Below are 71232 nucleotides of genomic sequence, written 5' to 3' on the forward strand. Positions count from 1 at the left end.
ACTGTAAAATTAAAGTTCAAACATTTAAAATGTTTTTCACATTTTTTTTTATAAAAAACTTTTTTACAGTGTAAAGCTAAAGTTTATTTGTAATATAATGTATCGTTAAATCATCAAATATGTGATAACTTATTACTTTGGATAACAAATCAGAATATTGCAACAATATATCAATGATGTGTTTGCAAAACCGTGCTCAATGGGCTTTTTATCACTGAAATGACAAGGACGACCTTGGTAAATACTTTTACACTAGCGTGGTCTTCAGTATGCAAGCCCTCCACCAAGTGACCATGGCAGCTGTTCCAGCCTCTTGAGCCTTGTGCAAAGCCCCACAATTGTCCTCTTATTCCTCTCTCCACCCTGGGGTAAGGCAGACCACCCTCCTAGCAGCCATGGGGATTGCTGATGGTGGAGAAAGGGGTTAATTCTAGCCAGGCCAGGGTGAGGGGCTTCATCTTACACACCGCCCATTTACAAATAACATAATGTCCATTTGAACAAATGCCAGTCAACAAAGTTGTTATCCTATCAGGGAGGAAAATAGGAGGCATGGTCAGCTGTCAAGGCCGCTGTCCTCTCTCATCTCTTAACCCACATACCTTCAGAACTATTGGTGTTCTTTAGGAACTCAAAATCTGCAGAGAGAGAGCTGGAAAAGGTATATTTTATAGTATAGTTAAGGCATTCAAGGAATAACAACTTAAAGGAATATTCCCGATTGAAAAGTAGCTAAGCGCAATAACAACAAAAAATAAATTTAGACTTGGCCCTTTACTTCTGCTTTAAAAAAAATAAAGAAGCTAAATCTGAGTTACAGTGAGGCACTTACAGTACAGTAGAAGTGGATGGGGCCAGTTTGTAAATAGTGGAATACTCTGTTTCAGTTGTAGTCACAAGACTTAAACAATTTGCAATTTATCATGACTTGTGAATGTGAACAGAATCACTAACTCAACTTTTATGGATAGTCATACAGCTTTGTTGCCATGATAATGCCCAAAACAAACATAACAAAAATAGCAAGAACAACTTTACAACTCAAATAACACACAAGTTTTAACAGAAGAATGAATGTAAGTGCATTTTTAAATTATAAGCTTCACGTTTCTGCTTTTAAATCCTCCAAGAAATGTCCTCATTCAGTTCTATAAGTGTTTATTACCATTCATTCACTTGTAGTGCCTCATCATTACACTGATTTTTGTTGTCCTTTTTTGTGGTAATTAACATATGCTGTTGATTGAGTTTAGCATTGAACTCAGAATATTACTTTAATGCTGTTCCAGAATTTTAAAGACATATATTGAACTGAACTGAATCAAAGTTTAACTGACTTGAGCTGAATAACAACACTCTTGTCTTCAGTAGAGCTAGCTGAACTGAATTTGCTTCATAACTAATAAACTTGGCAACATTCACACTGTTATTGAACTAAAGTGAATCAACATTAAACTAAATTGAGCTGAATAATGACACTATTGTCTTTTTAGAGCTGCTTTACAGCTGAAATTGTATTTGTTTCATAACTTTGCAACATTAATACCATTGTTTTCTTATTACTGCACTCTTAAAAGTATTGGTATGGCATCCCTGAAGAACCTTCAACATCCATGAAACCTTTCCATTGCACAAAATAGATTATTTTATTGGAAAAAGGGTTTTCAGATTATTAAAATGTTCTTCACTCTAAGAAAAAAATGTATTGCAGTGTAAAATTAATGAACCATGTTGCTGTTTTAATTAATTTGTTGATTTATGATTAAAGTTTTTTGCTTTTGACTGTTTAGAATTTGTTTTGTGTGTTATATGTTTATGTGAAATTTGATGTCAAATTTTAGTGTGGCCATCTTGGCCAGGACTCCCTGGAAGAAGAGATTTCTTTTAATCTCAATGGGACCTTCTTGGAAAAATAAAGGATAAATAAAGAAATAAATAAAAAATTACAGAACTGGCCACTGAAAGATTCTTTGGGGAACCAAACATGGTTCTTCTATGGCATTGCTGCAAAACCCCCCTTTAGTGTGTGTGGCTGCTTTGAAACAATCTGTATTGCATATAAAGAACTATATAATTCAACTTGTGACTTGACTAACACAAGCAACAAATGAACATGTACGCATGCAGGTGGCTTCATGGTCCGTGGCGTATAAGGTTCGCAGGATAAATAAAATAAAAGCCCTTGGAGACAGTATTTAAATATTACCACTCCAGACATTATTTCTAGAAGAGCAGGAGCACGGTGTCAATGGAGGCGCCTGTTTGAAATGCGAGCTGCCTGATTCTCTGCCATCATGCTTAGCATTACTGAAAACACCAGTGCTGTGCCAAAGACCGCTGATGGCACCAAAGCACAAATGAGTTGCATACAAGCAAGCACACAGCTTGGCTCCCCAAAAAGAAATGAAAATACTACTGATTTAGACCGTTTCTTTAGGTCGGGCCTCAGGTTTTGTAAACTGTTCCTCGATAAGCAGAATGTGGGCATAGTTTTTCAGCACTACCTCACATTCCTATGGCACAAGCGTCCGGCTCCATTGTGATGAGGGTGAATGGAGACTCAGTGGCAGAGGTGAGAGGCCCTCCTATGACCTCTCCTCCCTCCTCAGCAGTGGGTGATAATATAAGACAAAAGGACTCAAATCGAAAGTGCACCTGACAGCAGCCCAGTGGGAGACAAGATGAGCATTGTAGTTTTCTCGCTCATTAAGGAGGCGAGTTTATCCTTAAAGTTAGGTGTATGCCATTAAGCAAAACAGATTTCATAAGACATCCATAGTGTTTGAAAATACATTAGTGTCTGTCTAGTCCTTTTCGTGATTTAAATACAATATGCTCAGCTGCTAGATATGCTTTGATATGATTGATACTGTATGATTAGCATACTGTGATTGGAAAAAAATGTGTTATTTTGAGTTAGTCTTGTTGAATTTTACATCCCCATCGCTACTTATTTATAGCCTGAAGAAAACTGAAAATAAAATCTGCTATAAGAAGCTATGCAAATAGAGTGAGAACAAGTAATGTCTAAGCTGCAGCTTCTTTAATATGACCCTTGCAATTTACATATATAGCCTATATATATATATAAAAAGTAAACCAAAAGAAAAAATAAACATAGCCTAATAATGATGATCATTAACCAACAGAAATTCATAAATTAAAGCAATTATGCGACCAATTTTGGACATATAAGAACTATTTTAGAATTCTGCACACTTTTTGAAACGCACTCTCGGCTAGCAGTGTTTTCCCAGATTTCACATTCACGTGCAGCTTACTCGCGCCTCACTCAGACATTCTGTCGCCAACCGCGTGACGTAATCTGCGCTAGCAGCACTCCTACTCTCGATAGTCTCCTTCCGCCGCCGCCGACACAGATATTATAGTTCCACTCAGAAACATAATAAACCTGTATTGTTAATGAGGAATAAATTGTTTTACATTAATATATGACTGCTTAGATTGATTCTTGACATTAACTGCCAAAATAACCTTGAGGAGTTTCATGAAGACTGTCTTGAATGACATTCATTGATTTAGTTGTGCATTTCGTTTGTAGAAAATATAGGCTAATTGACTTTCTACAGGGATGATGGATTGTCATTTTCTCGTTTTGTTTTTCATCTTGTAATTCAGAGTTTGTGATTGATTGGCTCTACAATGTAAAAATCCTTTTTTTTCTTTTTTTTTTTTTCTTTCTTTTTTTTTTAGTAAACGAAACTTAAGCTACGCTACTGTTTTTCCAATTGATTTGACCAATGCATTTTAATTGACAAAATTAAAAAGATGTTTGACCTATCTGTGAAAAAAGTTGTTTTGGAGTAAGTAAAACTCAAAGAATAGCCTATAATGTAAAAAATAGAATGAGTTGAGATTACAGTGTAGCCTATGCAAGAAGTTCTTACAGTTATGTGCATTTTTTTGGAGAAATTAAAAGACTTGTGGATTAGCACATTAGTGACTTTGTTGCTTTTTTTCCATCTATTTTTTAACCAGTATTTAAATGAATAAAAGTAAAAAATAAAACTAAATTTAATAATTGTGTTATCAATAAAACATATAGGCTAAATATAACACATAAACAGATTTTAGATTTTTAAGGCACTTTTAAAGACACCATGTAAATCAGTCAACACAATATCTAAACATAAAGCATAAAGGGTAAATACAGATGGGATAGGCTACTTTCTGATTATTAGTCGTAGGCCTAAATGTTGCCTTCAAAATAAATGGCATATGTCTGTGTTATAATGGGATTAATTTAATGCTGATTTTTAGTAATGGAGGAATTTTTACAAGTTGTCACACTATCTGTATTCCCCCTACTGCAGACTACTGCACAGTGATCATTTCCATCAGGTCATGTAGAAGTATGCTGTGCTTGAATTAACAGCATCAAATTGAAACGCTCATTGCACGGTTTTCCCATGGTCCTATCCAGGACAGTGCCATGATGGACCGCAGACTAGCCTCTTCGGGCCATAGAAAGAGTAGGCTACATTGTTACAATGTTACATAATTCATTCCACAGTACTTTGAAAACGTTGAATGTGTAAAAAAGTAGGACTTGTTAGGACTTGCGCACCGCCCCTCACTACATCCCGCGGCGTGATACGAGTTCAGCGCGGAGGGTGCGGCGGTCCGCGACACACTGACGCCAGGCGAGAGCACAGCGAGTCTTGTTGTATGAATGCTGTGAAGGATCGCGTCGAGGTGGCGCACAAGGTACAGTAAACTTTACTTTTATATTTAAACGCGTCAACAAACTGTGAAAATACGAACGGCACGTTTGTGAATGCCGCTTAGAGGAACGCGCAATTTATAACTTCTTACCTAGTGTTGCTCGCGCATTGAGATCAGTATGAAGCATAGGCTACAACTTGGTTGTTCTTCATAACAACTCAAGACAGTAAATCACTCAGTGTTTGCTATGGTTCATGTGCTGTGTCTGCTCATCAGCCTGTTGTTCTCACAGTTATGCTGTTTGTAATGCATAAAGTACAATTTTGTTTGACTGTCACATGATGTTTGTGCTGTTGTTGATGTTTTGTTTTCCAATCAGGATGATAATTCAGTCATTGATCTTGATTATTAAATCCACACAAATGTGTTAAATTTGTTTAGTATATTCTTTATACATTATTTATTCATTATACTCCATTTAGTGCGTTACCACCCACTTCTGTTTATTGTGCAGTTGGAGGGGATATTTTTTGAGTGCTCAAAATGGCAATCATACACATCACTTACAGTGAATATTTGCCCCCATACATGATGCATGCAGAGACTGTGAGACCTGAGCCAGATTTCCTGACATCATTGAAGATGACATATCAGATTACTCAAAGGACAAGAATTTGTCCTTGTCCATGATTTGCTTGGATTGTTTTATTCTGACACATTGTGTGTGTGACAGACATAGAAAATGAGTGTGTGTGATTGTCTAATATCAGCTTAACTTACTGTAATGTTTGGGGGAGTTGTCTTTAGACATAGACCACTTGGTGGACAGAGATGAGCAATGAACCTCTGTTACATTGTATAAAATTGAGTGTTGCTGGCTGGCCGAATATGTATACAAATACAGTAGGCTACATTGCAGATCCATTAAAATAATTAAATGTACAGATACATTATACTTGTACATTACATTCATATACATTACAACAACAACAACAACAATAATAATAATAATGAAAACAGCTTAAAATTGGGTTGAGCAGGGGGTCTGCCAATTACTTAGTACATTATACTTGTAGGCTACATTACATTAAAACAGGTGAGACAATGAAACATTAAGCTGAACTTTAGTATCTTAATGTTAGCTTTTATTAAAAAATAAATTCCACAATTTTTTTTTAGTTTGAGATCAGTAAACAGTAAATACAGAGACCCCTGATCTACCCAATTTTGAAAACCAAATCTTAAATGACAGGTTTGGACAGTGACCTACAAATTGTATGTATTTACTTTTCATTTTTAAATAAACTAATGAATATTTTGTTTAAAAAGTTGTTTTCATTATTATTATTACTATTATTTTGTTGTTGTTGTTGTTTTTTGTTGTTTTAAATAATAATAATAATAATAATAATAATAATATAATAATAATAATAATAATAATAATAATTATTATTATTATTATTATTCTGTCCACTAGTTGAAAACATCACATTAGGCCTATGTGTATACCAATATATTTCTTCACAGACCCTAAAATATGTTTTAATTATTATTAGAATTTTTGTTGTTGTTGCTGTTATTATTATTATTATTATGAAAAAAAAAACAAAAAAACATTATCCTATCTATCCAGTAGGCCTATAGTTGGAATCCATCACACAATTGAATAATGTATATCATAATATAATTTTGTTCTCAGACCATCATAGTGTCCTTGCTTTCTGTTTGCAAAGTGTAAAGTGAATGTATCCATATCTATATCCATATCTTGTATGTCTGTATATGGACATACCATAAGTATGTATTTAATGTATTTATGTATCTAAATTTGAAGATCTACATGCCTTTCCAATCATTTGTTTTCCATAAGTGTAACAGGTTAACCATCTTTGTATAATCTTGGTGGTTTCTTGGCCCTGCGAAACTCTGCAGTGGTTCACAACATACTGAGAACAAATGATTAGCCATCAGTTTACATGAACCTTTGGCCAGTTTGATTTAAATGTGGCATCACAGGGAGTTTGAAGCGCACTTGCTCTTGGTCTGAGAGTCTGTCTCTCTCACTCTCGCTTTTCTTTTTATCCCTCCTTCTCCATTTGTTCAACCCCCAACCTTTTTTATTTTTTATTGGAGAACATCGCAATTGAGCTGGTGCTTAATGGAGGGCCCAAGATCCAGCCCTTGATAAATAATGTAAGTTCTTTATAATGCAGAGTCCCCTGGGAGGACCGAGAGAGCATCATTACTGCCTCCTAAATTGATTAACGGCACTGAACCAGCGCAAAATGATACATGGATATGATGCGGGGGGTCAAGGCTGTCAAAGTTGCGTGATGGGAGCCACATTAGCTCTGCCTGCTGCACCAACCCTCAAGCTAATGCTAATATTTACATGCACTCAGGCCTGGAGTGCACTTGCTGAAACGTGCAATGATTGCATTTTAATGGCCGCCCTGCATTGCAAATGTAGAAACCGAAACTGCCGTTTTGGTCCATTTGTGCAATTTTTCAAGCAGCAAGCTCACAGTTTACTGACAAGACCCCTTTACGCTCCTCTCACCCTGCGCTCATTTAGTATCCACCAAATTTTGCATCCTATGGCCATGCACTAGGCAGTTGGCCCACACAGTGAACTTGATTTTAAGCATTGGTTGTTTTGACTGGGCTCCAGACAGCCCAAACTAACATTGTCTGAGTCAATACAATGGTATATTGACCTTTTATGTAAGTGTGTGGTCAGACTAGTGGTCAGATTTTATGAATCCTCAATAAAATGTATCAATTCCCATCACTCCGACAGCCTTTGTATGCCGTTGCCTAGAGTTTAGGACTGTGGAATTCCTCTCAAAATGACATGGAATTGAATTAAACAAAACAGTTGGCTGGCAACTCGAAGACCTGTCGGTGGTCATCAAAGCATGGATCTAACCAGACAGACAAGAAGATCTTACCAAACCCAGTGGGCCTGGTCTGAGAACAATGTCTACGGTTGTTCAACCAGCACCTGCTGTGGGAATACCCAATCTGTGTGGTGTTTGGGTTTGGGAAGGGTGCTTTCAACATGTATGACAGCTTCCCTAAGGGAACAGCTGCATGTGTGTTTGAGTTTGAAGTGGCCTGCAGCCTTTGACAATGAGAAGCTTGGGCTGCCTGTGATATGTAAAGATAAAGAGGCTCTTGATGTGTCAGGGAGATACTTGTCCCGCACAGGTGTTGAAGAGTTTCTCCGTCCCAACAAAGTCTTGTCATCAGAGAGAATCTAATGTGTCATAATATGTTCCTTGTAATATTGCACTGTCACTTTGATATCATAATCTCAATGTTGCTTTGTGACATAATTTTTTTCAACCACTAAGTTTCTAATTTTCACTTTAAAGGGCACCTATTATGCCCCTTTTTACAAGATGTAAAATAAGTCTCTGATGTCCCCAGAGTGTGTATGTAAAGTTTTAACTGAAAATACCCCACAGATTATTTTTTCAGCATGTTAAAATTGCCACTTTTTGGGGTGAGGAAAAATGCGCCGTTTGTGTGTCTGTGTCCCTTTAAATGCAAATGAGTTGCTGCTCCCGGCACAGAGGGCGGTGCTTCAGGAGCTCGTGCTTCAGTGTCAGGACAATCTCATCTCATGGAATGGAAATGTCAGAACAGAAACTGTACTAGCAGTGTTCAGTTCGAACTGGAGTCGGACAATAATAACTACAGAGCCAGAATATGCTGAATGGAGATAGAGCAGGTATAATTTAGTTTAATTACGGTTATAACTTATTTGTCGTCTTGCTTTTATCCACTATTAGTACAAGCCTGTTGTAGCGGACCTCGTCCGAATGATGGCCAAAAATATTCTGATGAGTTTTATGAAGTTTATTGTACTTCACACAAAAGATGAAGCAAATACAGACCTTTTCGGTGGGTGCTTAATAAACTGGTAAACTTTATATCTGTAAAACAACTCTGATGAACTGTAATAAAGTGCGCACTCTCCCTTTCATTACTGCCGTGACCAGTATCACTCCGGAGACTGTAAGATGGAGCACAAACACAACAGTTGGTGCTGATCCATCCTGGGGTAACAACTTTTTTAGCAAGCCTGCTTTGTACGGACCTTCGTTCACAAAGCAGTCTGGTGTTAAATGATTCGCTCAAACATAAACGCATTTAGGTAGATTGGGGGCTCATTCCCTTCAAAAACAAAAGTAATCCACTCTTCAGCAGCTCAGATGTCGGGATTAAATGACGACTGCTATGTTCATTCTTAAATCCAACAACAAAACACCTAAATCGCTTCTGCTCCGGAGTCGAAACAATGGCGGACTGTGTACAGCTCACTCAGGGCTAATATGCTAATATGGCAGTGTAAGTCAACAGTCGTGGGCGGTGCTTGTGCAAAAGGACGTCACATTGCTCGGAATCTGAATACGGCTTGTTCAGAGACACTGCTTATGATTTATGGGGATTAAAAAAAAGCATTGTTTTTTTTTATTATTATTATAGGGTGGTTGTGTACACACACATTTATGTTCAAACGTAAAAGTGAATTTTGCATAATAGATGCCCTTTAAGGGTTATTACCATGTTATTACCAATTTTTATTAGTTGACATTTCAAATGTTACATGAACTGCAGAAAAAACAAGAAAATGCAAGAAAAATATATACTAGATTTTTAAATTCATGAGAAATTATATAATTGTATATAATATATAATTATACGAAATTTATAAGATCATATACTTTAAGAATTGCCAGTATCAACTCTAAAACAGTCCACATTTTTGAAAGCTTTTGTTTTTCATTTTGAATCAAAACAGCAGCAATGTTTTGAAACAAAATATATTAATTTTACTTGCTTAAACTTTCATGCTGCAATGGTTCATCAGTAGGTGTGAATATTCCTGTTCATCATATTTTTCAGTCTCAAAAGTGTGTGTGGGATATGGATATTCTTCTACTTCTTTTGTTGTATATTAAGTCCTATGAACATTACGCCTAAGCTGAGAATTGGATTGTTAAAAAAAATCTACATGCATCAATCACATTAATCTAAAAAAGGATTAAGCAACAGAAGATTCCACACAATTTGATGCATTGGCAGATATTTTATGGCATGAAGTATTTGCAAGCTCACCTTATTCCACAAGAACAGATGGAAAATTCCTCACATACTCTTCTTTTACCCATCTGTTATCTTCCTTCACTTGTCTTAAGAAGAAGCTCTGAGGAAAGAACTTGTCATGAATGTCTGCTAGAAGTTTTAAGTACTATTAGGATCCCTTGTGTTAAAAAAGACAACCCAAAAACCAACCAGAAAAAAAAAAAAGATCTTGCAGGTTAGTTGGGGATGCACTTCCCACCCTTTGCTCATCTCCTCCCTGACAACAGCAGAAGGTCCCAGGCTTTTAAATGAGCTTTTGGCTGGGAGATGATGCTAAATATAGGAGCAACTTTTTAGCCTCCCTGTCGCTGTGGTCCATGATAACAGCTACTACTCTCTCCTTCCCAGTTAATAAATAGCACCTGTTTTCATTGAATGACTCCCACTCCAATGTGCAGAGTTCATGCGAGTTTATAAGTCAAAGACATTTTGTGATTTTTGTCAAGACCATTTTTCTGATAAAAGACTTTTACGGTAAAACGTTTAGGCTATTTATTTAGAATATTATTGTCAAAACTGGTCAGTTCTATAGAGGCATTTGTGTTGTGATACGTTGCCCTGATTGTAACCTACATCAGACAAGCTTTCTAAAGTGAAACAGTAGCTGAGGGCAGTCATACTCACCGAGGACAACATTATTCTTAGCACTCAGCATTGTTCAAATAGCTGCTCTCTGATGTCACCTTTCTTATCTAGTGTTGATGGTCCAGAATAGAGTCAGTGGATAACACTTACCTGCCACTCAGACTCTGATACAACCTAAAGTGGATTCAAATCAATCACAGGCAAGTCCTTGGCAAAAAACATATAAATAACTGTAGTCTTTATGTGTGGAAGGTGATGGGGAAAAAAGGAATAGGTATTGTCTAGAAAGAGCTAGAATAGTGTTTTGCAGCTTAGAAGTGGTCCAGTTATCCTCCTTGAAGTGAAAGCGTCTGAATCTTACAAAATGTATTTCAGGCCTCTTGCTTTATTCCAGTGAGGATGCTATGCTGAACCATCTGGTAACTTCAAAAGAAGTGTGCAATCTTGCATTGTGCACTCTTATTTCCCTTCCCATCATCATGAATGCTGGTTAGTGAATGGCTGCCTTGGGATCCTTTTGAATGGACACTTTTATTCTTATCTCAAATTCGTTTCTTCTCTATTCCTAGAATGTTGAAAGGCTCCCTTTATTAAACTGTTTGCACTTTTTGCCTGTTGACCACTTAAACAGTTAACTAGAACCTAGAATATGTTCCAAAGCCTACAGCGGTGTCTTGAATAGCATCCTGTAATAAGCTGTATCTTTACATACAGTATGAGGAAACTGATATGAGTCAGGAGGACATTGTTCAGTGCTATACAGCATCACTCAGCAGTGTGTCACGGCAGTATCGTTTAGCGTGCCGTATGAACACATCCCACTTCCCACATTTTGAAAGCCATTTCGAGAACTTACCGTAGAGCAGATGTAATTGGAAGCTCTGTGCTGTGACTCCAAAGGCAGCCATTCCGAGAAGCTGTAACATAATGATGTCATCATCAGTGTTGTCAGGGTAGAAGATGTATTGCGTCATTTGTTCTGGATTTGTGGAATTGAGACTGGAATACACTATACGACTTTTAAAATCTGAACACTAGGAATCATACGCTTACCAACTTTGGTTACAGAGGAAAAACTGGCAAAAAAAATGATTGAGGATCACACACTACCAGACTCCCTTATTGTTCCGAACACAACAATCTCATGTAGAAACATGCGGCTCATTGCTAGAAGACCATAGACTGTAAAAAAATATGGACGTAGTGTCCGGTGACGTCACCCGTAGGTTTCTGAAGAGCATTTTTGCCCACAGTTGTCTTGAAGGGCAAAATTAGCTATATAGACCAAAACCACCTTTTGTACCAGGCTGTAATAAAAAAAAATTCTGCAGGGGGGTTAAGTCACTTCTGTGTTGGATTCAGGAGAAAGACCTGAAGGTTGCCAGTTGTAGAAGACTTATGACAAATTAAAAAACAATATGTGGTCTAAAATCAGCTCAAAATATCAAACATATTTCATATCCTCTAACTGGATGGAATCATAGATAGCTGACTTGTTGCCTTGCGGACCTATTAGGCAATGACTTCACAGGCAACGTTTGTGCATGAAGTAGGTAACTCCTGAAACTGATAACTAAGTGAATATCTAATTACTACAACACTAATTTATTCCTAAAAATGAAAACAAAAGTTATAAAAAATGTTGTTCAAAAACATACATTCACGCACTAACTGACCACAATGTGCTACTTTCTGATGCCATTTTATTTTTAGTTCAACTGTCACAGAGTTGAAGACACAGGAAAGTGGGATCTTGTTGCCAATGAAGGATACATCTATGCTGCCTTCAAAAAAGATTAGATCATTAGACAGGATGTGATTCGGACATTCCTTGTTGCCTTCCTAATTTACAGCATTTTTCAGCTTTTGGATGCGGCAATAATCTGAAGCTAAAAAACATGAGTCTGTATGTGATTTTCCGTAAATCTGTTAACTCTGACTACCCAATATCTGCAGGCTGGATCTGGCAACTAGTGTCGACTAGTTCCGACTGCAAATCGGGGCAAAAATCATGTAGTCATGTAGTGTTTTCCAGGCTTTAGTGTCACTACTGGCACCTCTTAAACGGATCCCAAAGTAATGTCTGACTGCGTTGTCTCTCTTTACAGGTGCACTTGACAATCTGACCTGAAACAACACAATTTTCAACAATACCCTTGTTCATGTGTCGCTGTGGTTGAGTTTTTGATTCTCTTTGAGGAGGTAGAGCAGAGAGTCCTTGTTCCTGTGTGGTGGAATTCTACGGAGTAAGTGTGACAACGTTGGCTGGGGCGCACGTGGCGCCACAATGAGCGTCATCTCGCTCTTCTCCTTCACCAGCCCGGCGGTCAAGCGACTGCTGGGCTGGAAGCAAGGTGACGAAGAAGAGAAGTGGGCAGAAAAGGCAGTGGATGCATTGGTCAAGAAGCTGAAGAAGAAGAAGGGTGCTATGGAGGAGCTGGAGAGGGCACTCAGCTGCCCCGGTCAGCCAAGCAACTGTGTCACTATCCCTCGCTCACTGGACGGGAGGCTCCAGGTGTCACACCGGAAGGGGCTGCCTCATGTAATCTACTGCCGAGTGTGGCGTTGGCCCGACCTACAGTCACACCATGAGCTCAAGGCCCTGGAGTGCTGTGAGTTCCCCTTTGGGTCTAAGCAGAAGGATGTGTGCATCAACCCCTACCACTACAAGAGGGTGGACAGTCCAGGTGAGTGACTGAGTTTGATCATGAGCAGTACATAATAGCAGCTGAGAGATACATTTGGATTTGTATTCATCTCAGTGACTAACATTTGTTTACCTGTTCCCCAAAAAGAGTCATTTAGATTTGTTCAATGACCCTCTCTGCAGGTTACATCATTATAGCAATAGTTGGTGAAAAGGTCTGAATGAGTCATTGAATCATTTAATCAGTTTATTAATTAATAAATTATTAACAACAGGCATTCACTACCAACACTTAATGCACATTTACACCAAGGATGATAACTATATAAATGTTTTAATAATAGGGAAGTCCACACCACAACTATAACGATAACTACAGGAACAATATGGTTGGAATCAGTTTCAGATTTTTTTGCCAAAATAATTGACAGCCAATCAGGATCCGCTCAACTTTAAAGAGCTCAAGCATTTAAAGTGACAGACAACATAACTGCAGCACACTCTTATAATAAACAGAATGTTACGGTCTATCTTTATAGTTATCCTTTATTATCCTTTATTAACAGATGTGTTTCCACACAATTTTCCAAGAGACTCTAGAAAGAGTGTTTAAGCATCATAAGCAGTTACCCCACAAATGACAACATCAGGTCGTTAATTTATTATCTATAAATCTCTTCCATTTTGTCAAAACTATTTTGTGAAAACAAAGACTCGTTCAGAGAAGGTCCAACTAATGAAATTCTCCTTGACAGTCCTTACTTAAATGCTTGTTCTCGTAAGCAGTCATGTGCTTTAAAAGGGCAAGACTTCAGTGAACAAAAATTATGAGTCAGTGCATGGAAAGAAACGAGAATGATTCCTTCTCTTTACAGATACGCTCCAAAAAAACGCATTAATTCACAATCTAAACACCGGATTCCCACTGTCATGGAAAACCTGTAAATATCAAGTCATTTTAAAACTAATTTCCAGGGGTTGAATGCTGAAAAGTCATAGAAATCTATCATAGTAATATTTATGTAATATTCTTCCACTTTAGGTAACTCTTAGTGATTTTAATCTCTATAAAATGTTACGACTAACAGCTGGAAATGTCACTGAAAAATCATGGAAAAGTCATGAATATTTATTGGCTAAAAGGTGTAGGATCCTGTAAACACAGCTAAACTGGACTTTGTTAGTGAGTCAGTTGTTAAAGCGAAGATATTTTGTCCTTTTGGAATATTTTGTTTGAAATTATTTAAAGGCATAGTTAACCCAAAAATAAAAGTGTTGTCATCAGTTTCTCAGCCTCAAGTTGTTGCAAATCTGTATGAGTTTCTTTCTTCTGTTGAACACAAAAGACGCTATTTTGAATAATGTTGGTAACCAGACAGTAGAAGGTAGACATTGACTTCCATAATAGGAAAAAAATACTGTGGATGTCAATGGCTGTCAATGGCTGTTTACCAACATTCTTCAAAATAACTTATTTTGTGTTCAACAGAGGAAAGAAACTCATACAGGTTTGGAACAACGTGAGTGATGACAGAATTTTCATTTTTGGGTGAACTATCCCTTTAAGTATTATTATCAGTTCATCTTGGTGTACAGTTTTTCTGTTGAACTGCAGTTTGTATAAATTGCAAATCACTGGAAATTTCCACACAGATTTTCTCTTTCCTGTTGTTAATATTTACCTTTAGAAGAACAAGTGAGTAAAAGCACTCTTTCAGTGAATCCCATATGGATTATATAGCCCATATGTACCTTTGCCATGCATGTTCCTGAGTTTTCCTTTCCCATGGTTCCTGCAGATGGTCTCTTTCTTGTTCTGTCTTTCCCCTTCCATATCTCTCTCCGGCCTCTGCCAGGTGCTTTTCTCATTTGTTTGATCCTGATACCACTTGAGAGAATCGGGTAGCATCGAAAACCATGGAGTCTAAAACCTTCTGTGCTGTGTGTGTGTGTGTGTGTGTGTGTGTGTGTGTGTGTGTGTGTCTGTCTTAATGGGAAACTAGAACATTTTCTTTACTTCTGCTTATGGTGAAAGAATGGACTTCAAATGCACAGCCCCCTTTTTGTTGGCTAAGCAGAAGATGAGGGTCAGCTGACAACACAGAAACAGCTGTCCACAGTATGTGTGTGTGTATATATGTGTGTGCACATTATGAGAGCAGGAGCAGGAAATTCCAGGCGGAGGCAGAATGAGGGCTTTGTTCAGAGTCTGTGTACACTTTTGTGTGTGTGTGTGTGTGTGTGTGTGTGTGTGTGTGTGTGTGTGGTGGCTGAAACATGCAAACATGTGGCTGTAAAGAGGAAGAGTTTTACAGGAACTCCTGTCACCCACACAGACAATAGCAGGAAAGAGAGGTTGCCTGCCTTGCACACGCTTGCAGGCCTGTGGATATCTGGACACCTGTCTTTCCCCTCCTCTCCAGAATGCCAGCATGCTGGCCACATCCATTGTTTAACAGTACTCATTGCTATATCGCTAAAATACAAGTTCCCAGTCTCACTGAAAACAACTTGACAGTCTAAAACTATTAGGCTGTCTGAATGAAAAGGCATGCGGGCAGCATAGGTGGTGAGACGTTTATAGCTGAAAATCCACTTCAAAACACCAGTTACCACATTTTATTGCTCTACTATTTTTAGAGAGCATGTCTGTGTGTGACAACTGTGAATATGACTCTTGGATGAGTTAGTTGTAGACTCTTGGATGTGATGGTTAATTTGTATATTACAGAAATACAGAAAATTGTGGACAACAAAACACCAAATATAATAATAAATAATTAAATGGATAGTTCACCCAAACATGAATATTCTGCTATATCATGGCATTCCAAATCTGTGTTAATTTCTTTATTCTGTGAAACGAAGAAGATTTGTTGAAGATATGTGTTTTTGTCCATACAATGAAAGTTGTTTTACACCCCATTGACTTTAATTGGATGGACACAAACATTTTTCAAAATATCTTCTTTTCTGTTCCACAGTAGAAAGTAAGTCATAAAGGTTTGTAACTATATGAGGTTGAGTAAATTATCACAGAATATTCATATTTGGGTGAACTAGTGTTTTGATGTTCCTTTATGTTTATTTGTGTAATTCGTTACATGTACACTACATAATATTTACTGTTGAATTTTCTGTTAGAAATTAATTATTTAGCCAGTACATACAATATCCTCCAAATCACTACAGCATAATGATTAATATTCAGAGCTGTTGGGTTTTTGGCAGGACATTTCCAGAATTCATACTTGTGTGTTCATGTCGTGTCCATAAACAAAGAAAAGAAAATTTAGCCAAAGAAAAGGAAATGTGATAATTTTGTCACTTTTGATTAATTTAATGCATCCTTGGTGAATAAAAGTATTAATTTCTTTACGAATTCATGTCTCATTCATATCTCAAAAGTGCGACGGTTTCTCGTGTCACCTTCTCCATTCTAATTGCTTATGATTGGCATATTTCTTCTCTATTCCTAGTTCTGCCACCTGTGCTGGTACCACGAAACAGCGAGTTCAATGCGAAACTCTCTATGCTGCCACGCTTTCGTAACCCACTGCACCAGACAGAGCCACCAATGCCTCAGAACGCCACCTTCCCTGACTCCTTTCCCCAGCAGCCAGCAAACGCCCTACCCTTCACCCCGACCTCTCCAACCAACAGCTACCCCAGCTCGCCCAACAGTGGCACAGGCAGTACAGCCACCTTCCCCCACTCACCATCCAGCTCGGACGCAGGCAGCCCTTTTCAGATGCCAGGTGAGCTGCTCTTATGCTATTTATTCTTCAGTGTCTTGCTTTCTACTGTAGTAGAAAATGTACACTACCGGACAAGGGTTTTGGGTTGGTAAGGTTTTTAAAGGCATGTCTTATGCACACCAAAGCTGCATTATTTGATCAAAAATAAAGTAAAAAGGTAAAACTGTGAAATATTACAATTGAAAATAACAAATTTCTGTTATAATGTATTTTAAAAATGTCCTGTGTTAGCAAAGCTGAATTGTTAGCATCGTTACTTTTCAGTGTTATATGATCTTTCAGTAATCATTCTAATATGCTGATTTGCTGGTCAAGAAACATTTATTATTAATACCAATGCTAAAAACAGTTGTGCTGCTTAATATTTGTATGTAGAAATGTGATCATTTTTTTCACGGTTCTTTGGTAAATAGAAAGTCCAAAAGAACAGCGTTTATTTGAAACAGAAAACTTTTGTAACGTTATAAATGTCTTTATTGTCACTTTTGATTAATTTAATGCATCCTTGGTGAATCAAAGTATTAATTTCTTTAAAAAAATCTTACTGACCCCAAACATTTTAATGGTAGCATGGAGTGCCTAAAGTTTTGCATTCCTCTGAGAAACATTTGCAAGAGAACACAAAAGCATTGACATAATTTTTCCTTCATCATGTCCCTTTAGGGGCTCCATACTTATGAGATTTCAATGTTTGTTTTGAGACAGAACCATAGAGCACGGCATTAGCAATGACAAGGTCATGGGTTTGATTGAAAGGTTTGAAGTGCTTGTCAAATGTGTAAAATGTAAATAGTAATAATTATATGGTTCTTTGATACTTGTGTGATTACCATATACATATAGAATAATATTGAAATTATACTGGAAGGTACTTCAAATCTACAAAACTACAAATCAATATGACTTTCTGTAGTCTGCCATGTACTGTACTTCTAAGAAAAAAATAAAAAAAAAAAGTTAATTGTATGTCTGTTTATATTGTATATAAGTTATAAGTGTTGGGTGGATTCTGTCGGATAATATTTATTTATCTACATCTGTTTTCCTATGTTTTTGGGTGTTGCTTCAAAAGAAACCCCTCCACCTGCTTATATTCCCCCAGAGGAGCCAATGACACAGGACTGTCCACAGCCAATGGACACTAACCTGCTAGTTCCCAACCTGCCATTGGAGATCAGCAACCGACCAGGTACACTCCATTTGCATCATAAAAACCCCCATAAAATAAGACTGCACACTAAGCTTCAGTCACTCCAGCAAAGATATTGCCTCTTCCTTACAGCCTGACATGGGCTGCTTAAAACTATCAGCAGCTGCCTGCCCACACTGCAGGTGCAGGAAGTCCACACACAAACATACTCTCATACACACACTCACAAAGTCATAGACAGTTCGACTTTTTGTCACTTAAAGGAATAGTTCACCCCAAAATGAAAATTCTGTCATCATTTACTCACCCTCAAGTTTTTCCAAACCTGTATACATTTCTTTCTTCTGCTGAACACAAAATAATATTTTGAGGAATGTCAGTATAACCAAACAGTTGATGGACCCTATTGACGTCCATAGTATATATATATATGTTTATATATGTGTTTTGGTGAACTATTCCTTTAAATCTTGTTTATCTTGCAGCAAAGTATGTGGCGTGATTATGAAAACAAATAAAAAAGCAAATAATGTTATAATTCTTTATTGTTAGATTAATTTCCTGTGTATTATTGTAAAAAAAAAAGAGTTGTTCCACATCCTGCTCAATGTTATCCTTCAAACTGTGCAAATCGAAATCGAAAACCAATATAGTGAACATATATGTAGGCTATGCACTAAATGATGTGCAGAAAAGGTTAAAAATATAAAGTTACACAGTAAATTAAAAGTGAATTGCACAGTTAACTGTTAGAAGTTTGTAAGTTATAGCAAACATTTGAAAGTTTTTTTTCTAAAGAATGCTGTTAACTCCTTTAATATGGTAATTCATTAATATTTACTTTTCCGTTTTTATTTATGCATGTTTGGAAAAATAGCCTCAACACAATGTTTAAAATATGTGTTCATGGCATTTTTAAATATCTCTCTAAAGAAAACAGCACTGCACTTGATCACAATCAGTGATCCACCAATTTATACAGTATAGAGCAAAAAATATACAGTTTGCATATAGTGAAACCTAGGGATGGGTATCGTTCAAATATTTTCGATATCGATACCAATACCGATACATTGACTTCGAGACCGGTTCCTGAACTATACTTTTTTTCGATACCAATTTTATGAAATCCGTTTTAACAAGATTACATTACATATTACCTAAAAAAATTTGGTCAGTGTTGACTACAAAGACGAAGTTGACATTGCCATCTCCACAGTATAGTGAACACATGCCTATAGAGAGAAATGCACCTTTTGTTTGGATTACATAATCAGAGTATTTGTTTTTGATTCGAATTGGTTCATTTAAAAGGAGACATTTCAAGCTTTCTATATGCCTATTTCTCATGTCTGTGAGGCAAGTAGCCTAAATGCAGAGTTTCGGTTAATTTGTGACGCACACTAGTTCTTGCAGTTGAAGACGGAGAAGAAGTTTATTCTGTGCACTGTCAAGTGCCTCATCAGATTTGTCGTGTTGCCAGTCTTGGCAGCAGTTATCTAATCAAATATTGCATCGCGTGCTGTTGGCATTGACCCTGGTGAAATGTAGCCACACTTTTGATCTTTTCCACATCTTTTACATCTATGGGGGTTGGGATGCTTACACAATACAGCCTCACTTGTGAGCCACGTCTCTGAATGTAACCAGTGTAAACTAGTGTTTTTCCTTGATGCCTTGCCACAGCCAATCATGCTTGCATGCTTATTGGCTCACTGACGTTGACAAGATTAACCCCTTAGGAATCGAAATTTGGTACCGAACAACAAGACATTTTTTGATACTCGATGGTATCAAGGCAATTCGGTCGGTGCCTAAAAAGCATTGAACTCGATACCCAGCCCTAGTGAAACCCAGAGTTCCACAGGAGGTGAGGGGTGTGTGCAAGGTGTTGAAATATTTGTGGAAGTTGGGGATGCGCGCTCAAGCTGCATCCTGTGCAGTGCTGTAGTGCACACTTCCATTGTGATAGGCTAATGGGAAAAGAGTAGACAAAACACACCTGTGGCCCAGTGTCACAGACCAGAGGAAGCTGAGAAGAAATATGCCATAGATAAACACATTTAACTCTCTTTGGGATTAGCACAGTAGGAACAGATGTAGCTGTGGATATCAGAAAGAGGACATTTGAGTGATTGGTATTTTATGGGACCCAAAACAAGTTAACTTGCACTGTGGTGGGATTTGATACGGACAGCTATGCCACTTCCCAGCAAGCAATAGCCGTCATTTCACCATCTAGGTTAACTATAGACCTGATATAGTCCGGCTATGAGTAACCCATTTCTAGCCAAAATAACCTTGAATTTGGTTACATGTCTTTTTTGCCAAAAATAACTTGCGAGATGTATGATATGATATTCCATCATGTAAGCAAAGTCAACAGTGATTACAAGGTGTTTGGTTTCATTTCTTTGACATGTTCTATGCGTAGCCTGTGCGTCTATTCTTGGACTATGGTTAGACGTCTATTAAATTTTCACTGACAGCCTAAATTTTTCCTTGTTATAGCCTAGATGTCAGGGCTGCGTTTGGACGGCTATTAGACATCTTTTATAAGCAAAATTGCTTGCTGGGATGTATTATGCTGATTTGGTTGTATTTTGTAGGCCCTTGAATAGTGCATTCATAACCAATCACTGCTGCCTGTTATTAAAGTGTTACCATTAATAGCCTAGCAACAGTGACATCATATAAATACCCTAGTAAAATCGATATGCCCTCGGCTGTAATAGATGAGATGCAAGTCTAAATCTGTTAATCATATTGCTAAATCACTTTCAAAGACACAGTCCAGCACTAAAGGTGCATTAATATATTGCAAAATAAAATGTTTTGGGGGTTGAGTCTACTGTGCAAATGTTTCGGGTGAGGTTTGTATACGATCAAAAGTGACAGTAAAGACAATGTTATTTCTATTTTAAATAAATGGTGTTCTTTTGATCTTTCTATTCATCAAAGTATCCTGAAAAAAATTTTCACTGAAAACTGGAGTGATGACTTTGCCTTCACAGGAATAAATGACATTTTAAAATAGATTAAAGTAGAAAACAGTTATTTTAAATTGTAATGATATTTAACTATATTACTGTTTTACTTTTTGATCAAATTAATGCAGTCTTAGCATGAGTTAATCATTTTTAAATCTTTACACCATACTACTATGGTTTGTTATGGTAATTGAATGTGCACTTGCATTCATTGAGTTCATAACGTTTTGTGCAGATGTTCAGCCTGTGGCCTATGAGGAACCCAAGCACTGGTGCTCCATTGTGTACTATGAGCTGAATAATCGTGTGGGAGAGGCCTTCCAGGCCTCCTCCACCAGCGTACTGGTGGACGGCTTTACCGACCCCTCGAACAACCGCAACCGCTTCTGCCTGGGTCTGCTGTCGAATGTCAACCGCAACTCGACCATCGAGAACACCCGACGCCACATCGGAAAAGGTTTGACTTGACACTGAAATGACTGTATAAATCAACTATTCTAGGATATATTGCATATGTAATTGGGTGATTATTGATTAGCGCCGCAATTATATAGCACTAAAATATGACATGGACATGGTGATAGTAATATGATATTGATGCCAAATCGCTGTTAATAAGCTATATATACTTTATAATGCAGGAGTCCATTTGTACTATGTGGGAGGAGAAGTGTACGCCGAATGTTTGAGCGACAGCAGCATCTTTGTCCAGAGCCGCAACTGTAACTACCACCATGGTTTCCACCCCACCACCGTATGCAAGATCCCCAGTCGCTGCAGCCTAAAGATCTTCAACAACCAAGAGTTTGCTGAGCTCTTGGCTCAGTCCGTCAATCACGGTTTTGAAGCCGTCTATGAACTCACCAAGATGTGCACCATCCGCATGAGCTTTGTAAAGGTAAGCTATAAACTGATAATTCATAGCTCAACCAGCAATACTTTCATCATTTACTCACCCTAATGTGGTTCTGAACCTGAATGCATTTCCTTCTTTTGTGAAAAGCAAAAGAAGATATTTTGAAGAATTTTTCTGAATGTCAGCATATTATGTTTTTCTCCTATATAAAATATAGGAGAAAATAATTCCTTAAATCCTTAAATCCATTATTTAAATCCTTAAATAATTCCTATATTATTCCTTATATAGGAATAATATTTTTTTTTTGAAAGAAGTCTCTTATGCTCACCAAAGCTGCATTTATTCAAAGAAAAATACAGTAAAAACAGTAATATGATGAACTATTATTATAATTTAAAATAACTATTTTCTATTGCAGTATATTTTAAAATCTAATTTATTCATGTGATGGTAAAGCTGAATTTTTAGCATCATTACTCCAGTCTTCAGTGTCACACATATGTGACCCTGGATCACAAAACCAGTCACATGTTGCATGGGTATATTTGTGGCAATAGCCAACAATACATTGTATGGGTCAAAATTATAAATTTTTCTTTTATGCCAAAAATCATTAGGATATTAAGTAAAGATCATGTTCCTTGAAAATATTTTGTAAATTTCCTACCGTAAATATATAAAACATTTATTTTTGTGAGTGAATGCAGCACAATCGCGAACATAAATGGACAACTTTAAAGGAGATTTTCTCAATGTTTTGATTTTTTTTGCACCCTCAGATTTCAGATTGTCAAATAGCTGCATCTCGGCCAAATATTGTCCTATCCTAACAAACCACACATCAATGGAAAGTTTATTTATTCAGCTTTCATATGATGTATAAATCTCAATTTAAAAAAATTGGCCCATGTGACTGGTTTTGTGGTCCAGGGTCACATATATGTATGTATACACCACACCAATGAAATCTATATATATATAGAAACAAAATTGTCAAACTGCCCATCTTGGCAAGTATCCATGTAAACATACTAGTCAGTTATGTTTTAACTGAACGTAAACAGTTGACAAATAAAATGCATGTGTAACAGTATAATGGCTCCGTGCATTAGCTCTTAAAGTGACAGCAGTCTATATTCCTGATGCTCTCTGTGTTTTTAATGTTAATTAAACATCAAACGCCAAAGAACAATCACTTAGTGTTCTTGACTGAATAACTTTTGTAACTTTAACAAGGATTCATGGCTGGTAAAAAAAATATATATATATTTATGCCCAATACATTGTTACTGGCCATTGGCTGCTGTGGTTAAAAGTTAGTTTAGGCCCTGCATATAGACCATTAAAATATATATTTTATTTTTACTCAGGAGTGTATACACACACACACACACACACACACACACACACACACACACACACATTCATGTTTTGGGCCCCACTGACTTTTCTTGTATGAACAAAAGACACCAACTAAGACACTGAAAGAAATACATACCTGTTTGTAACCACATGTGTGTGAGTAAAAAGCAGAATTCACTTCGAATTTTTGATTTTGAGTTAACTTTCCCTTCATGTTGCACTCAATTTTAAAGAGAACTATAGACATAATTGTACTTGTGTTTCAGGGTTGGGGTGCAGAGTACCATCGACAGGATGTGACAAGCACCCCATGCTGGATTGAGATTCATCTTCACGGGCCCCTGCAGTGGCTGGATAAAGTCCTTACCCAGATGGGCTCTCCTCACAACCCCATTTCCTCTGTGTCCTAGACAGAGCTGATCACAAGGCGACTGCTGATGTAACCCTGTCAATCTGGGTTCCCATGCAAAAGCTGATTTGTTTAAGGGAGATGTGGGAGAAGGCAGGAGGGTGGGGGTTTTATTCTACTTGAAGGCAGTTTGTTTGGGGGCATAACATTTGACTGAAGAGTCCTCAGTTCTCAGCCCGTGAGAATCTGGAAGATACTTGACAACTTTTGTGTGACCAAGCATGTTAAATGATGAGGCCATCATACTTGGGGCAAGTATCCTCCTTTGGTCTTGTTTGTGAGTGAAGTTGGGTTTTAAGCCAACTTTTGTTTGTTTTCTTTCTTATTATTTTGCATTTCTTCTCCTTTTTCCAGTTTACAAATCAGTATTCCATTGGCGGAAAAAAGATCTGCATCGTAGCTTAGAGACTAGTACAGTGTTGTACAGAGTAGTATAGCGTGAACACGTCTGGTAGACAAAAAAGTAAGATAACATAGCAGAAATATAATGCTTTAAATGAACTGAATGGCATGAAGCTGTGAGAAGATAATGAGGTTATTAATGCAAAATTTCTCACAGCTGGAAAGAAGAAAAAATGTAGCAAAAATGGACAAAAATGTCAAATGTAGAATGAAAAATACATATATTTGAATACTTAAAACTTTTGAATGGGATAAACTTATTGGGAGTTAGGGCATGTTAGTAGTGGGTAGGGATGCATGGGCAAACTCATGCGTATGTTGCGCTAATTTTACCGCAATTGTGTTCGACTGATTTAAAAAAAATGGGTGTGTAAATGTACTTACTAGTAGAGAAAGTGCTGTGCAGTCTGTTTTTTTGCAAGTGTGGTTTGATCCCCAGGATTGTAAGTCTATGATGTCTACGAGAGCAGAGGCAGGCATCGTTTACTTTGTCTCTATGTTGTGCACTGCACCACTGTGCTGCACGGAAGAACGTCCTCCTTTCACTGTTAATTTTTTTCCTGAAATGCCATGAATAATCTGTTTTCATAAAACACCTGTAGAAAAGTAAGAGAAAAAAAAAATATACGTAATGCCTGTGCATTTCCAGCATTTTTCAAGTAAAATAGTTACCTTTTTTTGTTGACAATTCTAAATGGCACTAGAGATATTGTTTTGTAAAAAGTAGTTCATTTTTTTTGATTAACTTGCTCTGAGTTTTTTATTCATAGTGAAATCCCATCCACTGTTAAAATGTAAACATTTTTGTATTTTTTGAAGAAAATATATAATGTTGTTCCTTCATATCTGCACTTTCATAAGTGGCTTCTTGTCTCTGTCCTTTTATTTTTGTGCTGTTCTTGCTTACTTGTACTCTCAGAAAGCAGTTTTATTCCATGAATATCAAAGTCTCTACTGGAAGATTCAATAAAATTGTTTCATTATCACTGTCTTCTTGTCTCTTGATGTTTAGGAAGTTATAAGGCCAAACAAATCACTATTTTACAGTCTCAAATTCAATGTGTAACCCATTATTATGAAAATAATGTTAATTATATAATGTATTAAATTTGTGTCATATCTGATTAATGTTTTATAAATGTTGACATGTAAATGGTATGGAAATTGAAGAACCGTATCTAAACAGACCTGTAAAGTACTGTAGGCCTAAGATTATAATAATTGAAGGTAAAGGCTTAAGGTAAAACTATCGTACTATCTTAAATTTGCAGGACAAATGAGATTATTAAATGTCATGGATTTACTGGACAACAGCACTAGTTTCATTCATCCGATCCCTGTCATATAAAACGAAACAGAAAACGGCTCCCTCTAGTGTCATAATCTGACATTTGCGTTGAAAGGTTTGCAAACTACTGTGTTGCTGTTGTAGGTGAATGTGCCTCACATTTCTGTATCATGATTTGAATGTGATTTAATATTTAGTTCAGTAGCGCAGTCTAATTTTCCTGGTAAAAAAAAAATATTTGTATGTGTGTTAAACTACCATGCATCATGCTTTTACAGACATAATGACACATGAGTGGATTTACCCAACTAAGTAGCTGGTTATCTGTGAGAAAGAAAAATAGATACTGACAAGCAGACATTTACCGTAGCCTAATCTTTTTTAATGAAATCTGAGAGCTTTCTGTCCCTCCATTGACAGTCTACGCAACTACCACTTTCAAGCCCCAGAAAATGTACTGCAGTAAACTGATGTAGTAAATATTCTATATTCTATCATACAGTCATAAACATGCCCTAATGAGTTTACAAGATCCTTGTTGTGTGTTTAATATGTTGCTGATTGTAAATTATTAAGTTCTGTAGTTATCTTTGTAATTCATTATTTTCCTGTTCATACTTAGGACGACAGAATAACAACACATGATCAACTGTTTCCTTTACTTGCTGGCATAGTTCTATTATAAAGTCTTGCATGGCCCATCCTTAGTCTTGTTAAAATGATCTGATCTCCTTTACTTGCAACTTAAGTTTTGTATCAATTTTACTTATGCTACTTTGTATATTATAAAAATGTCTTCCTGTTTTAGTCATTCCAAGTTCCTTGCCATTTCTGATTGCAAGCTTATTTAATTATACTTTTTCCTTCCATATGAAACTGTAATAGGAGTATTCAGTTTAAGTGCCTCTAAGCTATTTTCTCATTTTTAATTTCCTGGTATTTCAACATGGTACCCAAACAAAATTATTTATTGTTCCAGCTTGTCTTAATTTATATGATATTCAAGATATCATATCTAACTGTTTGAAATGTTTGAAGACTGGTAAGTGCCAATGAGTATGAAAAAATCACAACCTTATTTGGCATCACTTCTACCCAAAAAAAGTGCCACCTGAATTGCCACCGCTTCTGCAGTGTGTACTGAAGTCCCTTCTGTTAACCTCCCATATTTTCCTATTTTTAAATTCTGAAACATACAGTATGCAGATCTCTTGAGCCATCGGTGTATAGGGCCTATTAGAAGGAATGCATAATAAACTGTTCTGATAGTCTATTGTATAGCTCTTGAGTTGATATTAATGTCATTCTGTCCTTTTTGAATACTGACTGATGCAGATCCATATATAACACACACATCGTCTAAAACAAATCGTAGCACACCGTATGGTGATCATTGGTTGTTTATCTGTCCCCCATTCTTGACCTACTATGCATCTCATTAGATTTAGTGCTTTGCTGCATTTCTGTTCAATGTAGTTGACACGAATTTTCCATGTTAAATTAGAAAATTTTAAGACCTAAATATTTAAAAATCTAAATATTAAAATGGTGTTACCCTTTCTAGTGGCTGTTTATAAAATTATCTTAATGTTTTCTGTAATCTCCCCTAATCCTAATAATTTTTTTTTTTTTTTTTTTTTTTTTTTTTTTTTACCGCACGTTTTGGATACAGAATCTGAATCCTACTGACCATTTCTGTACGACCTCTATTACAAGAGCACCACTAAGCATGCGTGTTGAGTTGACGACGCGAGATCAAGCGTTGAATGATAAAGAAAGCCGCCAAGTAAATCAAATAAGATATCAAAATCTTGAAAAAATGAGCACCTGGGGGCGTGTCCGCTGGCTGTGCTGAAACCACGCCCACTCGCGGGAACGTTGACTCGCGGGCACGCACCCACTGCCGATCATGGCACTAGAAGGCCGAGGCGGGAGATAGTCAGTTCGGCCCCATTCACCAGTAACAGTAGGCTACAGTAACAGCGGATTATCAGTGAATCCCAGTTGTCTCCGACGAAAGTTTATAAAACTATTCTGTGTAAAATGATCACTACAGAGGCGGGTGTTGGTGGTGATCCTCAGTTCTCCATCAAGGTGGCTCTTCACAAAATTAATCCATCTCTTCTTGATATGATAGTAGTTTTTCGGAAATTTAAATAAGGACACCGAACTGTTTTGTAAGTGATCGCATCCAGTTAATACGCATTTCCGTGAAAAAATGTTTAACGGTCTAACTCCACGATTCAGTAGGCTACTTCACAGTTCACAATCTTTGTAAGCAATACATTTCTAACATTTATAATGTGTTTAGATTTTTTTTTTTTAGAATTGCCTTTACAGGGACTTTAATATTTTGTAAATAAAGTGGTAAAAAATTATTTTATTTTTTTTGCAAACAAAGCACTCGCGTCGCTTCATAAAATTGAGGTAAACCACTGGAGTCACATGTATTGATATCTTTACTACCTTTCTGGGGCTTGAAAGTGGTAGTTGCTAGACTGTCAATGGAAGCTCTCAGAAGATTTGTGAACCTCATGAGTGACAGGGTGAGTAGCCTAATTAATGGCAGAACTTTCATTTTTTTGGGTGAACTAATCCTTTAAGGGTGGGTTAGGTGTAAGGGAAAGGGTCAACATGTAATTTTCGTAATTACAGCTGTAATTATATGCAGGTAGTTGAAAAAAATAAGTAGACAAAGTAAAAACATCTATGTACACAATAAGTTCATTGTATAAGGGACAAATAGAATGAACTCACTGATGGAAATCACAGGTTCGCTGCTGACATCAACATTAAGGTGAGAAGCAGGACGTTTGTTGAGAAGTTTGAAATCACAGCAATCCTGCATCTACATGGCAGCAAAGACTGGGAATTTTCCTTCAAAGCTTCAGGTATGTTCCCCCAACGTGACTGATTATCATCTCAACAGATTTATTAAATGGTTTTGCTTGAATATTCATCTGAACATCAACAATTGTGACAACTGTTTTGAGGTTAAATTTCAATTAATTTCATTTTATTTTATATTATTTGTCATTTGGATATAGACTAAAGCATTTGTTATATGTGGAAATTGACAGATAGTAATTCAGATTTGCAGAGAAATTAATAATAAGTGAAACGTTAAAGTTTTGAACCTATGGGTAATATATGCTACCTTAGAATTGGGGCAGAAGGCTTTAAGGACCTTTAAGTAAGTTATAGTCTATTGCTATTATAACAATATAACATATTGACATATAGCCTAATACTAATAAATATATAGTGAAATTCAGACTATCAGCAATTCAGTATGTATATGATTGGGATTTTGTCATTTGTGTCATTATTCAGTTTTTCCAAGTTAAATGTCAAAATGGACAAGTTTTCATTTTAGTATTTTGCATTTATAACGTTTACCCACCCCCCCACCCCACCCCCAATTCAAATCAATCAGTTAATCATCAAAAAACGTTTTGCCCTCTAACAACTACATTGGCAAATGTCTCCATTTATGTACTGTAATAATATATTGTATGGTGCACCATCATCCTGTATACTATACATACTATACATATTATCTCTAAATATGTTACAATTTACTTAGTAATAGGCCTAAATGCACACTGCCCTTTTAGCTGTTGGACTTTTACAGAAAGCAGCTTCTCAGAGTGTAATTAATACATTATTACACAAACACATTTTAAAAACACATTCTAGATGTCATTTAACTCAATGACCACAAGAGGCTGATATTTCCTAACAAAAGCCTTATTGCGGAATATCATTAGCATTCACTGCAGAAACTGATAAACTAACACACAACGTGTGATTTTATGGACTGTTTCTCTAATATAATTTCTCTCTTTGAGGTTTTGTCCTGATAACTAAAAAAAAAATTATGTAGCTATGTGAAAGTGCATTAATTCCTTACATTAAACAACAGTTAGTCAGAACCAAAGGAGATGGCATACAATCTATTTTTCCACATTAGCAGTATTTGAAAAGATGAGTTTCGGTTTGTTTTGTCATGGGTAGTTTGGCCTTGTTTTGCCAGGTATCTGAGTGACACAAACTCGGCTGCTGCTATAGTTAAAGGAAAGTGATTCCAGCATGGGGCAATGTGTGTTTATGTAGTGCTATATCTGTTTGTATCTGTAGTGTGTATCATGGGGCTTTACAAAACCACATCTTTACCACAAGTCTATTAGATGCTGCAAGCCACTTCAGAATGGTGCCACAGCTGTTCTGTCATGCTTCACAACACTCCCATTGTTCCACTTCTATTACGGGTACGTTCTATTACGCCATCCCAATTGTTGCCAGAAAGGGCCCACCCTTTGACCCCCACCCGCACCAATAACTGCTGCATGAGACTGCATATTTGAATAGAGTAACTGGCCAATTCTTTTCAGAGCTAAATTTATGGCATTTAGGCCTCCACTCTGTATTTAATTTTGACATAACTGACACATTTTATGGCAGCTCGACCATACTTGACGCGTGAGAACAAACCTCATTGGTTCTTACACTGAAAAATGTTTTTATGTGAATAAAAGCCTAGATAAAATCTGTTTATCATATAAAGCATCTCTTCAGAAGACTTGGATTCAACCGAGTGATATGGATTTACTTTTACAATGTCTTTATGAACCTTTTGAAGCTTGAAAGTTTTGGTGAAATTGACTTTCAGTGGAGGGACAGAAATCTCTGATTTCTTTAAAAATATGTCATTTGTGTTACAAATATGAACAAAAGCCTATTAAGTTTGGAGCAACATATGCGTGAGGCATTTATTTCCCTTTAAATTATTAGATTTGGTCACCTTTAATCCTGAGAATGACTTGCATCCAACTTCAGGATGATATAATGAACATTTAATTAACATTTGTGTCAGCTTGCACATTCTCTTGATGAAAAGAGACCCTCGTGTGTGGATTGCAGTGCTGGCTTGAACAACAGAGTTGCATCTTGTTATGCGTATCAAACAATCTCCTCCTCATGTTTTTAGAGGGCATTTATTCTTGGTGTTTTCATGATAGCAATCTGATAAGTAAAACCACATAAAGTGACAAGGTGTAAACTTTATGCAGCAGTTGTTAGCCCTGTTTCTGAAGAGCCAAAAAAAAGTTTCCTTCCTGATCTCCTCTGATCTCATTCTTCACCCCTGTACATCCTGGCACATAAGAGTGAATTGAACATCAGAGAAGCATACCGTTCTAGATTAGTTTCATAATCTTTCCTGCTCTTGCAGGATAATCCTTGCAGCAGGGTGCTCTGTGAACATATCTTACATCATAACAGCCTTCATATTCTGTCCAGTTTGGCCCAGTAGTTCCAGTAGGTCTGTGCCTTCTAGGAGCTTTAAGAGATGATAAGCCCAGTGGGAGACTTTGTGGATATCGAGATTTCCTCTTAAATACTTTTTGCACTATTTATATTAGAATCTTATACATTAAAACAACTTTTCCTAAAGCTAAACTTCTCTTGTTCCTGTGCCACCCATATTATAATAGAATACATTTTCAACAGAAAAATAATAATACGACAGTTGAATCCTCCCTGAAGATCATATGAATTTTACAGTATGAGGTCTAAAGTCAATACAATAAATGCAGTCCAGACCTGACCCACTATAGGGATAAATCCATATGTAGCCACTGAAATATACCTTTGATGCCAAAAATGTGAGGGAAAATGTAATCAGTCAGTTCAAATCTGTCTTTCAGAGGAGTATGCCCTGGTATCTTGTTTTTATTATGGATGAACATGCATAAATCGGGTTAAAATTAACCAATAGGCTGTGATTTTTTAAATATTCTTTCATTAAAATCATTTAATTCTTTGATATTCCACGTATTCCACAAAGATCTTGTAGCCTACTTTGTAAAGAGGGCCAAATTTATTTATTTTTATTTATTTATTTATTTATTTATTTTTATTATTTTTTTTTAGCAATAATATTTAAAGTGGCCCTTCACCCTGGAAAAATGGTCTTTCAATAAAACTTCCTGCATTTTTACATTTTCAAAAAACATCACTTAGTAGGCTATGATTTATAAGCTGTGTGTGTGTGGCCTGGTAAACCCTACATTATGGGGACAAAATGTTAAAGATGGCAACATACGAAATCCTTGTCCTTGTGGAGACATTTCTTGGTCCCAATGAAGAAAACAGCTTATAAATCATATTAGTGATGCTTTTTTAAAAATGTAAAAATGCAGAAAGTTTTCTGGGGGTTTTTTCACAACAAAAGTTTTTCCTTGGTACAGATGAAAATGTTATCAAAATGATTCCCGTTCACATGAATCCGAGGAAACGACTAAAAATGCTGTATTATGCATGCCAGACAAGTAATTGGTAATGTCACATTGTAAAGAAAGACTACGCGCCCATGCACATACGCATTCAAACGCGCATGTCTAGACTAAACAGATAATACATTTACCGTTAGCATTTTCACACATTCCCGTTTCTGAAGTTTACACGGAGATGATAACAGTATCGCTTTCAAAACTCGTTTTCAAAAACTTGCACTTTGAAACCTACTTCAAAGTTTGTGTTCTCAGGCCACCAAAAACGCTGTTGTCGAGTAAATAAACGGACTGGACGCATTAAAAGTTTTTTTGTTTTCAGTTGAAAAAAGCGTTGTGTAAGCGGCCCCTAAGTTAATAACTAATGATTTTTACAGTGGAAATAAATCTATTAAAAACTCACTTAAGCTAGACAATGACTTTCTGCTAGAGCTGCTGTACAGCAAAACCATCTCTGTTCCATTAATTTCCTATTATCACTGTAAAGCTGCTTTAAAACAATCTGTATTGCAAAAAGCGCTATATAAATGAAGGTGACTTGACTTGACTTATGAGTAGGTTCAGGGGTAGGGTTAGTGTAAGGGGATAGAATATACAGTTTGCAAAGTATAAAAATCATTATGTCTATGGAAATTCCCCATAAAACATGAAAACACATTTGTGTGTGTGTGTGTACCTGGTATTCCCTACATTATGGGGACCAAATGTAGGCAAGGCTGGTTAATACCAGTTCCCTTTCGAGAGGTCTCTTGTATTGCGTAAGGCTAGCTTAACACTATGGGAAAACTCCTTTTCTCGAGAATATTGAAGCCAAATTTTTAAAACGCAGTGCAGCTGCACAGCAGACACAGATGAGCGCCAGCGCAGTCATTGGCTGTGCTGTGGCAACTGCATGAACCTATGACGAGGTGGCTCAGATGCGCGAACCAATTAGGGAACTTCACACCCTGGCACGTCAGAGCCCGCCAGAATGGGCGTGGCTTATGGCTATATAAGCACCCATTCCTCGCCTAGGAACTTCAAATTTGATCTCCTTCAGCGAACTCACCACTTCGCTGATCTTTGTATAGAAGCCTTCTCGCCGCAGTCGAAAAGCCTTCAGCGGAACAAGCAGCTGCATCGCAGTTCTGAGGACGCCGGCTTCCTGTCGCCGCTTTCAGCCCGCTGTTCTGCTGTGCCATCCGGCGCGCCATATCTTTTAAATGCAAGAAAATATCTTTTCGCCGCTGGGTCACACTTTTTCTAAAAGAGAAATTTCCGAGGCGTTGTTTCAAATGCCACGCACTACCTGCACCTCATGCAGAGGCCCTCTCGTCGGTGGAGACCGTCACATCCTCTGCGCTTCCTGTCTGGGCCGTGACCACGCGGAAGCTGTACACGCCAAGGGCGGCTGCCCTGAGTGCGACGTGATGGATCTCACCACCCTGCGGGCTCGACTGGCTGTTTTCGCCGATGACGACCCCGCGCTTCCCGCTCTAAAAGAAGCGCCGTTCACAAAGGCAGGTCTCGTCTCTGTCGGGGCATTGGAAGAGGATGAAGAGAAGGATGACAGCCTTTCCATCGCTGCATCTGACTGCCACGAGTGGGCAGGGTTCCGTTTCCGGCCCCGCACCGTCAACACAGCGCGAGAACGAGCATTGATGGTCGTTGCCCGAGGAGGTCACGCGCAGCAGGCTAGATGAGTGGTTCCTGCAGGGGGGCCGACAGGATCCTCAGTAGAGACCCGCCCCCTTCTTCACAGTAGTGCACGGCGAGCTGACGAAGTCGTGGAAAGCACCGCACTCAGCTCGCTTGAAGCCTTCCTTTTCCTCAGCGCTCTCCACTGTGGACGGCGCAATGGAGAAAGGCTACGAGGTGATTCCTCCTCTCGAGGAAGCGGTGGCCGCTCACCTCTGCCCGCCCACCGCTACAGGATGGAAGGCCAAAGCGTCACATCCGTCCAAGCCTTGCCGCGCCACTTCAGCTCTCGCTGTCCACAGAACTGGCCCTGCGAGGCACAAAATCGACAGCCCAGGAGATTGGACGAAGCATGGCAAACTTGACGGTGCTTGAGCGGCACCTTTGACTGAATTTGACTGACATGAAGGAGGCAGACAGGGCAGCTTTTCTTGACTCCCCTATCTCCACCACCGGTCTGTTTGGCCTAGCGGTCAAGGGTTTCTCGGAGCGTTATACTGAGGCTCAGAAAGCGTCGCAGGCTATGCGGCACTTCCTCCCAATGCGTCCCAGCTCTGCTTCGAGCCGCCACAAGAAGACAATGTTCCCCCAGGGGAATGGTCTCTTCACCCACAGATGGTTCAGCTGATATGAAGCATCTTCAGCGAGGCAGAGGTCGACCTCTTCGCCTCAGAAGACAACGCTTGTTGCCAAACATTTTTTACAAAGAGCAGGGACGTGCCAGTAGACGGTGGGCCAAGTCCGTCTATCTCGTTTAGTTTTTGATTTGATAGTTACCCAGCAGCTGTCTGGCTCATTTTTTAAATTTGGCTGTATGAATAATTCACAAAAAGATTACTGATTGTTTCCAATGCCAATTGTTGCACATTAAAGTATAAAAATAGATTTAATTTTGCTAGCTGATCACAAACGTTTGCCAGAGTGAGATCCAATCAAAGCTTGTGTTGTTACCTTGAATTGATTTGGCCAATCACGTTATTCGTTGAACCGGCGTCATTCTGAAGCCATGAGTCTACAACACAACCTGGAGAGAGCGGTGTATGTTGGCAAGACAATGTCAAGGTAAGATTTGTTTTACAATGATTATACACCCCTATATCTTAATGCTTTTCATATACTAAGTTGTATTTAAAGACTGCAAGCTATACTTCGCCATGAATATATGCACTGTCGTTGATGAGAACAGTAGCCATGAAAAATTGTTGGTAGTGGAGCAGTAAACTGGGTAAGTTGATGGGTAGTTGATGGGTAACTATCAACTACGATATAGACGGACTCGGCCCACTGCCTATAGCCCATGACTGGCCGAGCCGCCCGCTGTATGCATTCCTCCGGTCACGATGCTACCACATCGAACGGATCAGGGAGAGCAAGTGTGTGCAGTGCTACTAATAGCCCCCCTCTGGAAGACCCAGTTATGGTTCTCCGAGTTGACGCAACTGCTGGAAACAGCCCCTTGGCCGATACCACTGAGGAGAGATCTCCTCACGCAGGCAAACGGGATGATTTGGCATCCCCGTCCCGACTTGTGGGCCCTCCATGTATGGCCCCTCAATGGGTACCCAGTGTCTCCTGGATAGCGTGCTGAAAACCATCACTGAAGCAAGAGCGCCTTCAACTAGGCACTTTTACGCTCAGAAATGGGTAGTGTTTTCTGGCTGGTGCGCAGCACAGAGCCTGGACCCCTACTCGTGCGAAGTACCAAGTGTACTCGCCTTCTTGCAAGAGCTCTGGGTCACACCCCCTCCACGCTCAAAGTGTATGTGCCGGCCATAACAGCATCTCACGCTCTTGTGGCCGGAAAACCACTAGGAAGGAACGACCTCATCGTGTGCTTTCTTAAAGGAGCAAGGAGGCTAAACCCTCCACGACCCCCTCTGTGCCTATCTGGGACCTCTCCACAGTCCTGGAAGCCATGAAGGGTGCCCCATTCGAGCCGTTTCGGTCTGCGGACCTGAAGCATCTTTCGCTCAAAACCGCTCTCTTACTAGCGCTCGCGTCAGTCAAGTGAGTGGGCGATTTACAAGCGCTATCAGTAAACGCTTCCTGCCTTGAGTTTGGGCCTAACGACTCCAGAGTCGTCCTTAAGCCAAGGCACGGTTATGTTCCTAAAGTGCTCTCTACTCCGTTAGTTGCGCTGGTAGCTCTTCCCTCGCCAGACGACGAAAGAGACCCAAATTTACTCTGCCCTGTCAGGGCTTTCAGAGTTTATCTGGAGCATTCTGCCTCATTTAGACAGTCGGAACAGCTCTTTGTATGCTTTGGCGGCTGCACTAAAGGGCTCGCCGTCACAAAACAGAGATTATCGCGCTGGATAGTGGACGCTATCGCGCTGGCTTATGAGTCTAAGGGCCTTCATTGCACCTTAGGTGTCAGAGCTCATTCCACGAGAGGTATGGCCTCGTCATGGGCGTGGTCAAATAGAATACCTATTGAAGATATCTGTGCGGCGGCCGGCTGGGCCTCGCCGTCCACATTTATGAGATTTTATAACTTGGAAGTGCCCGCTTTGCAAGCGAGGGTTCTTTCAGTATAAAGTGTAAGACACATCCCCCTAAGCCATAGGGCTCGATACATGTCTGGTTCCGGCTACTTGAACTAAGGTTCTTATACATATTCCCTATATGAAGCTCGTCAGGGGACTGGCTTATATTAGGATTCATACTTTACTCTTCTATGAGCCTCAGGCGTCTGCCTTCGGCTACAGAATGGAGCGAAGTTTTAAGCACGCACTGCATTTTGAAGGGGGTTCCCATAGCGTAAGCTAGCCTTACGCAATACGAGAGACCTCTCGAAAGGGAACGTCTCGGTTACTAACGTAACCTTGGTTCCCTGAGATGAGGGAACGAGTATTGCATAACCCGCCGTGCTACTGTGCTGTGATCAGGGGATCGCTTCAGTCGATTAAACCTGAAGTTCCTAGGCGAGGAATGGGTGCTTTTATAGCCATAAGCCATTCTGGCGGGCTCTGACGTGCCAGGGCACGAATGTAGAAATACAGAAAGTTTTCTGTGATGAGTTAGGGGATAGAATATACAGTTTGTATGTCTATGGAAAGTCCCCATAAAACATGGAAGCATGTGTGTGTGTGTGTGTGTGTGTGTGTGTGTTTATGTGCAAAATTTTATATAAAACGAATATTGTACACTACTGAACATTTTTGCATTTGAGGAAAACCATGGAATCCAATGTCATTTTGACCCTTATTGTGGGTTTTTGAGCCATACGTACTACAGTTAAATGTCCACATTAAATGCCTTAGTTTCAAAACAGGATGTACGTTCAGGACTTTCAGGAAATGCTTAAGACCTGTATCACTTTCTTGTATAATTGGGCAGGTGGCCGCTTCAGTCACCGTGCTAAGCTCTTGGAAACAGCGTGTTACGTCTCACAGAGTGGGTGCGTGCCGGAGCACAGTCCCCACCGGGAGACTTGCGGCAATAATCATGGAAAGACTTGCGGATGAAAAAGCCTGTTTGAAATCACCCTAAGTGAATGGGACAGCACGAGTAATACAGGGGTCTGTGTGGTTTTATAGTTCAGTGCCTGTGTTCTGAGCGTGCGCTCTTTTCAGCAACGTGGGTGGCAGGTTACACTATCATCCCTCCACCCTCCAACTCCCCTCAGCTCTGTATTGTCATTGGCTCTTTCCAGCCCTTCTAGTTATCGCTCAGCTGCTTGGAAAATGGTAATATTGTTTTTGTTTTGTTTTGTTTTTTATAATAAAAGCCTTAATTTTTTAAATAGAGTTGTTGTAACAGCAGATGTCCACATTAGATTTACATATTAATTGTTTTCACTTAACACCAATAGCAGCAGCGGTGTTGCATTAGTACAAGAGTCCGGCCCTTTCGATGTCATCTGCAAAGGCATTCAGAGTGACACATAAACAGAACTGAGAAAAATAACTAGAAAGACCAAGAGAAACTTTCCACTGCTGTGTGAGTTTCCTTTTCTCCCTAAGTTCATTTTCAATCCCTCCTCTCCTCTCTTAGCTTTCTCCACTTGTTTGCTTTTTATTTGTAGTGCCAAGCTTGGCGTTAAATCTTATTTTTCGGTAAATAAACCGGTTTCTGGTAGGAATTACATGCAACTTGGTGTGAGGTCTGCTTCGTAAAAAGGGGCCTGGAACCTTTTATCTGAAATGTTTTCTGTTTGTGTCCTTTGTATAGATGCTTTCTGACAGCTTCGAATGAAAAAGAGCAGGTTTTATCGCGTTTCTTGTGGTGAGTTTGTGGAATGTTTCCCCTCTCCAGGCATTGTGGTCAGAGTTATTCGATGAGGCTGTATGTTCCCCCATTTCGTTCCTTTGTTCTCGGCTGTCCCGTAAGTAGTTCCAGGGTTTCGAGTGCTCTCTCTTTCTCTGTGAAGGTCCAATGTGACACCTGCTGTGGTGAACATGAATGGAGTAAGGGAGTCTGGATGCAGCTGCCCATTCCCACCACTGCCAGTGGTCTCGGAATACCAGCAAGTGCTGGACCTGAGCTACAGCGCACTTGCATTTTCACTGATTTTCCTTAATTATTTTAGTCAGCCTTTCCACAATCTGTACTCTTGAATATAAGATATAACAGAGAACTTGGGTGAACATATCGAAGATCTATGAGATAAAGGACTTCTATGAAGCCCCCTGGTTAAGGGCTATAAAACACATCTGTCCACCAGAGGTCAGTATTTTATTAAGAAGTACTGATGTCAGGAGCTATTGAGGCATTACAGTATGAAGTAATTTTCTGAAGTAAAATGTTTTAAGTATACAAATATATACATATGTAGATTTTGAAAAAAAAACATTTTTTTTTATTTTTTTATATATATATAAGAAGTAATTTTCAAGTTCTACTAATGGATAATAAAATAATTACAATAATATTTTTTTTCAAATACATAAATAGTATAAATCTATAGATAAAACATACTGAAAGTTTTTGTGTGAGGCACCAGTACATGCAAATAACCATTATAACAGACCCCCTTATGTGTTTTTAGTTAAACCAATAAACACAAAGCTAAAGACCCATACTTATTGATATAGTGTTTTTGTTAAAGTGGTTTCTTTACTGGCCTCGTCAGTTTGGAGTGTTTATACTTGAAGTACATAGCAGCCCATGACAGTCCATTGCTCTTCTTCCAGCATCTGAAGCCATCTCCAGCGTAGCCCTTCTCACACTGGCAAGTGTATGAGCCTTCTATGTTCACACAGCTGGCTTGGCGGCTGCAGCGATGGTTGCCCGTCAGACACTCATCTTTATCTGCAACGCATAAGAGAGGAAAACTCAGGTGAGAGCTGACGATGAGCTGGCTTGTCTGTAACAATAAGGACTGGTTTGTTAATGTATTTTAGACCGAAAATATGTCTACTGATTTTTTGAATCATCGGAAATTAATTTTGTACTCAATGTGGTCGCTTTTTCTAAATCACTTCAGCCCTGTGTCTTTAAGTGTCTCACAACTTGATTTGTCATTACCTAAAATTACTGTCATTAATTAAAATATCAACATTTACACTGAAATTAATTAGAGATGGTTTCTTAACAAAAAACAGATTTTCTCCCCTTTATATTATCGAAATTATGACACAGTATTATAATGATAATGCTATTTTGATTAAATAAATAGAACGTAATTATTATAATATTTTCATATTACCAAATGATATTTACAATATAGCTCACTACTTAACACCATAAGGTATTTTTAAACTTCTTGCTTTGATAATAGCAATTTCAAAGTTAGTCCATATTTTCACTTGCTATAGTCTTTTTTTTTCTGACACAACTACAAATGTTGTCAGCTCTTTCAGCACAAACTATAATTTTTTTTGTGTGATTTTGAAATAATTTCCCTCATTTTAAAGTCATGTTAGAAGCTAGCAACACCCAAAATGACTTATGCATGCGAAATATGGTTATTTTATATGGTTAACATCATATTTTATAAACAATTTAATATTTTCAGTCTGATTGTGGTAACAGTTCTATTGATTATCATAGTGGATATTACTCAATATTTTACATATTATTTTTTGCATCTGATGGTGTTGATTCATATTAATTGATAGGCAGCCAAACACATTTTCGTGAGAAAATAGAAGCAGCAGGACATTGAACTCAATGGTTAATACATCCGAATATGCTGGACACTAAAAATTATTCCTTGATACAAACTTTTATTAAAAATTTTGTAGCTTGTTTTATCCCAGTACTAAAGACACAGTGAGAAGTGAATTATCAAGAGCTAAATTTGGCCCAAAAATGGTTAATTGAGTAATGACAGAGAATTTCTAAGCACACACACACACAAACACACACACACACACACACACACACACACAAACAGTTGCTACACATGGCAAGCATAACCTCACATAAATCAGTGTTGTGTGGGGACAATTAATATAATCAAACTGTTTGGGCTGGCAGAACTTTCATCACCTTATTGTTCATTGGTGTGGACACTTAGCTATTATATATATATATATATATAATTATTATATATATATATATATATATATATATATATATATAATTATTATTATTATTATTTATTTATTTTTTCTTTAATTTTTTTGTGAACAGGCCTTAAAAGTGTTAAGAGAGGTGATTATTTTACAAAGGTTAAATATTATTATCACGGTTTCTCACAACTTTTGTCAAACCAACTTAGATTCACTAATGTTGTTCAGATAACATAATAATTTGAGTTTCTGTCGATTAAACCAATCTCATTCTTTGTTTTAAATTTTAGTCTCAATGAACTAAAGATTATAAGGCAACCACGTTACTTGATTTTTTAAGTTAAATGATCAAGCATTTTTTACAGTGTTCAGTGCAGTCTACTAGTTTTTTCATGAATAACTTTAGGCCTTTGTAGATGAGGATACCTCGACATGTGACTGTATCCTGAAGTGTTCCCAAGATATATCCATCCTTACAGACACAAATGAAACTCCCAAAAGTGTTCCTGCAGGACTGGTGTTCTGTGCAAGTATGGGAGAGACCGTCACACTCATTTATGTCTACAAAAGACATAACTGATTAGTAGATGGTATATGAAAATCAGAAGATGAAATTATCATTTCAATTATATGCCACTGTGGTTCAGTAAATTAAAGGCTCCCTGAAAGTCTGCAGCAACATTACTCGAATTTTCTGCATTGTTCTATGCTCAATGTTAATTTGTGATCTTTACATTTCCAGGAGTTTCAAACTCAGTTCCTGGAGGGCCACAGCCCTGCAGAGTTTAGCTTCAAGCCTAATTAAACACACCTGGGGCCCGTTCTTCGTACGTCGCTAACTCACTTAGCTGGATTTGATTGTTGGCAATTTGGCATGATCTTGGATTGTTTGGTTCTTCGACGCTCATCCTGGACTTGCTGTCATAGCAACAGGTGCGCAAACTTAAACCTGCTCGGGAGCAGGCTTTTTTCATGTAAGCAGGATTAGATCCCGGCTTCATAAGCGGAGCTGATACGGGAAGTCCAGCGCAGCGCGATAGTGCACTTTCTGAGATATATATTTTTTCTCGTGACTCGTGAGATTGTCGTTTACATTATTAATTTGTTGGAAACGCACATTTATTTTCGACTTGTCGGAGTCGGGCTTTAACTACAGCACAAACTGTTTGCATTGCCCTAAGATTATTTGCGAGTGGCTCTTTCCTTTACACTATTGGAGATGCGGAGAACTTGATGGAAAGTGCTGTCTGTCTTGTCATTCGGAGTTTACCTGTCGCTTTTAGGTTTAAAAAACAGTTTTAGTTTTTTTTTGTGGCATTTCCAAGCCACTTAAGACCCAATGTTGTAAAGCAGTTTTTTTTAAAGCAGTTTTTTTTTTTTTTTTTTAGGCTATCATAATTTTTTATGAAGATCATGCAATCATGACCATGCCGATTACAGTATATGTCACTCAGGCTTCACTAACGTGATTGGTACCATAGACTATAGGCTAGAGACTGCCATCAAGGCCTCAATGAAGGGGATTATGTGAACAGAAAGGGGGTTCACAATGTAAATGTGCAGCCCAGTTACTATTGTGATTCTTAATATTCCAGATTAGTAATATTATATCAAATTTAAAAAAGGCAAATCACAAATGTGAAAGCAAAATGGCCAGGATCTGTGCATGACTTAAGAATGTTCAGAGATTCACATTTATGCACATTATTTGAAAGTGGTAAGGAAAGTTCCACAATTAAATATCAAGCTCACTGTATTACATACACTTATGCTGATCCTAACAGAACTGCATTTTTTCACAGGTGATTATGACATGTTCCTGCCTGCAGACAGGTGTTTTATGACCCCATTCCCTGACCCAAACCAGTTACAATGCAGCTCTAGCCAGGACAAGGGCACACAATGAAATGAACTTTGGCTAACTAAAGGGAAGATTTCAGTGTCTGAAAAGTCTGAGGGGTTGCACACCTGACAGGGCCTGTGACATTGTTGCATGTGCCATATTACACAACATTGCCAAAAAAAGAAAGAAAAAAGCCAGTGGTCAAGTGCCTGCAACAAGAGATATTAGACACATGCCTCATGCAACAAATAAAAAGGAAAAGTTGGCTATACACTGCCCACCTGTAGGCCTATGTCTCCTCTGTCTGTGCAGACTATTCTGTAGGCCTTTCTGTAGATGTGGAATCCTGCAACTTATATTGCAGCCATAAAGCATACAAGTATAAATTAAGTAAAGTTAGTTATCTGAGAGGGTTTATTCACTGTCCAGAGCAATGGAAACAAATGGACATGACAAAGTCTTATACTTTCTTTCCTTTGGAAAGTTAGAAAATGTCCACTTACTGCACATATTTCAGCCACCACTTTCTTGGGAACAGATACAAGTGTTGGTGTATTATGTAAAAGTGCACAAAAGAGGAAAACACAATGTCATTACAATGAACTACACTCTGGGAAAACGTGATCAATAACTCATTGCAAAATATTTTTACATTAACATAAGTTTATCAGTTTTCACTTTCACAAGTCAAAGCAATTCATCATTACTCAAGATGTAACAGTTGAAGTGACTATACGGCCTTAATTTAATGCAGCAAAAATAATTTTACAGTGTAGGCTACTAAGATCTTTTCTTTTTTTTTCTCAGCATTTTTCTTGGTTGCTTTTATAAACAGACAACCATTTATTTAACAGTGCCTTTTATAAAAGAGACTATAATATAACTAAAAATTACCATTATGTAGAATATTTTTGTACTTCACTTTTATTTGTTCCCATGTTCTAGTGTGGTGACTCTGACATTACAATGAACAAAGTAATTATGCAATTATTAAAATACAAAAATATAGGCTAATAAGTGATAAAAACATCTAACATGGCCACTTCTAACGGATTTAAATTGTCTGCTACTTTTTGCCAGCCCTTTCTCCTGGCTTTTGCAGACTTTGAGGTGTTCCCTGGCGTTTTGATTAAACATTAAAATTCCGAATAAACTTCGACTATTAGTTCTTGCTCTGCTGAGGAGAAAAACTGAGCGCGCTCTTTGGCCACGCTGAGCAGCCAATAGCAGCGTTGCTGATCAATGTTTCTACTATCGATACATATCCCCTTTTAAACCAGCGCATGAACGCGCAATTATCTCAGATAACTCAATCCAGCTATACTAATCATATCCGGCAAGTGTGTTCGAAGAACCTAATTAGCCAGATCATGATTAGCACAATGATATCATCTTGGATGTGTAATTTGATCTCAGATGTTTTAAGCAGCGTACGAAGAACGGGCCCCTGATCAGCTAATCAAGTCCTTCAGGCTTATTTGAAAACTGCAGGTGTGTGTGTGTGTGTTGAAGCAGGGTTGGAACTAAACTATGTAGGGCTGTGGCCCTCCAGGAACTGAGTTTGACACCTGTGCATTAGACTGTCATCTATAGGGTCATAAACACAGTGGCTAGTAATTTCCGTAATGAAAAGAACAAAGTAGATGTTTAAAGTGGCTCTGCATTGACAGAAAAAAGTGTCTCTAACAAGCCCAACTCCATATGCTGAATGAACAATGGTCTGCCTTATCATATTCTATACATTTCATTTGGATGAGGACTTCTTACTATTGTTATCTACAGGGTCACTGTATAACTTTAGGATCTTCTGAACAACTGATAAATGTTCTGGGCTGGAGAAGAGTATCATGGACATTAGGCTGAGGGTTTGCTAATGACAGACTTTCTGGCTGTGTAGGTAGCAGCCATTAGCTTGCTATGTGGGGGTTGCTGAAATGTCCTGTATGCTGCATGGGAAGCTGTCTCCCCACCTGTTCTCAGCGGATGCCAAAAAGATATTTTTTGCCATATGCTGCTTCACCTCACTCCAACAATTCTGACAGTTCAAAGGAGGCTGTTTCCTACACCACCCTTACCTAGTAACAATGTGCATTTTGATTTCTCCCCCTACAAGTAAAAATGGCACATTTTTGTAACAGTGCCATTGAGGCTTTTGTATATCCAATCATTGTCCAAGTAGGACTCACTGACCTTAGGTTTAATCATTACATAAAATTTGTCCAATTTCATAAATATTAAGTCTACCTACAACATAGGTCCTGGTACATAGGTAATAAAAAAGTTAAAAAATATGTCTATAATGGAGGTTCAAACTAAGTTTAACACAATGGAAGTTGGGATAAGGCAACACTAGAAATGAGGGATCACCTTTGCACGTTCTGTTATCTGAAGCCAAGTGGAGCCCTGGAGGACACAAACAGCCCACTTCACCTTCTCTCTCAATCTGGCAACCAAACTGGCAGCGAAGAGAGGTGCAGTCCAGTTCCTCTGGAGAGCAAAAAAAAAAAATATATATATACATATAAAAAAGGGGGAGGGGGGGGAGCCTGGAACATGTAACACACATACACACTCTGATAAAGTACCTTGGTACCTACAGTACCTATAATTAGGACACATGGGAAAAGTGTAAATATAGAGTGTATATTGAGGTAATTTTTTCACTTTTGTCATGAATCTGGCAACCATTTGGTTCACCAAAGATAATTTGCCTTACTGATGCAGGATTTTCCATCAGTGTCCAGCATGTATCCATGATTGCAGAAACAACGGTAACTCCCCATAGTGTTCATGCATCTGTGGGAACAGGGCCTTGTAGGTAACCCACATTCATTGATATCTGTAGTAAAAAGAATATGCAAAACAAAACAACAACAACAACAACAAAAAAAGTTAATTTGTATATTATCTGTATACTACAAACTAACTTATGGGCTGAAATATGTGCCACCAGAAACTGAATTTGAATAATTTATATTTGAATTTGAATTGCTAAACTTGAATAATTGCATTGGAAAACTGAATCTGAATTGTATAATTTGAAATTGAATTTATTTGTTTGGAACTGAAGTCCAATACAATTTGATCCTCACTGAAAATTCAACTCTCTTTATATCCTCACATTCAGTTCCCACAATTCAGATTCAGATCACCAAATTCAATTTCAAGTTACTGTGACAGACATCCGGGTAGTTGGAGGATGAAGGAAGAGCAATCGAGCGCAGATCGATATCGATAGATAGAGTCATTATATCTCATGTTATATCTATGAGATAGACTTCAGTGTCACAGGATCATCACTCAGCACTAACATGCCAGACTGTTGTGCTGCTTATGGATGTTAGAACGAAAGAAATGGAAAAAAAATTAAAATAAAAAATAACAGCAAGGGATAACATTTCACAGGTGAGAATGAAACCTGTGGCCTCTCTCTCTCCGTGGCCCGCGGCAGCGAACACAGCTTCACCTCGCTGCTGCACCGGTCCCCGCTGATCCAGATGGGACTGGCCAAAGACATAGTGGTGATCGGGAGTACGTATATTTCGGCGGGAAGTTCCACAGCCTTTGCCGGTGGCCGGCGGACGGAGAGAACTACAGCGGTGCAGCAGAGTTTGTCTGCGGCTGCAGGATCTAGAGACTTACTGCCCGCTTCCTGTGAGCCAAAACCGACACAACGCTACTGGAGGAAATAGTTGAGTTTTCTTTTGCTGAAGAAAATAGTCCGTTCCGCGTCCATAGCAACGCTCTGTTTTTCATGGCAACGGTGTGATATAATTATTACATGGCTTGGTTGAATTCCAATGTGCGAAGTATATCACACCGTTGCCATGAAAAACAGAGCGTTGCTATGGACGCGGAACGGACTATTTTCTTTAGCGGAAGCAATACAATCTTTTTAAATCAATAATTTGTGTCAAATTATTTATTTATTTTGTAGGTAGCCATGTAATAAGCGGGATAATGTATAGCGAGGCGGTTGTTATAGCGAATAACAACCCCTTCAAGCTGATTCAAGACCTGTCGGGGTTGTTATTCGCTATAACAACCGCCTCGCTATATACATTATCCCTTATATATAAATATATATATATATATATATATATATATATATATATATATATATATCTGCCTGAAGCCTATAACTATATATATATATATATATATATATATATATATATGTGTGTGTGTGTGTGTGTGTGTGTAAGCCTATAACTAATATATATACAGTATATAGTTATAGGCTTCAGGCTGATTCAGGCAGATATACACTGTATATAAGGGATAACTCTATCTATCGATCTGCGCTCGATTGCTCTTCCTTCATCCTCCAACTACCCGGATGTCTGTCACAGTAACTTGAAACTGAATTTGGTGATCTGAATCTGAATTGTGGGAACTGAATGTGAGGATATATAGAGAGTTGAATTTTCAGTGAGGATCAAATTGTATTGGACTTCAGTTCCAAACAAATAAATTCAAATTATACAATTCAAATTCAGTTTTTCAATGCAATTACTCAAATTAAACAATACAATTTCAAATTATGTGATTCAAATTCAGTTTTCCAATGCAATTATTCAAGTTTAGCAATTCAAATTCAAATATAATTGATTCAAATTCAGTTTCTGGTGGCACATATTTCAGCCCATACTAACTGATCATAAACTATCAATGAATTGTTATACTTTCAATACTTCATATGGGTCATATTGCATACATTTTGTAAAAGTTGAAGTTCCCTTTTGAAAGGGAACTTGCGCTGCGTCCGTAACACAACAATGAACTTGACATTGGCAGGCGGCAGCCTATGACATCACCACTGGTGCGACCGTAAGTATAAAAGGGCACCTGTGAAATACGTCATTCTCTTTCTTGGCTTCAGGATACCTGTTTGTTTGAACGTGTTTAAACAATGATTATGGCTAGCACTAGCGCTAAATCCTTCAAGATGTGTGTGCATCCGTGTCAGCTGATTTATCTGTGTCACACATTATATGTGCGTCATTTGCATGGTCAAGGAGCATGCACGCTCAGCCCTTCAGGGGTAAGTTTGCATGCATTATGAGCGCTTCTCTATGAAGAAACATCGCTCACGTCTGTCCCTTTTCTCGAGGGAATTGGGACAGTCATATGTGCCTTGCGGTTCAGGACCTGCTTCGGCTAAGGCGAGTAGGAGACTGAGGTCGTGGGGCTCGCAGGTAGAGTTCGCAGATGAGTTCGAGAAAGGTATGAATATTTCTCATTCATCTGTGGCTGAAGAGACTGAGCTGCCAGATTATGATAATGTGTTGTCTTTCAGGCCCCGCGGACTGGAAGTTATGTCCAGTGTGAAGCGCGAGTTCGCTCATAGTCGCTTGGATGAACTTTTTTTTTTGTCAGGACACAACCATCCAGCTCATTTGAGCCTTCCCATTCTCCCATATCTACATCCTGAGGTAGAGAGATCTTGATCAAAGCCGTATTCAGCCTGCATCCATCACACTCAAGCTAATTATGCTAATGTGGAGGGGATGCGGGAATATGGTTATGTGTCGATGCCTCGATCGAAGAGACGCTGGCTAGCTATCTCTCGATGGGTGAGACATATGCATTGAAGGCTCTGTCTTTGCCTTCTAAACTGCTGCGTGTCTCATCACATCTTAATGGCATAGGTGCGGCGCTGCACACTATGGCTGTGCTACAGGCCTACCAGGCCGACCTGCTGCTCCCCCTGAGGCAGTAGAGGAGCTGCACCGCACCACAGATTTGGCTCTCCGTGCCACAAAACAGACTGCTGCTGTGATCGGTCAATCCATGGTGGCTACGGAGGGGCATCTCTGGGTGAACCTGACCGACATCGGGGAGAGAGAGAAAAAAGTTCTCCTAGATGTGCCGGTTTCGCCTTCTGAACTTTTCAGCACATCTGTTGAGACGGTGGTCAGGAAGTTTGGAGAGGCGAAGGTGCGCTCCGCAGCTTTCAAGACCTTTATGCCTTACGTGCTGGTTCAGGTCCATACCTCAGTCTGCGAAGGGGTCTGGCTCGTCCCAGTCTCAGGACCGGAGACAAGATTTTTAGTGACCCTTTAAAGACTCTGCTTTTTAGTGGGCAGTGTTGTCAAGTTGTTAGGCTCTCTTTGAGCCTCCTTGGCTACTGCTTTTATTGAAACTGCTCCTCAGTTCTCCACCTCGGCTCCACCGGAGCTCCGCCCTTTATGCAATTCCGAGTTGTAGGCTAACGTAGTTAGGCCTCCTTTCATCTTAGAGAGTCAACATATTGAGGCCTCTGTTCTCAAAGGCAGAATTAGCAGCAGCGCTAAGTTGTTGGCTCTCCTTCTCTGAGTCTCCTCTGGTGTATCTAGGTGGGAGTACTTTTTACCATTGTTTGTTCGCTCCCCTGAGCCGCCTGAGTTGTCTCACAGAGAGCCTCTTTGGTCACTTAAACTAAAGCGTTAGTAGGCCTCCTTTTGCTATAGAGAGTCGTTCTTTTAGAGGCCTCCGATCCTCTGAGGACCGCTGATTATTGTATCAGGCTGCTAGCCCTATTATGTAGCTTCCTTCACAGTCGTAGGGCGTAGTGTATTCGTCCTATGAGTTCAGGCATAGGTTAAGTGGTTAGGCTCTCTGTGAGCCTCCTTGGCTACTGCAAGCATTGTCAGGCCTCCTCTCGCTAGAGAGAGTCATCTTATTGAGGCCTCCGCTCTCCAGAGCTCCGCTAGGATAGCAATTGTGAGATCTAGGCTCTCTGTGAGCCTCCTTGCAAGAGGATCTGAGGATGGGGCGTTGTTAGGTCTCCTCTCGTTTAAGAGAGTCGTCATGCTGAGGCTTCCACTCCTAAAGCTTGGCTAGGCAGTTTGCTAAGTTGTTAGGCTCTTTGTGAGCCTAATAGAAGTGGATGACATATTTCACGGTCGCCATTTTATATTCAGTGGTGCCGTCATAGGCTGCCACCTGCCAATGTCAAGTTCATTGACGTGTTTAGACTCATGCTTCAGACACTGGTCATGCCGGAGGCATTGCCCCATAGTGCCCTCTAGGGGATGCAGCGTCTGGTTCCCCTTCTCAGGGAACCATGGTTACATGCGTAAACTGAGACGTTCTTTTAACTTTGCTCATGTGCGAGATGCTGCAAAAGACATATCACTGCAAAAGTGATACCAGTCAGTCTAGCGCGTGTTTACATAGAAAAACAATGGAAAAGTAGCGCATTGGAATGGAAAAACGCGTTCTGTGTGTGAACGGCCCCTTAAAAATGACACTGTATTCACTCATTTCCTGAAAGGTTGGGATTCTTCAAGATATGCAGAAAGAAAGGTGCTACACATAGCCAATAAAAGCTTACTTTTTCGTTTAAAAAATAAAGCATATTCCTCATAATATCACCCTTTAAAATCAATGCTATTTGAAACTATTATACTTGTTACCTTACCTTCGTTGCAATATTTGCCCTTGTAACCCTTCATGCATGAGCACTGGTCAGGCCCAACACAGAATCCATTTTCACAGGGCTTTTTACATGTCGCTAAAATTACATAATAGTTTTATGTCACTGATAAAAACTTTTTTAAAATATATTTTCCATCAGCACTATTGAATTGTTAGAGATTATAATTAGTCTACATAATCTATATCATTGGACTATTCTAAGGCTTGTAAGTATCTTATGAGTATGATTTAGCTTATTAGTCAAAAATACAGGTATAGGCTAATAATAATCAGAATAATTATATTGCTCACGTTGGCAAACACCATTAATGTTCCTCCATCCATAGCAGCAGGACATAGATGGCTCTAACACACAGAGCCCTGGCTTTCTTTGTTCTGCTGGCAGGTCTGTCTTTGTCTGGAGTCTGTCAGAAGATTGAATATTGTCAGTTTCTAAATGAAAGTAATCTAGTACAGGGCTGTACGTTAACCTTTTTTTTTTGCACATAGCACTGGTGTTACCATCTCTGAAAACAATCACAAATAGTGCAGTTCATCACTTAAGCAGTTTTGACTGACCTTATGATCTTATGACTGACAGAGGACATTAATGTTCCATACAGGGCACACAAAATCCAAACCTTAGTAAGAAATGTTTTCAGTCAAACATTTTCTTTATTTTCCAAAAATGGCAGAATGCAGGAAAATAATACCTCTCTTGCTTAACATTAAAGTCAATCTCTAATCACAATCCAAGTCACATCCATCCGTTTTGGTTGAGCACTTGAAAATACCATCTATTTTAACCAACATTCATATAGTTTACATATCTTTCTCCAATTATTTTTAATTATTTTTAACTCTAGATTTTTGTTTTGGCATAGAAAAATAAAAAAAGTTCTCACCTCAACAAGTTTTCATATTTTTATGTTTTTAGATCAGTGTGGATTGAGATGACATTCAGATGTCTTCAAAATCAACATGTTAGAAACTTTTAGTATTTAATGTAGAATATCCACATATTAACTGTTAACGACAATAATGAAATATTCAATAAACATCTTATGAAAAACAGGTTGTACTTAGGATAAAAAGCATTAAAAAATGCCTTAATTTTTTTGTTTGCATAGATATACAATAGTCATGTAGGATTGTAGGCTTGCATAGTCATGCAAGCTTCAATAAAAAAAATTTTTCGGGAAATATTTTTTTTAATTTCTACTCACCTGTTGGGAATGGCTAGGTCAGGAACTACAAAGAGAAGTCCAATTATGAAGAAGTGTTGATGGATACGACCCTTCAAACAGCTTTTAAATGGCATCATATCAAGTCAAGTTAGACATAATATTTTATTTCAGTAGACATCGAAAAGCACTTCCCTTACAGCTGATTTACCGCCTAAGAAGTAGATTCCTTTGTGTCAGACGTGACAAAGGACAGTCCCTGATAAATCCCTGACAAATAGATGAGAATTGTGTGCGCTTGTGTGCAAGTGTAGACAGGTCATGTCACCTGTGTGCAGATGAAAGGAGACTCTGTGTGGTGGGAAGCAACTGTGAGGGTAGTTAGGGAACTGAAGACGGTCGGTCTGTTAGGTTCGCCATCTGCAATATGTCAACATATCTCATATTGTCATACGTAAAAAATAAAAACACCATTACAGTGTGACTTCTTTAGATTTGATTGAAAATAACAACATCGTATTTTTGTTTCACACATAACAAAAATTAGTTTGAGATCAAACAATAATTTGCAGACCCCTTGCATCGCCATGGACCCCTTAGATGGTGACAGGCCTGAGAAAGACACTTGCTCCGTATTTTTCTTCTAGAGAAGGTTGTTTTATTCTACATGGAGCAGATCACCCCCTCATGTGTGCCGCCATGTTGACACCACATGACTAGCCATTTCGTGCAATTCACCAGTTACTAATAATAATATGTTTTCTTTATACAAGGCACTTTACAATGCATTAACAATATAAACAATACACCAAAAACAACATACTACAGCCTGCAGCACAGTCCAGTGTGATGGCATGGATTACCATGTGTGCAATTCAGTGGTCCAAACAGTATGAGTGGAAAAATAGAACGTCTAAACAATAGTGAATCCAAACACATGACACACAGCAAATTGGCTCTGTCCAACACACATTCGCTGCTGGAAGAGAGCTCATGTATGTTTGTACTGTGAGACTGAGAAAAGGAACAAAACTAAAAGATAAACAACAGGGCTGTGTAAAATGCAGAAATGGCTCGCTTTTAGTTCATGGGTGTAAATCGTATTGGCCACAAAGGTAAATTGGAATTTGAATTGGAATGACAGGAAAAGGAATTTACTGAACTGTAATTCTAGGAAACAAAGTGAATTATACATACATTCCAAATGAAATAAACTAAATACTAATATTTTCCTGACATTTCAAACATATATCAGGTCTAATAACCTTAAAAGCCTTTCAAGCCTGTTAACCTTCAACCTTTAAACTTAAGCCAACATTCAAGCTTTTCAAGTTAGTTAAAAATAGTTGATGAATTTAATTTTAATTCTGCATTGTTAAATCTCCGTTTTAATTCTGAATGGCGCACAACCCTGATGAACAAACAGGTTTGGTGTGAAGTGGCAGCAGTTAATAAACTTCATACATCCACACCAGTAGGTGTCAGTACAAAGTTAAAAACCACTGTCTGGTACTGCTAGTACAAATAAGACCCAGCTAAACGTAAACAAACAATGATGAATGCACTTTTAAGTTAAGAAAGAAGTCTGCTTAGTTTTAAGGAAAAATAAAGCTTTCCACATTGCTTTCTTCTTCTTTGAATCAAACAACGAGGCCAATTAGTCAAAGGGAGAACAATGTTGTCCAAAACAGAAGACATCTGGCATCTGAACACAAGCAAACGACAAACATCCTTTTGTACATATTACGGTTATTTAGCCCGCTAGGATTAATATAGCTCCAACAAGTATGTACCCTAAGGAAATTACTAATTTTTTTTTCACAGAATGAGTACACGTTTATAGTGGCGGAGCACCATACTAATTATGAGATTACTGCACTTGACTAATGTGAGAACAGAACTCAAATCAGTCTTAAATGGCACTGTATAAAAGCATGTGCGGCATTTCAATCACAGCACCTTTTTTATTCACAATGACACAATCAGTGCAGAGGAGCAACAGCAGTTACAGGATGCATTTCACTGTGTTAAAGCTGCTTGGATTTGTCAAGTGCACTGCTGCACATCACTGGGTGGGTAGAAAGACCAGTAAGCATTATCTGCCTTTGACCCCATGCCAAACCTCAGAGCCTGTACATCATGATAACGCAATTAACATATTCCTGGTAATTGAGCGAGTGTGTTATCATGCAGAGGCGATGCTAAGCTCCTGGATTGTCACAGTGTGTGGTTCTAAGATTGATGTGATGCCACCCACCCCCTTCACCCCGCCAGATGATTTAACTATATCACATCACGGTTTTCCATAGAACTAACTAGTTTATAGTGACACCAATAAGTATTTGGACAGTTAAGTCATACTTAAATTAACATCATTGCATAGATATCAGAACTAACTTGAATTTTCTGAGCTATTTTTGGAATTAGATTTAACAAGCTGCTCCCAAGGATTTAATGAATATTTCTAAGCAATACCACACAAGCAAAAATGGTGTTATTTCACTGGCCTCTCGCTACAGGGGGATCACAGCTGTAAACAACATCATTGCAATTGTGACTGTCACGAATTGTCAGTCATGTGCTTCATTTAGTTTCATTTTCATTGAGTTTTAGTTTGTATTCATTAGTTCCTGTTTTCCTTGGTTCAGTTTCCCGCCATTTATGAGTTGCTATGAAGATTAATTTAATCATCACAGGTGTTTGTCATTAAATCACCCTTGTTTGCCCTATATTTAAGTTGCTTTGTTCACACTTCACATTTGTCAGGTTTTGTTTGTGCTGTGTTACTTGCTTACTCGTTCTTGGATTTACCTGCCTCTGAATTATTTAATAAACTTTGTTTTATTTTTAGCTTCGTGGATTTCTTCATCATCTTCGGACACTTAGCGTGACAGTGATATTGCTTTATAACAGTTCAATAAATAACAAGGTAAAACTGAGTAACTTACATTGTAGACATAATTTGACAGTTCTTTAATGTGTTTTTGCGTCACCAGCAATATATGCCCTGTCCCAAATGGAACCCTAAGCCCTTGAGTTCTTCCTCCGGGTGCACACTTTTGTGACATCATGCTGATTTGACTGTCGGGTAGAAGTCTGTTGTGAAGTTTGCCTCAGCGTGCGCTTGGCAAAAGTGCACATCCAAGGTGCACATAGGCCACAAAGAGGTCGCTCATGAGCACCCTTCTTAAACTTAAAATGACAAACAGGACACACAACAGTTTTGTGGACTTAAACATGCGCACGCATTCAGCTGAACTGTTGCATATCTCTAAGCGGCACATGGTAGTTGGCATTGGGTGTCCCATTTGTCATTTTAGGTTTCAGAAGGGTGGAAGGAAGCAGTCTGTCTCAGTGCTAGACAATGACAAGCACAGTGATGCAGAGGGTGAATTAAAAAAGTTTTTGCGGCCTTGAAGGGCCTTTTAGTAAGGGGATGCCATTTGTAGGGGCATTCCAAATGAAAGTGAACAACTGATTCCTTTTCATGAAGTGGCCTTCCACTAGTCCATTAGTGAAGGGTGCATACGATGGTCACTTGAAGGAAGTAATTTTAACATTTTTGGTCATGTGACACAGGGTGGCAAGTCCTCCAAGTGTGTTCCAAATGGTTTTATTATGATGCACAAGTGCCCTGCTCCACCAAAGTCCCCACTTCAAAGGTTCTGTCCTTCGGAGTGAGTAGGGCATAGAGATGCTCACTTCCAATTGAATTTGCCCAGAGATCAAAGGTGCTTTTGGACAGTTATATCAGCATTCTTGGAATGCTGCTCAACCAATCAGATTCAAGGACCAAAACTAAATGTTGTAAAAAATGAAAGGGAAAATTTACTCAAAAACTTTCCAAACTTGTATGAAGTTTCATTTTTGGGTGAACTATCCCTTTAATTAATTTAGTTACAAGTTTACACAGTTTTAGCATACCACTAAGTTTGACAGTCAGAAAATATCCAAATATTTTTAAATTCACATGTTTAAACAAACATCTAATGTAATCACATTTATAGATAATTATGTAAGTTTGCCTTAACTATCCAAATTTGGGTTCACTGTGTATAGTATATAAGGAACTATGTGGAAGGACTACCAACTTCTGTCTGACTTGAAATAAAATAAAATACTTGTCCTGTGTGTGATGATAATCCTTTTGCAGGCGAAGCTTTGATCTGTTTGGATATGCTGAATATGACATATTACTTGAAAGTTGTGACATTTAAAAAAGAACTGAACAAAATATTCTTTCCCTCACAACCTGTTGACCTCACGTTGAAAGTTTCTTATGTGAAAAGAAGAGCTCTCTGATGTGTTCAACAGGTGCCAGCAGTGATGAAAACAGCAGGGTCAAAGGTTATAAGGAATTGGGCTTCTTCCAGGTGTTGGAGGTCATAGGTCAAGCCACAGGGTTCAGAGGGTCTGACAAGACACCTGCATAAGGGTTGATGGGGTACCAGTGAGGCATATCTTTGTGACACGTTGACACAACAAGGGTGGGGGACCAAGACGATGAGCTCTTGGGTGAGTCATATATATAACAACTCAAAGTCAGAAAGGCCCTTTGTTGTCTGCCAATTGATTAATTGTACGTGAAATTCTATATAGGTGACACCCTTGGTGGTGGTGATTTATTATGTTCTTTAATTTCTTATATCTATCTATAGAGCTGTTGGCATTTCAGCATTTTGTCCTTACCATTATGAAGAAATATTGTGATGATTCCAAAACATTCAAACAAAGTCTACATGAACTACAGAATCTTTAGGATTGCACCAGGACTGAAAAGTAAATGTACAAACGGGCAATGAAGATAATTTTTTTGCTCCCAGTTATTAAAAAGCGTACAGCTGGATTTAAAATAAATAAATAGCATGAATGAGTTTGATGAGTGGGGATTATCCAGAGGCAGTCCCTCCAAAAAAAATCAGACGAAAAGAAAATACAGAAATAAAGTAAACTAATATTACTAAATATGACATTAAAGGTGCATTCAGTAGTTTGATGCTAATTTAAAGGCAGTTTTTGCGCATTAAAGTACCTAACAAAATTGATTTCGGACAGACTTTTGAGGCAGTTTAACGGTTTAATGAACTATAACAAAATAGAGAGAGCTTTAACTAAGGAAATATTTAAGGACTTCAATAGTAATTTCCTGTTAGAAATTACATCAAAAGTGGAAAACATTGGTCAAAACACATTTACACACAAACTGACTTTCAGATGCCATCTTTATTTTTAGCTCAACTGTCACAGAATGGAACACACAGGATTGTGGGATGTCAAAAGCAGTGAAGGATACATCTATGCTGCCTTCAAAAATCGATCAGATGAAGGTATCTCAGAGGACAAGAAGTGAAGCTAACATTGGATTTGAAAGTGCATAAATATTATATGTTGAACATGGTTAAAATGTGGCTAGGTGTGGAGCAAGCAATATTCAATTAGTAAATGTATGAGATTGAAACATACTGGATTTATTGATGATAAATAAATAAACCTGGTGTAACGGTTGAGTGTAGTATATTCCAACAATGACAGAAATGTATGACGCAAGAGTTTAATGCATACAAAGAGCAAGAATACTACACATATATCAACTTTAATGACAAACACAGAACTAAAGAAACTGAGGGCTTAAATACACAATTAATAATAAACACATAATACTTATGTACATGATGTCATCAAACTTGCACTTTGAAACCCATTTTCAAAAGTTTGTGTTTTCAGGCACCCAAAACGGCGTTGTCGTGTAAACGAACAGCCAAAACACATAAAAAGTTGTACGTTTTTAGTTGAAAACGGTTCAACTAAATACCTGTTTTATTTATATGACTGACAAATATGCATTACCGTAATTCCTCAAATAAAAATCGGGGCCTTTATTTACCAGAACTGCAGAAGGTAACTGGCTTTTATTTGAAGCAGGCTTTTGTTAGAGGAATTTCTAATTCCATCTGTTTGATAAATAATTGTTTTAAATAAACCATTTTAAATTAAAAGCGATAGCGTTCCAGTGGACAGAGATCATTCATTTTTTAAGAAACATTTGCAAAAATAACACCATATACAACAACAGCCAGAAGGGCGACAAAGCAATTTGGGTCAGAATTACAGTAATCAAACACCACTATTGTGTCAGTTTGAACCCTGTAAATGTACTGGGTGTTTATTTCAAATACAGGTACTACGGTATTGCTGGTAGATTACAATAAGAGCATTCGGTAGCTATGTAAAACACATTGCTGGTTTACAGCACACCAGTATCTGATTAACGTTATGAACATGACAAAAATATCAATGTTTCCTCAGAGCTACACATATGCTAAATTACACGTGTGTGTAGTAAGCATATGTCACATCATGGCATACAGTGTCAAAACATAAAAACAACAACAACAAATCTGAAGTAACGCTACTCCGGAAACTGTAACATTAAAGTCAAAAGACATTCCTGACAGCACAGTCAATTGCCGGTATCTAATAACATTCAGCTGCAAGCAAAATCTGAACAAAATTGCTTAAAAATAACATCGTTGCAGATTACCTTGATAAATGAAACGGTGTAATTACCCGTAACAATATTTGGTGGTCAGTCCTCCTCCTCAAAATCACCATCCTCACCATCATCAAGAACTACAAGTTCATTGTTAAACAGCTCCTCTTCATCTTCCTCCTCCTGAGGTGCTTCGCGCTGGTTCTCCCGGCCCTGCTGTCGGACCTCATCGAGCGCCTCCTGTCCAGTGGCGCAAGGCTGTCCTTCCCCGAAGCAGAGGATGAGGTCATCTTCGCTCCCGTCAGTTTTCACAGACAGTCCACAAACTTTGAAAGACTTTTTGATCATATCCACGTCCAGTTTCTCCCAGACGGCGACCACCCAGTCCACAAGCAGGCGTCGGGCGGGGGCTTTTAAGTTACCTCTGGCTGTGTACTCCTTATCTGCATCCCCTGCCATCCACTGATCGTAGGCATCGTGCAGGCTCGCCTTGAAGGGTTGGTTCCACATCACATCGGGGATATATTTAATGCAGCATCCATCTGCCGTGAGAGTGTCATTCATCCAGCCATTCACATAAGTGGCGATTACTGCGCTGCAGATCTGCTGCTGCATTGCCTTCACTTCACGAATTGCCCCTTTAAAAACGATATAAGGCTTCAGTTTGTTGCCTTCAGTCTTGCCAGCGAGGACAACGGTAAGATGGCTTTTCTCGTGTCCTGTGGTTTTTAGAGCCACACTCTTTGCTCCTCGTGTGTCAACAGTAGTGGGAGACACCATATCAAACCAAACTGACAGCCTTGCTAACGTAGTCAACGTACAAAACAAGTTTCTCAGTTAGTAGATTTGGGTCTTTCTGGGCTATGGTGGTGCGACGTCGAAGTGAGAAACCATTGCACTGTAGAAATCTTTGTAGCTAAGCCAACCCCTGCTAGCCACAAACAAATCTCCTCCATCACTCACGGAATTGTAGATCTCCAACGCTTTATTTTGTATAATTTTTCTTGATACTCTGTTGTGTTTGTCCCGCATGGAGTAGATCCACTCTGACAGCTTTGTTTCTAGCTCCAGCTCATCCTTCTGTTTCTTCCAGTATCGGATTCTCCTGGGGTCAATGTCGAAATGTCACGCAGCTTTTTCACCCGAGTTTCCAATGTAGCTACTGCCATCTATTGGCACCTGTACATTATGATGAACCTGAATGCACATTATTTGAAAGGCACTTAGGAGATTATCCACACTAATTTTTCCCCAGCCTTAATTTCACGAGTTCACACTTACATCAATTAAACAGAGTAAAGATTATGCGTATTTGGCGTGCTGACCGGGGGGAGGGCTCCGAGCTCGGAATTTTTGCCCAAACCCAGAGTACTCCCCCAAAAAGCAAAAGAACAAAGGACAGCCGTCAGACTAAAGACCCCCCAAAACACAGAGATTTGGCGACCGAGAGGGCCCATGTAGTCTCCGACGGGACCAGCTCACGATGTTTGGCTGTTGGGCCCTACCAACCGATCTTTCAGAAATGCAGCAAACTCCACTGACTTGAACTGACATCCATTGTCAGATACAATGTAATGAGGATTTCCAAATCTGCTGAAAACTGATGTCAAGAAGTTGATCACATTTTTACTTGTGATTGAAGAAGTGAATGCCACTTCTGGCCACTTACTATGATAGTCAATCAATGTCATAATGTACCGACAATCCCAGGTAGCGGTTTCAAATGGGCCAACAATGTCAACAGCCACTTTTTCCCATGGCATAGTTGGAAAAGGTACAGGTTGTAAAGGTGCAGCACGAACAGTTGTAACCTTATCAGAAGACCATCAAACTTCACAATTCTTGATCTGTTCCTTAACCAAGCAGTCAATACCAGGCCACCAGTAAAGTTCACGAATGCGCTGTTTTGTACGCACTATTCCTTGATGACCTTCATGGGCAAGATTCACCAAAACACGTCGCAATGCAACAGGAACAACAAGACGTGACCCTCTAAACACATAGTCCTTTTGCACAGCAAGTTCATGACGTATTTGAAAAAATGGACGTAGAACAACCCCCACAGCAGCTGATGAAGAGGGCCATCCACGAACAATCTGAGCACGTAATGCAGTCATTTCTGAGCATGATGCAGAAGCAAGAGCAAATTCAGTTGGAGACACAGCAGACATTTCAGAAGACAAAAATTCAACAAACTCCGGCTCAGTATCGGAAAAATCCTCATCAGAAGCAGGCAAGGGTAGGCGTGAAAGATAATCAGCAACTTGGTTTTGAGAGCCAGGATAATAATTCACCTCATAGTTAAAACACAAGAGTCGCTCTGCCCAACGTGCGATCCTCATTCCAGCGCGATCTGTGCCTTTAGAGAAGAGGAGCACTGTCAAGGCCTGATGATCCGTACGTAGAAGAAATTTTCGACCCCAGAGGTAAGTTCTCCATTTTTCAACAGCCCAGACACATGCTAAAGCTTCCTTTTCAATCGTTGAATATTTGCGTTCCGCAGTAGACAATGTTCTTGAAGCAAATGCAACAATGTGCTCTGTGTTGTTTTCATGAATTTGAGAGAATACAGCACCTAGTCCATAATCTGATGCATCCGTTGAAACGACAGTAGGCAAGTTAGAGTCAAACAATGCTAAAGCAGGGCTTTGGAGTAACAACTCCTTTACAGTACTGAAACTCTTCTGAGCCTCATCTGACCAGCTGAACTCAGAACCTTGTCTGATGCAAGTACGCAATGGTTCTACAACTGTAGCGAAATTTGGAATGAATTTATTGTACCATGACAACAATCCAAGAAGGGAACGGAGCTGATGTGCATCTTTAGGAGCAGGAGCATGAAGCATTGCACTAAGATGATCCTCATCTGGGTGAATACCCTGTGCAGATACAGTATGACCAAGGAAGCGCAAACTGCTTTTATTAAAGTGACATTTTGAATCATTCAACTGTAAGCCTGCATCATGTATGCGCTGAAGAACCACTTTGAGCATGTGGTCATGGTCACTTTTTGTGTGTCCCCAGACAATGACATCATCCAGATAATTGGCTACGTTTGGCAATCCTTGTAGTACAGTTGCTAGCATTTTCTGAAATGCAGATGGAGCTGAAGCAAGGCCATAAGGTACTCAACAGAATCTGAATAGTCCTTCATGGGTGATGAATGCAGTCAGATCACGACTTTCTTCATGTAACAAAAGCTGGAAATAAGCATTGGCCTGTCATCTCCTGATGCATTTATGACAAGTAAGTAATTCTCAAACATCTTTAACCAGACGCCAAAAGGAATAGACGGCTCACCCGGACATGGTAAGAATGGCGTAGGAAAAGAAGCAACAGCAGACATCTTTCATGTAGAACAGCAAAATCCTCATCGCCAATTTGTTATGTCTAAGTCCAGGTAATCATGAAGACAAGACAGTTTCTCACTTCGTCAAGGTTTATTCAAACCCACAAGCAATACAACAGTGCCAGCCATTTACATGATTAGGCAGCAGGTGCAACAACTTCCATTCTTACTCTACACCTTTTATAGGTATCAACATGTGGACTACAGCGCCATCTCCTGACAAGTACATAAACACAACACTGCGGGAGCAGAGGAGACATTACTGCTGCGGCAGTGGAGAAACTTACCTAGAGAAACAGAACTCCTGTGGGAGCAGAGGAGACAACACTGCTGCAGCAGTGGAGAAAATAGCCAGAGAAACAGAGCTGCTGCGGGAGCAGAGGAGACATTACTGCTGCGGCAGTGGAGAAACTTACCTAGAGAAACAGAGCTCCTGTGGGAGCAGAGGAGACAACACTGCTGCAGCAGTGGAGAAAATAGCCAGAGAAACAGAGCTGCTGCGGGAGCAGAGGAGACATACTGCTGCGGCAGTGGAGAAACTTACCTAGAGAAACAGAGCTCCTGCGGGAGCAGAGGAGACAACACTGCTGCAGCAGTGGAGAAAATAGCCAGAGAAACAGAACTCCTGCGGGAGCAGAGGAGACATCATTGCTGCGGCAGTGCAGAAAATTGCCAGAAAAACAGAGCTCCTGGAGAAATTGAGCTCCTGCGGGAGCGTCACTGCTGCAGCAATGAAGGAAATTTTTACTAGAGAACTGAGTTCCTGTTGGAGCAGGGAAATGGAGAAGGTTAGACGGCGGGATGAAATGGCTGAGCTTGCCCCATTAGCCGAGGCAACCTTCTCCTCGCGAAGAATAGGTGAGAGATGAAATCCTTGCAGGATTATGCACATCTGAAGTTTAAGTGGCCGAGTTAAGATAACAGTTCACATTTAGAACAGTTTAGACTGTCTGGGAAGGTGGACGAGTTCAGAAATATCCTATCGATTTTCCTTGTGCAGTGAGGCCTGGAAATCAATTGTATCCAAGTTAATGCCCAGAATTCAATGAAAGAGGCTGAACCCATGGTTTTAACCTGTGCAATTGGAATCCCGAGCTCAGCAGAAACTGAGCGGGGCTGAGAGATTGATTATTAAACGTTGTTCTAATAAATGTTCTTATTTTCTCTGTTTTTTTCATTGGTTTCTCGAAGTGATAACATGCGCTTACATGATGAGAAGACTAATGTTAAAACTAAGTAATCCAAATGGTTGGAAATTTTGGACGCACTTTATTTTAGTGTTATTATTACATACTGTATGTTACATGTACAGTACTTACTGTAGTAATTACAGGCAATTATGCTTAATTACATGCAGCTAACCCTACACCAAACCCTATTCCTGACCCCTACAATAGTAAGTTATATTCCTAACCCTACCAATTATAGTTGAATACATGTTGCTAATTAATATTTCTCTGTACTTAACTGTATAATTATACTGTAACAAGGACACCTTAAAATAAAGTGTAACCAAATTTTTTTATGAAATTCAATAGCGTACATTTTAAATTTAGGCCTAAATAATTTTTGAGTGCATTGATTGTCTAGATTGTTGAAAGGCCTGGAAATTAACAGTGGGCTAAGGAAAAAAATCCATTGACATTGCCTCCCACCACACACCACAGATACAGTATATAGGACAATAATATCAATGGACAACAAGACACACTTGATTCTTATTATATTAACGTGTTATAAAACATGCAAGTTACTTTTTGATGATTCATTTAATTTCACCATGCACATCTGGTTCAGGGTGGACAAGACCACGGTTAGATCAGGATGTTTCCCATTGAAGATGTGTGTGTTTGTGTATTTCTCCACATGCACAAGTACATGTTTATCAGGAGCGTGTGTGGGCTGTCAGTTTTGACTGTTATCCCTTCAGATTCACAATGCAGCTTGTAAACTCCAGATTCTCAGGGAGTTGACAGACAGTAAGGCAACTTACACAGACTACAGCAACACAAGAAATCATCACGCACATCATGGTCCAGCTATGCCTGGCCTCATTAACCCACCCGATACACAAAAGAGCCATTGTAAACACAACGTGCTTGAGTCATAAGCACATACTGTGCTGATTAAGCTCTATTGCGAGGAACATAACACAAAAAACATTTATATGACTATCACATCTATGTGTAAATTTATCAGTAATTTGTGGATATTTAAAACGGATTTTCTTTTTTGAGGAAGGGGACAAGTCACAGATTTGTTGACCCTGATCTTAATCTGATCTGATCTTGAATCTTAAATTTATTATATAAAACTACCAATCAAATCTTTAGAGTCTGTGAGATTTTTTATTTATTTTTTGCAAAGAAATAAATACAGTTTTTCAGCAGGAAGGCATTAAATAGCGCAGAAACATGTCAGTAAAGAGTTTTTTATATTGTTACAAATAATTCTATTTCAAATATACGGACCCCCTAAAGGGACATGGTGAAAAATATATTTGTCAATGCTTTTGTGTTCGCTCACAAATGTTTGCGTTCCGCAGAGAATCTTTGCACTCGTAAAAACATCTAAAAGGCAAAAAAAAAAAAAAAATGTAGGGCCTCCATACAAATAAATGTTATTCTTTTGAGAATTCTGTTTATGAAAGAATCCTGGAAAAAATCTATCACAGTTTCCACAAAAGAATCAGCTTTGCCATTACAGGAATAAATTACATTTGAAAACTTTTTAAAATAATAATACATTTTTATTTTAAGTTGTAATATTTCTGTAGTAAAGGTATGTTGTTATGTAAAGGAAGGAGGAGGCGGGAACCAGCGAACGTTCACAAACTTTAATCATGGTAAAACAAACAAACAACAAAACGAAAGTAAAGACGGCAGCCCCTCACGGATGACTGCCGCCACATATAAAAACATAACATAAATGTCCAGGCCTGGTCCTCTCTCGTCCTTCACTTTCGTCGCTCTTCCTTTTATGCTTCCGCTCCTCCGTGAGTGATACGAGACCGGTGCGTCGCACAAGTGGCACTCATCAGCAATCACGCCACAGGCCTCGCGCCGTTCTCCCACGGCCCTCGTCCTGCTTGCCACAATTTCATTGTATGTCTTTAGTGTATTTTTTATGGAAGTAAAATAATGCCAAATGTTTTTGAACAAAAAAGCCTGTTGAATTGCACTACTTGAAAAAAATATGCATTGCATTAACCATGCTTGCATTTTAATGCATTATATTTTTAGGGCTTGCATTTTTATGGGCTGAAATTCAACATGGTTGAATATTTAAACTGTGAATATTTCAATTCAAAACATTTCAAACACATTTTCATTAATAGAAATTCAATAATCCATATTCACCTTTCATATTTCACTTCCAAAATATTCAAACTGTTTAAAAATACAACCTATAATATTCAACAGGCAATTTTCGGTCCATTTTATTTCGCTTTATAAATTCGCTTCCACAAATTCAGTAGTTCAAATTCGACAGTAAATTCAACATCGACATCCAGTAATTGCAGGAAAAGCAGTAGATTACTGAGCATAATCTCCATCTGCTGTAGAGAAGAATATGAATTTACCGTGCAAAGTTTCACACTAAGCGTTTCCCAGTGATATACTGGCATAAAGTTGGCTTGATGTTGGACATTCGCACATTTAGGGACCATCTCTAAAGTTACATACGACATTGGTATACACGTTTCGAACTTCAATAGCATTGGGAGAGAATGACAACCAACTGTATAGTGTTCATGTAGGTGTTAGGCATGATGCACACCTTTTGTATTTTTGATATTTATTTAAATACATTGAAGTTTGCTATTGAAGTTAGAAACGTGTATACCAATGTCGTAGTAAATTTAGAGCCGGTCCCTAAATGTGCGAATATCCAATGTCAAGCCAACTTTATGCTTTATCACTGGGAAACGCTTAACTGAAACTTTGCGCAATAAGTTCATATTCTTCCATCTGCGTGCCTGTAGCCATATAGTACAGCCTTCTCAATAAGGTGCGAGTTAGGTCTTTTATATCACTGTATTAGTCCATTAAGCTGTTAAGCGTTTTATATGTCCAGTAATCCTGAAGTATTGAGGGAAACCCTATACTGCAGCACATCGCAGCGATATAAAGTTAAGGCAACTAAACAACCAAGAGAAATATATGTCTACCTCAAATGTAACATTTGATCTGTACAGCATCGGGGGAATAACATTTTAATCTCGTTCACGGTAGTGTCACAACCGGCTCAAAGCCGTGACAAATAATTGGAGGACTAGGTAAAGGTTGGTAAAGTTGCAACAAGTATTTATTAACATAATTAAGAAAATATGTAAAATGAGAAATCAGTTACAAAATAACTAACAATTTCTGTCTGACAAACAATGTTAAAGTGTCAGACAGAACCAAGCTCAAAGTTAATACAAAGGAGAACATAAACAAACAAAACAGAAACCAACCACAAAACAAACGGTAGCAAACAAGTCTCACAACATCTCTCAGCTCTGGAGCTCTCCGAAGCACACTCAACATTCTCAAAGCCTAAGCTTATATACAGGTGTACATCATTCTCCTGATGACCCTGCACAGGTGTACATCATTCTCCTGATGAGTCTCCCAGCCAGACCCACCAGTCGACAACAGCAGGAACAACCAGAGACTCATCACACACACACCCTAAAAAGAAGAGAGCAAAAATGTGTAATTATTGTCATGAGTTTGGTCACTGGAAGAACGAGTGCCTGTTATTGAAAGCAAAAGCTGACAATTCTAAAGTGAAATCTAAACCTTTGTCTCCTGTAAAGTCTGTGGCTTTGGCTGTGACTGTTTCAACAGTGAATAATGTGCAAAAAAATGGTTCGCCATGTATTTCAGCGTTTACTCCTTTCGTTACAAAAGGTGGTTAATGCAATGCATATTTTTTTCAAGTAGTGCAATTTAACAGGCTTTTTTGTTTCAAAAACATTTGGCTTTATTTTACTTCCATAATTTTTTATCAAATAAATGCAGTCTTGGTGAACATAAGTACCTGCATTGAAGATTATTAGCCATAAATGTCATGTGACTAATCACTATGTCTGGAGCAACAATAAAATGATGTATTAAGGATGTTTATTATTTATTCCTGAGCTGTGACGTCAATTTACCGGTTGTTTCTACATTTAAAGACTTATTATTGGAATAATAAGATCAATAAAATCAAATAAAGTCATACAGTAGAGGGCCGTTTTCGTTTTCATATTACGTGTTCAGTCTATAGGTGCGTAGTGTTTCTTTACAAAGTGACATCGCAGCTACTGGTCTGGCATGCATAACAGCGTTCCCTTTCAGTTGCTCACGTTCAACGTAACGTCAACGTGACGGCGTAATTGGGATCACCTTGAGAGACCAATCTACTTTGAGAGAATTAAAACGAGCCAATGCACATTGGCATGCGATAATTGCATCAGCTGCTCTGCTTGCAGTGCGAGCATATAACGAGCAGCAGGTGCGTTGCATATTGTCTTTCGCTTCGGGGCCGAGCGGTTCTACTGTTCCTGCTCTACAATCTTCTGACAGTGTTAAACTTCAAAAGAAGAAAACGGTCTGCTTCTTCAGAAGAACGCCTCTTCAAGCTGGTGTTGGTGTACAGCGCAGACAGTGCTGGCCGCGATCTCACAGAGAGCAAAACAGCTGTTTTCACAGCTCAGACTGTTGCGCCTTCAATGAGAATGTGACTGCTTACATCAGGCTTGCACTATCATCCTGTTTGTGCAGCCGCGGTCATCCCTGGGTGCTTCAGCACCAGAGAGAGCAGTTTTTCCTGAAAGAGCATACACAGTTTGACACTGCGTCTTTTTCAAGACATCATTCAAACAGTGTGTTTCTGGATGCGGTCGTTTCCTATCCTCATGTGATGGCCACGATCACTGTTTCACATGCCTGGGCTTAAGTGTGTTGAAACTGTGTTCGTTTATGTTCTCTCTGAGAATGCAGATATGTTTGAGGTGGAGTTCCCTCGCCTATGCCCCGATCTAGTTCTTCTTCTGGTGCCCCAGAAAAGGGCTACTTCTGCGTATAGCCAGGGTGACCGGAGGATTATAGTGAGGGCTTCCCCGCCCGGTAACCAATCCGTGTGGGCCCCTCACTCCTCTATCGCATCGCAAACATGTTGAGACTCTGTTTGTGGGTGGTTATATTCTCTTATGAGAACATGACCACGTCAGCGCGTTGTTCGTCTTGCCATTTTCATTAAGGTTAAGCGATCAGCGTGCTGTGTGCCGTCGAATTAATGGCCACATTCACTGTCTCGCATGCCTGGCAGCTTCTGGATGGGATGCTGGTCATTCTCATGATGGACCTAGCATTTCATTCGGGGCTCCAGGGGAGGATTAGATGTCGATCGCTGCATCAGAGAGAGGGCTGTTACGCTCTGGAAATGAAGATGATGCTGAGCTCACACTATAATGGTGTGCATGCCATGCTGAATCAGAATCAGACTTGACAGCCATACTTTCCCGGGTTACACTGGGGACGCAGTGCGACGCGTAATCGCCTTGCCCCGCCCCCGTGCCTTCCCGGATGTGTGTGGAAAAACTTTTTGCAGTATGGAAGCATTTTGGTACCAATATGGCAAGCCAAATGTGCCAAAAGCTGCAGAAAGTGTTTCCTCTCTCACTATCCTCAATGGTGGGGCAGCAGTGCTACTGCAGACCGCCTCTTCCCTGCATGTGACAGCCACCCTGCAAAAAAAAAAAAAAAGAAATCGTGGAAGGCCAACAGTCATAATGCATGAGGGTAGTTCTGAGTCGAGGTTGAGCTGTGCCTGGTGACTGACCGTGTTAAAGTCACAGCGCTGGCCCTCGGCCAGATGATGTCCACCCTAGTGGTCCAGAAGCGCCCCCTGGCTAAACCTTGCAGAGGTGTGAGACATCGCCAAAGTTCGCTTTCTCGATGCTCCCATCTCACAAGGTGGCCTTTTGGCGACACTGTTGGAGACTGTGCCCAGTGGTTCTCCACAGTTCAAAAGCAGGCTGAGGTAACGAAAAGCGTGCCACAATGTGCTCCCAGAGTCACTGGTGGGCTGCCCCTCTGTCTGTTTATCGCCAAGGGTGTCAGTCCCCTGCGAAAAAATTAAATAAAAATACTTCCGCCACAGCCAGCTCTACTGTGACGTTGAGCATTCACAGGAAGACGGCACCACCTGTCTCAGCAGCCTGAGACCGGCGACCCAGAGTCAGCTGCTCTTCCCCGGAGGAGGGCCGGGCCGAGAACTTTTGTTGAATCATACTGTTCCGCCTCTGGCGTCTCAGCCAGCGGTACCAAATTCTCAGCAAAAACAGCTTCTCTGTCTCTGGGTCCCAAGAGAGCGAGGTTGGCGGTGTGCGATGCTATGCCTTACCACCCTCTGCCCCCTCTTGCTTCGCCAGCGGTAGCCTGATGGGCTCGAGGACTCGCCTATGCCGTCTCACTCATCCCCTGCCGATTGGTAGAGTCAGGTTAGTGTTGCACACTCAGACCCAACTTCGGGCCACTATGCTGTCTGAGTTGGGTCCCTGCATTCCGCCGCGCTGCCCCACCTCGGGTACGTCTGTCGTGCCGTTGGTCCCTCTTGTACGGTGTCTGGGAGCCTGGCTAGCGCTTCCCTGCCCATCTCGCTGGCTCATCCATACCACCAGACTCGGCTATGCGATTCAGTTCGCCCGGTGTCCCCCGGCCTTCACCGGGCAGAGATTGCAGTCCTACTGGCGAAGGACGCAATCGAGCCGGTCCCTCCAGCTGATATGAAGACCGGCTTCTCAGCCCATACTTCATTGTACCCAAGAAAAGCGGTGGGTTACGACCTATCTTGGACCTGTGTTTCCTGAACCGGTCCCTTCACTGGCTGCCGTTCAAGATGCTTACGCAGAAATGCATTTCAAATGCATCCGTCCCCAAGATTGGTTTGCAGCGATCGACCTGAAGGACGATTCTCCCTCGACACAGACCGTTTCTTCGCTTTGCGTTCGAGGGACGGGCATATCAGTACAAAGTCTTACTGTGCGTTCACACCGGACACGAATAGCGCGTCAAATTCGCGCCTACCGTGTCTAGTTATACGCTTGACCACTTTGTGTCCATTCGCGCGTCAAGAGCGAAATTGACGCGCGTAAAAACAAAAGTCAGAGGCGAAATCCAGAGGCGAACAGCCCGGCGCGAGGTTCACCCTTGCCCGCACCCACCTAATCTGTCATTTATTTTTGTTTTGATAATAAATGGAGCCAGCCTCCAAAAGTGAAACCTGTCCTGTGATTTTGTTTTTGTTTTTATACACTAAATTGTGTTTGTTGTCTTTACATTAGAATAATAATGTTTCATATAACTTAATCTAGAATAGATATGGAATAAATAGCATTCAATACAAAATGAGCATCTCTCATATATTGAAATCGAGTTTTTATGTGAAAGATTTGCTTTGTTGTGCATTAGAACCACACCAAGCATTTTAGTCATATTACAAAATAATTTATTGAGGCCAAACATAAAATAACATTATAAACTGTCACTTCACCACGTGACAGCAGTAAGCAGGCTCCTGATTGGTTAACGCGGCGTGAATTGACGCAGAAGTTCAGATTTTTCAACTCGGGCGGCAGACGCAAATTCGCGTCAAACGCGTGAATGCACAAAAAGCACTAATAAAATCATTCGCGCTTAACGCGTCAGACGCTCAATTCGCGTCAAGTTCGCGCGAATGAGGCGTATTCGCGTCTACCGCGCCGCGATCTACGCCTCATTCGCGCCACAGGAATTTTTTACGCACGTAACGCGTCTTTGCATTGACTTAACATTGAAATCACTCGCGCCTGACGCGCTATTCTGAGAGAGGACCTGCTGTCTCAGAGACGGGGCACCGTATGGCACCCACGTCCGGACCTTTGGAAACTCCATGTCTGGTCCCTGGACGGGACGCGGAGGTTCTAGGTGACCTACCCCAAGCGGTAGTTGACACCATCACTTCCGCTAGAGCCCCCTCTACGAGGTGCCTCTATGCATTGAAGTGGAACCTGTTTGTTGACTGGTGTTCTTCTCACGAGGAGAACCCTCGAACTTGCTCGATCAGAGCCGTGCTTTCCTTCCTGCAAGAAGGGTTGGAGCGAAGGCTGTCCCTCCACCCTCAAAGTGTATGTTGCCACGATTGCCGCACATCACGATGCAGTTGAAGGTAAGTTGTTGGGAAAGCACGACCTGATCGTCAGGTTCCTGAGGGAAGCGAGGAGACTAAATCCGCCTCGCCCGCTCTCTATACCCTCTTGGGATTTGTCTCTGGTCCTTTTGGCACTTCAGAGACCACCCTTTGAGCCCTTGCAATCAGCTGGTAGTAGGGGACCTGCATGCATTTTCGGTCGACGAATCGTGCCTAGAATTCGGCCAGGATAACTTGCACGTGATCCTAAGACCCCGGCCCGGATACGTGCCCAAGGTTCCTACCACTCCCTTCCGGGACCAGGTGGTGAACCTGCAAGCGCTGCCTTCGGAGGAGGCAGACCCAGCCCTGGCTTTTCTCTGTCCCGTTCGCGCTCTGCGTCTGTACGTGGACAGAACGCAAAACCTCAGGACCTCAGATCAGCTCTTTGTCTGTTACGGAGGCCAGCAGAAGGGAAAGGCTGTCTCCAAGCAGAGGATGGCCCACTGGATAGTGGATGCCTTCGCCTTGGCTTACGAAGCCCAAGGCATGCCCTGCCCGCCCGGGTTGAAAGCCCACTCCACTAGAGGTGTCGCTTCTTCTTGGGCGCTGGCACATGGCGCCTCGCTGACAGACATCTGTAGAGCTGCGGGCTGGGCGACACCTAACACGTTTGCTAGGTTTTATAGCCTACGTGTTGAGACGGTTTCTTCCTGTGTGCTCGCTTCAACCAGCCGGTAACACCGAAGTTCCCACTCTAGTGTCGGCTTGCTGCGCCACTCCCTTCTACTGGAACGGATACGTGCGCTTTTTGCTCCAGTCGAGTTCCCCACTCAGGCGAACCCTGTGAGTTCCTCCGCACCCCTTCGGCAGTCGGATGTTGCGACGCCAGACCTAGTGTTTGTATGCTTGTGTAACTTGTGCTAGGTTGGGTTCCATATGTGCTGATCCCTGCAGCGATCCCATATGCGTATTATTCCACGACCAGCTCCCTGCGGTGAGCCTGTGTCTTTCCCTTGGCAGAGTCCGCTCTGCCGTCACTGTCCGGTGCTGCCTCCCCCTTCTCAGGCTGGAGCCACCCCAGTGACATTCCATATGTTGCACTGCCCCTTCGGCCAGTCCATATGTGTATTCTCCACATGGTACCCCCCTTCGGGCAGGATGTGGCTTCCGCAACGTCCCTCTCCCCTGGAAAGGCACGCTTTCCCAGTGTTATCCAAGAGTTCCAGTGTGTGGGGTATAACGGAACAGCAGTTCGAACTCCTCTAGGCAGGCCTTCCGCCCCAGCAAGTTGGGGGTCTGAGAGTCTTGCATAGGGCGCTGGATGTGGCAGCAACCGTGGCGTTTTCCATGGGATCCCAATTACGTTGTCACGTCGACGTTACATTGAACATGAGTGACTGAAAGGGAACGTCTCGGTTACTAATGTAACTCTCGTTCCCTGAAGGAGGGAACGGGAGACGTAACGTCCCGTCGCCATGGTTGCTGACCATCGCTGTATGGCCAAACACGTCTCGGCTCCTCAGTGTAAAACAATATGCGACGCACCTGCTGCTCGTTATATGCTCGCGCTTCAAGCAGAGCAGCTGATGCAATTATCGTATGCCAATGTGCATTGGTTCATTTTAATACCTTCAGGGAACGAGGGTTACATTAGTAACCGAGACGTTTTTAGTCATGTTCGTGGATTTGTGTGAATGGGGATCATTTTGACAACATTGTCGTCTGTACTTGAAAAACGCAAAGGAAAAACGTTTCCGTTTTTAGTACATCGTTTTTATGTTAACGTACCCTAAATGATGACAGAATTGTCATTTTTGGGTGAAATGAAAGCTTTAGCGTAATTTCTACCGGGAAGACTCAACTGTTACGTCACTTATTACCTTCTCATCTATCCAATCGTGTTCTAATACTTGTAGTATAAAAAAATCTGTACTTACACATGTCTGAGTTTGCAGATGCTGACGCCTACATTCATCTCCATCCTCCCCACCAGCAGGATGGTCCCTTCCCATACCTCCCAAGGGGTCGGCTGCGCCCCTGCCTTCGTCTTCAGGCAGGAAATGCAGATTCCGTACCCTCGGATTGCAAGCTACGGACGAGG

At 39.8% G+C, this 71232-nt stretch overlaps 1 protein-coding gene across 2 annotated transcripts; it reads left to right on the forward strand.

Annotated features, from left to right (window-relative positions):
- The first annotated feature begins 4633 nt into the window (after positions 1 to 4633).
- Positions 4634 to 24985, forward strand: smad1 (SMAD family member 1). Of its 2 annotated transcripts, none has more exons than XM_084107196.1 (7): positions 4634 to 4728; positions 12534 to 13112; positions 16552 to 16830; positions 17903 to 18019; positions 21206 to 21427; positions 21612 to 21868; positions 23458 to 24985. In XM_084107196.1, the coding sequence occupies exons 2-7, from the start codon at positions 12713 to 12715 to the stop codon at positions 23599 to 23601; spliced, it is 1419 nt and encodes a 472-aa protein (XP_083963322.1). In that variant the 5' UTR covers positions 4634 to 4728; positions 12534 to 12712; the 3' UTR covers positions 23602 to 24985. The 2 variants fall into 2 exon arrangements, with proteins under 2 accessions (XP_083963322.1, XP_083963323.1); XM_084107197.1 differs by having other exon boundaries at positions 4638 to 4728; positions 17933 to 18019.
- Positions 24986 to 71232: the final 46247 nt, after the last annotated feature.

The sequence above is a fragment of the Abramis brama genome (genome assembly GCF_963993115.1).
Source record: "Abramis brama genome assembly, chromosome: 2".
Lineage (NCBI taxonomy): Eukaryota > Metazoa > Chordata > Actinopteri > Cypriniformes > Leuciscidae > Abramis > Abramis brama.

Excerpts from the sequence above, each read along its gene's own strand:
- smad1 (XM_084107196.1), top strand. The coding sequence starts at position 12,713 with ATGAGCGTCATCTCGCTCTTCTCCTTCACCAGCCCGGCGGTCAAGCGA. Across the intron at positions 16,831-17,902 it reads CAGCCCTTTTCAGATGCCAG|AAACCCCTCCACCTGCTTAT; the intron begins GTGAGCTGCTCT and ends TTGCTTCAAAAG. Across the intron at positions 21,869-23,457 it reads TCCGCATGAGCTTTGTAAAG|GGTTGGGGTGCAGAGTACCA; the intron begins GTAAGCTATAAA and ends CTTGTGTTTCAG.